This window comes from Vigna unguiculata, chromosome 3 (assembly GCF_004118075.2).
Source record: "Vigna unguiculata cultivar IT97K-499-35 chromosome 3, ASM411807v1, whole genome shotgun sequence".
Classification (NCBI taxonomy): Eukaryota; Viridiplantae; Streptophyta; class Magnoliopsida; order Fabales; family Fabaceae; genus Vigna; species Vigna unguiculata.
The window spans coordinates 57,977,104-58,048,770 of record NC_040281.1 but is presented as its reverse complement, the minus strand read 5'-3'; the positions used below and the strand labels follow the sequence as shown (position 1 = coordinate 58,048,770).

Genomic DNA, 71,667 nt, shown 5'->3' with positions numbered 1-71,667 from the left:
AAATTGTCTTAGCCTCATCCTCAAGTTACAATCTTTCCCTGAAGCTTAGGTAAACGTCATGAAATATGATGAAGAATAACAATATATCAGTCACCATCACTTTTAATTGCTTTCGAACATTCAAGGCTAACCCTACTGCATAGGCACCATACATCATTCCACATTGACATGGACCTTTCATATACTTTAGAAAAACTAGGTCAAACTCAACAACATTTATAACAAACTATAACTTGATTATCCCTTCAGACCATCCTAACTCGCATTAATTAGGGTATCCCATATTTTAACACACGCTATAGGTTTTTAACATGATAACACATCATGACGCTATAGGGAATTTTTATGACCCTTTTTAATATTAAAATTTAATTCAACTATTTAAGTGTATTTTATTATAGTGTATTTAATTATAATAAAGGATGATATTTGATGAAGTCTAATCACAATAATCCCATTTCATTACAAAAGTCATAACTTTTGGTACTTCTCTTCACTCGATGCGGAGTACAAAACAATTTCAACCATTTTTACCAATGGGTATTACTAACCGGTATCCTAAAGACACTGGTTAAGGATAATTAATATATATTAGATCGTACAAAAGTACATAGATAAGTGTAATATTAACTAAAACCTGACCTAATAACTATTAATGCAACTTTATTTTTTTTTAAAAGACAAAAATGTCCATAAATATTGTACATGTGTATTTAATATTTTATTTAATGTTCACAAATAAAATTTAAAAACTAATTAAATAATAAAATAACTATATTTTAATGTTGCTAAAAATTAGATATAAGAAAATTTAAATTAATAAAAAACCAACAAAAAAATAGTGTTAAACATCTAAAACTTAAAAAAAAATAACATAAGAAAGTATAAATTAACATAAAAACCAATAAAAAAATAGTGTTAAATATCTAAAAATGTTACAAAAAATGAATAATTAAAGTGTCAATTTAAGAATTAATTGATCTTTTTTTCTTTTTAGTAGAGACCTTAAAAATTTCAAAATCTTGTTTTGTAACAGTAAGTTATTGTCTACACATTTAAAAAGATATTTTTGTCTTTATAAAATTTATTATGTGCATTTATACTATTTTAATTACTGTTTACTAATTCACTACTTTTTTTCTCTAATTAATTTCCAGTACCATATTAATCATTAAATTTATCGGTCCAAAAAGTTGTTTCTTTTTGTAAGTAATTAGGTTTTTATCTTAAAGAATTTTTATTAGTAAAGTTTTAACAAGACACATTCTCCTATTAATGGACATTCAAGGGGAGGGAGTGTTATCAATTAATGGTAGTCTATTGATTTGAAACAATTACTCATGATTGATACTCATATGATTCATTACTTCATTACTTCTTAGGTAAATATTATTTGTATTAATTATTTATTTGATTTGTATCTTTATGGGTTATGGGTTATCATGTTACATATATAAATAGGACTCTTTCTCTCAATAATAAAGACACACAGAAATTGTCCCCTCTTATCTCATTCTCTATTCTTCTCTCTAGGGATGTCAACGGGACGAGGACAAGTTTTGTTATCTCATACCCATTCCCGTAGAAAATACCAATTTAAACCTAGTTGATAAAATTTAAAAATATTTTTAAAAAATATAAAAGAAAAATAAATATTCAAATTAAAATATATTTTAAATGTTTGTATACTTCAATTTTTTAAATTCTAATGAATCTCTTTTTATACACTAATAAAAGTGTTAATACATCAGTTGATCAAAATGTCGCAAAGAACAAATAATAAACATAATAATAAAATTTTGACATAAATCTTGTATCTTTTAAACTCCATTATATGTTGGATGGTGATAAAAAAATATTCATAGCAATTACATTAAATTTTTATATTGTAGTAAATAAAAGTTATTTATATAATTATAGTGAAAAAATTACAGTATGATTGATAATAAGTTAGAAAATAAAAAATAATTAGATAAAATATATCGAAATAGTATTCTACATGATGAAAATAAACAACAAATAAAAATATTAAAAATTAACAAATGTGTGCCTTTGAAACAATTTGAGAGACTATTGAAAGAAATCGCACAAAGAAAAACAAATGTATAATTAATCAAACTTGTCTAATATCAACATATATACTCAATAGTTGAGAAATAACAAAAATTATTTTAACGAAACAAAAAAGTTATTAAAATGAAACAAAAATTAATAATAATAAGTAAAGAAATTTTTTATATTACCTAATAAGTGAAAATATTTATGCTATTAAATATTTAAATTGAGAGTATTAAACATTCTCATGTGAAAGAAAAATATACAATAAATAAAAATATTAAAAAATAATAGAAATATTCAAATGTGATACATAATTTTTTTTAATTCACATACATCATTTTAATATAATTATATAAAGGTTATGATAAGATAAAAAATATATTGGAGCTGCGAATGAGCTTCATGACAGACCAAATAATTAGAAGAAATAAAAAATAAAAAGTATATTATATATATGATTACTTTATTAATTGTAACAACTTAAATTGGAACGAAGATATGGCGAGGACGGGTATTATGGCGGGATATGTACATCCTCATACTCATCGTCATACCCAATTGAAAAAGTCGAAGAATCTCCATACCCATACCTAGTCAATGGGGGGTTCTCCGTCAAAACGGTAATAAGTTCGGACAGTACCTACGAAGACAGATTTATTTATCATCTCTACTTCTTTCTTCTCTCTATTATGCTTTATTTTATTATATATATATATATATATATATATATAAAAGGTTAAATCTTTATTAAATCCACTTATAGTACAAATAAAAAGAAATGGGAGTAGTTACTAAAAGATATACATAGATGAAGAAACAAATATATACATACTTATCCTTTCTTTCGTATTCGAATTTAAAAAAGTATAATATTACTCATATTCATATCAATTAATTTAAAGTTTTTTAGTCAAAATAAAAACAAATTAAATAATAAATGACATGCTGTTACATGTTATTTTACTTTTATTTATCTCTTGTCAATTGTTACATCCAAGATCTAAATGAATTATGTAATAGTGAATTTGTTTCATAATAAAGAAATTCGTCGTACAAAATTAAAATTATGAATAAAGAATTCCGTCGTACAAAATTAAAACCATACGTTTGTTTTTATTTGATAAATTATGCAAGCCATATTTATATATAAACAAAAACAAATTATGGCACATAAAATAAAACGCTTTTTTTTTTATCATTCAATTCTTTTGATTTATTTAAATTTTCAAGATAAAGCCATCGGGATTTAATTTTTATATCAAGAATACTCAAATATTATCAATTAATATATATGAAGCGGATATAACAAAAATAAAATTGTATATTAACATAATAGTTAACGTCTTTCTCACAAAAAAGATAAAAAAAAGTTTATTAATGATAAAAGTCTAAAGACATCCTAACAAACTATCTCCACTGCAAGTCTCTTGGTAATACTTTCACAAGTGGTTGGACCAAATATTTTCTCTGAAACATCAACGGAACATGTTTTTTTACCAACGCATTCCTACACACCCAAATGTTTTAAGTAAGTTATTAAAATCACCTAAAAATAAATCTAATAACGAAAATAATGCAAACACTTGAAGAGAATTATACCTTTTTCAGAATGGACAATGCATTCTTTTTGCTTTCACAGCTACCCTTGGTGAATGATCCACACACTCCTTTGGGATCACCAAAACTTGTAAATTTAATTGCAGAAATTGGACGATCTTGGCAAGACAACTCCAAGGTCTTGTTCTCATATGCATTTCCACATGCACTTCCAACAACAACAGTTTCGAACTTCACCAATGAAGGGTTACCACCCAACTCTGCAAACAAAACCAAACTATTTTCACCATCATCACGCAGAAAGGAACGAGGAACATGGTACCTGAACGATTCAAAACATAACTAAATTAATATCTTGTAAAATAATAAAGGAGTGGAAGATGGAACATCCTAGTCGTAAAACATAACCAACCATCTCTGTGTCGGGTTCCCACAATTGGTCACACATTTTGTGTCAGTGTACTCTCCACGGTAATCACATGGCTCATCACTGCAACCTTCTTCCTCAGCCAAATAACTGGGCCATATGCGTCCAAGATTTTCACCATTCACCCATGCATACCCTTTGCCCATTCCCTTCAAATCTACCACAACAGGGTCTGACCCCATAGGAGCTTTGAAGGTAGTCTTCATATTATACACACATTAGTTTTCAGTTATAATTAAAACCAAATGCCACTATAATTAAAAAAAATTAAGATGAATTACCTTGTACCAAGTGAGCATTCTGTTTGTGGGTAATTGTTGAGATTCCCAGTTGGTAGGTGAGTCTTCACTGAAGAATTTGTGGTTCCAACCATTCAATCCAACTTTGTATAGCCATTTGTGTGATGATAAATCCTTAGTGATGGTTTCATCACCTTTCTCACGCACCAGCTCAATTGGCCCAACAAGACCGGAATGCCATGTATCAAAATGTGGTCCATAGTTCTATTTTTTTCAAAACATAAATCAGCAAAATAGAAACAAATAAAACATCATTATTATGTAAATTTAAATCGAACCTGAAGTCCAACGGTGACACTAAGCAAGCTTATGGTATTTGTTCCTCGCTTCAACCTAATCTTTGACTCAAATTTATCATTGTGAATTCCATATGTGGCCCAATGAGAGCCTATTAAGTAAAGAGTGCTGAGAACTTGTTATGAATGAAATTCTGACACAAATAATACAACGTTAATGAACACATGAATCTCAAAGTATACCAATATGTTCTCCATTAACGAAGGCGTGAATCACATGGCCGCTGCCGTTAATCCTAAGACTCATATTTTCGCTCCAAAGTGGATCATCGTGCTTGAGATGAAGTCTGTCACAGAAAAAATATGGTATGATGAACAACTATAAAGTGGAACAAAAGAACATAAAAGGTTAAGTTGAGGTGGTTACTTCGTCATGTACCAGAGATAGTCACTGTTATCACTAGCCATAAGTTTTTGATCAATAAGTCCAGGTGCAGAGATGTTGCTTTTAGCATGAAGAGCATTATCAATATTCTCTGACCTCCACATCCATTTCAAAGCTATGGGATCTTTTTCTTCTTGTTTGGTTTCTTTGACCATCACAGAGGTTTGAATATTCACCTGTTTCAGTAAATATAAACTTAGGAATCAATAACATAATAGTTGATTATAACGAAAAAAACATAAATGTTTTGTCTAACCTTGGCAGTGTTATACTCTTCGTGCTGACAATCAGGAAGAAGACTAACAGACCATGCTGGAATGGTGTACTTGTTTCCTCTAAATGTTAGGGTGGCATCAGTGGTGGTGTTGGTGTTGCTCAAGAAGCAGCTTGATGATCCATTTCTGGCATAAACGGTGGCCTTAACAGAGTTTCCAAAATCAGTCTCCAAGACTTTTCCATTTGTAATAGTTTCCTCCATAGACTTCAAAACACTATGAAGTTCTTTGAGGTGACCCCATTTTGGTTGAGCAATGTTGCCTGCAAATATTAATAAAATGGATTAGAGGTGGAAGTGTTAATCCATGAAAAGTATATAATAAATTCAATTACCGTATTCATCAAGAGGAGCATCGTAATCGTATGTAGTGGTGATATATGGACCCCCGGCTGTTCTACCGAAATTAGTCCCTCCATGGTACTGAACATAAACAAAACAATAATTTAGTATAAATGAACTACGATCAAAGACACCATGCATGATTAATGTTTTCAATTATGAATTACCATGTAATAATTTTGGAATGTGCCTCCAGTTTGGAAAAATCTAGCCACAGAATAGGCAACATCTTCGGCAGTTCTGTGTGGATCTCTGCCACCCCAATTCTTGAACCTTAAATTCATCAAAAAATAAAAGCACAAATATAAGATCTATTAATGAAAATGTTAGTTAGAATTTGGAAAACAGTGAAGAATATTAGACTTACCAACCAACCCAATTTTCAGTCCACATTTTAGGACTGTTGGGATTATTGGGTTGAAAGTTGTCGCAGTACCAACCATTGCAAGTATCGATCTACACATGAAATTTAAGAACTATTAATTTCATCACTTCACAGATTGATGAAGTATTTGACTAACGTAAAATGTATAAACAAATACCATAGGCTGAGGAGCATCGGACTCTTGACACATGATCCATGGAACTCCAACGTTCAATGACTCGGCCATATTTGCACACCAATTTATGTAAGCTTTTCCCGCTTCTCCATAATGTGAAATCACGTTACCGTATTCATTTTCGATCTAAAATATCATTCACCATGTTATGGATAAATACTTTAATGGAACCATTCTCAAAAGATCGAAAAGAAAAGAGAAAAGTACCTGAGTGAGAATAATGGGACCACCTTGAGAAGCAAAAAGTTTCTCTTTTTTTACCATATCCACGATCAAAGTAGTGAAATTTTGCATTTCATTCTTAGTTCCAAAATAAAATAAAAGGAAGTCAACACTAATATGTTTTGGATAAAATTATATACATAAAAAAAACTAAATAAAATAAGAAAAATTAAACATTACCATAAACACATTATTGACCGTCCTGATCTCAACACCGGGTAGATTGTAAACCCACACAGGAATCCCTCTGAAACATGAAAAATTTTATAAACTTTGATTTCACGTAAATATGATAATAACAGAGATTGAAAAGAAAGGGTGATGAAATAATGTACCCATAGTTCCATTCGGCACAAACATATGGACCAATGCGAAGAATAGCATAGAGGCCAGAATCTTGAATGGTCTTGAGAAATGTAATGAGATCATTGTTGGCAGAAAAATCATAGACACGACGAGAAGGTTCATGTGCATTCCAGAAAACATATGTTTCTATTGCATCTAAACCTCCTTCTTTTGCTTTCTTGATTAAATCGGGCCACATCTACATATATGATTAAATTACTGAGATTAAATTAATCTAAACACCATATTAAATTAACAAGAAAGCAAAATAAGAACAGTGATTACCTGAGGTGTGCTTCTAGGATAATGGATTGATCCAGATATAAGTATTCTTCGCTTACCATCAATCTTGATGGCTCTTCCATCGTTAGAAACTTCAAATGCATTAGTGGCCAACAACAAAACAAATAAACAGAGTGACAAAGAAAATAACTTTGCAATAGCCATTAGTGACTTGAGTAGATGTAAAACACTGTGAAGGTAATTTGAACGCAACTTCTATTATGTATTTATAGAAGAAATGGTTAGTTTCTTTTTGTTTATCTATATCTATATCTATCTATATCTAGGAATAAGAACTAAGATTTTATTTTTCAACAGAATAATTTTCTGTTTCTTATGTTACTTGTCTGTTTTAATTCAATTTGGAAAACCTTTAATACATAATTTATTTTTAAATATTTATGTGAGTACTGAATTCTTTTATTTTATTTCATTAGTATAATTATTTTAAATTTTAAATTAGAGTAATTGCTTCTTCAAACATAATTGGCTATTTAATATTTAATATTTGATTATTACATTGATATTAAAAAATTATCAACTGGATGAAAAAGAAATTATACCATTTAAATAATAACAAATAGATGGAGAAGGAGATAAATTATGTTAGTTACATTTAAGGTTAAGTGACTTCCACCCAACCTTATTTACATCTCCTTGTTTAAAAATCAATCATTCAATTATGCAATTCTTTTATCTGTTATTTGTTTGGCTTTATTTTTCGTTACCCAACCATTTATTACTTGCCTTAGAAATACACATTTTGTTTTTCGAATTTGTGAAATAATATTTGAATAGATTTTTCTCTAAATAAAAAAATTATCTCTTTGAAATCTGATTTCAATTTTTTTTTCATGTGTCTCTTACTTTCTTTTTACCTCTCTTTTTTAATAACTAGTATGCACGGCTCTTTAATTTTTATAATTTACATTAAAAAAATTAATATTGTATTGGTTATATTTGAAAAAATTATCAATCTGTATCATTATATTTTATTTTTTAATTACATATATAATATTTAAATAATAAAATAAAAATTAAATAATTAAATATTAGTATTTTTTATAATAAATTAACTAAGAGTACGTAGAAATTAATGTTAAAATTTTAAATAAAAGAGCATATAGATATAATGAGTTTAAAAGAAAAATAATATTAAAAGGTATTGACCTTTAGAAAAAATACAAAGTTAAAATTAAATTATTTTAAATAAACATAAGATATTGTTATCAATGTAAACATTAACTATTAGTTGATTATTTGATGTGCACACAATTCTTTTTTAATTATGAAATTGGGGTGTGAATTTATTTGTATTAAATTATAAAATTTTTATAATAATTTATTAGTGATTTGTAGTAAAACAATATTGTTATAGGAAGAAATTACGGTTAAAGTGGTTAGTTATATATTATAATAAAATTCATATGTACATATCGTTGTTAAAATAAAATATAGACATAGTGTTTACTTTGATCCCGTACAAAAGTATTATCCACAAATAAATTATTAAATTAAAGAAAAATGAAAAAAATGTAAACATATTGTTAGATATTGTCCCTATTAAAAAAGTTAGAGTAGGATGAAATTGATGTTAAAATTTTTAAACAAAAATGCATGCAGGTGTTGTTATCAATCTAGACATTAAATTTATAATATCTAAGTATGCACCGATTGTTTTTTTTTTTATAATTTAGATTAAAAAAATTAATATTGTTATTGTAATATTTGAATGAATGAATTATTTATATTATTATATTTTATTATTATAATTACAAATATAATATTTAAATAATAAAATAAAAATTAAATCATTGATTACTAATATTTTTTTATAATGAATTAATTAAGAGTACATAGTTAATGTTAAAATTTTAAATAGAAGATAGTTAGTTTAATAGAAAAATAATATTGAAAAATATTGGCATGTGGAATCAGAAAAGAAAATGAAGTTAAACTTAAATTATTTTAAATAAAAAGAAATATGCAAATATGAATAAAGTGCAAATATATTGTGAAATGTAATCTTATTAAAAATTTAATATGAATTCAAGGTTAAAATTAAAAAAAAAAAACACACACATAAGATATCGTTATGAATGTAGACATTGATTCTGAGTTAATTATTTGATGTGTATACATATGTTTTTTTTTTGAAATAAATAAAATGTAGGTATATTGTGAACTTTGGTTACAAGATTATTGTCCACACATGAACAATGAACTAAAACAAAAATAAAAAAATGCAAACAGTATTTTCTTGATCACAGAGATTGAGATTGACAGAAGGGTTAAAATAGTATTTTTCTGATCACAAAGACTGAGAAACATCTTTAAAATATGTGTAATTGATGAAAAAACCTGTAAAATGGACAAATATCAATGATTGGAGATGAGATATTTAAGTATTTTTCAAAGGTGTTTGTTTTCATATAGTTTAGATAGTTAAGTCTCCAAGAATTCATACTCTACGCATTTTTCCGCTACGAATTGATATCCTCATATACTAACCAACATGTTTAAATTGACTATAGCATAAAATAGTGAAAACATCAACATGTTAAAAACATTAACAATATTTTTAGTATGAATTATTTGGAACCTAAAAACCATATTATTAAACTTAGACACTACTATGGAAAGATTGAAAGAAGTAGATTTAACTTATCTTATCTCTAAACAACACAAAATATAGATGGGGTAGGTTTAGGAAACAAGAATTTAAAATGTTAATATTTATCTTCTATTTATCGAGTTTAAGTAAATCTATAGATAACTCATCGCCATTTTTTTTACAATTTAAATTTATATCTAATTTTCAAATAAATTATATATTAATTTATTAACCACACATTAATTAAAATAATACATAAAAACTCAATTAAATAAAAGTATAGTTAAGTGTGTTGAATACTACACCGATTCGAATGCTGCAATTTTAGACTGTCATTTTTGCTCAGCGAATCAACCTAATGTTCAATGGTGTTTTTTTGGCCTTACGAGGGTGGTGGTCCATAACAGTATATACCTATAGGTGAGTTTTGTCTCCATATTTGTAGTGTTGGACGCGATTTCAGTGCTTCCAACATGAGTGTTTGTCTAAAAATAATTTTTTTTTGTCCAATTATACTACCTTAAGTTCCAACTTGTTTTTCTCCATTAAATTTTCTTTTATAGATTTATTTCATGTGCTCATAATAGAGATTAGAAATAAAAAAACATAAAATAACTAAAATACAAAGCAATGTAAAAATAATATAAGCTTGAAGATTAAACAATATAAAAGCCTATGGAAAAGTTAATTTTATTCACAAAAATTAACACTAACAAATGGTAAAAAACGTTATCAAAGTGAAAAAAGGGAAAAATAGTGGAACGTAAAAATGAAGGAAAAAAGGTAAGAAAAATAAGTGCAAAGATTGTAGTAGATGCATATATATATATATATATATATATATATATATATATATATATATATATATATATATATATATATATATATATATATATATATATTTATTGTATTGATCTAAAAAGCAATTTTTAAATAATTTTTTCAAACTAATTTGATATAATTTGTTTCTTAAAATGTAAAGTAAAGGTAACGTAACTTAATAAATAGAGAAGTTATATTTAAAATAACAATAAAATAAATTGCTTTATAAAGTATCAAATTTTGAATTAATTAATTTTGTTTCAATTATTGTTTTTTATATTTATTTGATTACAATATACAAAATATTAAATTATTTAATTGTACTTTTATTCATTGTTTTAGTGTTTTTAATTATTTGTTTTCTTATATTTTAGAAACATTTGTTTATAATCAATTTATTTATTATTTTAATTAGTTATTTAAATTATTTATTTTATTACAGTATAGAAGCTTATACGAATAAATATTAATAATATGTTTATTAAAATAATAGTAATAGATTACTTAAAATAAAATAATAATAATAATAAAATATTAATACACATAATCATATCTGTATACTTTTTTTGCAAATATCCTCACAGTAGCGAGTAAAAGTTGAAGTTAAGTTTTTTTTTTTTTTTGTTTACATTCATCTAAATATTGTTTACTCGAATCAGATACATTAACTTTCATACTTCGAGTGAAATATAATAAACTTAGGTACACAGCCAAAAAAAAACTAAATGCAAGGTCACATTTGGCTTATTTATCAAAAAAAAAAAATGATTGGTTTTTGCATTAATATAAGTCTAAATCTATATGCCTCCAATATTTGATTAAAAATGTATCACGACTATATGTGTAATGTGTATGCATATGAAATTAAAATATACCAAAAAGTTAATTTGATCATACTTTTGGATAACGTCAAAATATTTTTCTTTCCCCAGTTCATGTTTCAGACATGAGAATTCGCAGTGATACACCCAAAACGTGTGTCTGGATAATGGCCTGACCCATTGAAGGCCCAAAAGTCCCACCTTGGTATTTTTACAATTGCTATTTGCACCCTCGAAAAAGACATTTTCCATATGAATGGTGCAATGGAAACCTACATGTTTTGATAGTATCATGGAGAAACTTTTGAATTTTGTAATTTGATACTCCTTCTAATTTGTTCTCCACGAGGTATGACAACAAATCAGATCAAATATAAATAGGATCCACCGACTGCTCGTCCTACCTAAAATAATACATCCCACTATCTATTTTATTGTATTTTATTGTTCATTGATTGTCAATGAAAAAAAATACTGAGCGAGTTTTATTTCTCTCTAAATCACAAATATCCATAGATCATAGATAATATTTTAAATTTTAAATACAATTATTTTAAACAAAATATTTAAGATATAAATTCAGTTTAAAATTTTAATCATTTGGTACAATTTAAATCAAATCTCTTAAAAATATTAATATAAATAAATTTGGTCTTACCATAAATTAAATTTAAATGAGTTATATGAAAATATAAAGTTCAAAAAATTAATCTTCTATATAACAACTTCAATAATAGAAATATATATATATATAAAGATATTTAGTTTTTTAGTCACAGCCTATATGGAAGAAATATTAATTAAAAAATGGAAATGGAAGATTGAATTTATCGGGAATGGGCCTGGGCCGCAGTGAGAAAAAAAAAAGTAAAGGAGATGAAGAACTTAAGAGAGAAACTTAAGAAGAGAGGATAATACAGAAAATGACGCTTCTATCTTTTCTCTGTTCCTGTCCTCCAGTAATTCCGAGCTCATCATGGTTTCCGTTGACGTCTAATACCACTGCTTTCTCCATCAATCACAGGTTCCAAATTCATTCCTCTGATTCCACCAACATTTTCACCCAAAAACTCGACACCTCTCTCTTATCCATCACCGAATCCTTCTACGAGGACGAGCTATGGGCCGCTGCCTGTCTCCGCGTCCGTTCCTTCAATCAATTCCGCCCTGACGCCTTCGGAATCCGAGTCAGTCTCTCATTTCAATCTTCTCATTCTTTCTTTAAAGCTCAAATTTACATTCTTGATTCAATTGAATTGTGATGAAGTAATGTAACACGATGCATGCCGTATTTCGTGTTTGTTAAGTTGTGTTAGGATCATATGAGGTACTTGGCTCAGCGCGAGTTCGAAGCACTCAAGGAGCGTGTTTCGGGGAAAAGAACGGGCTTCAGAAGAGTCTCTTGCATTAACGCGTCCCTTCCATTCTCCCACATCTCTTCACTCTCTCATGATTTGTGTTCTTTTTGTAAGGTTTGTTTATTTCCTCTTTTCATTCACGTCGCCCCGATTCCCTTCATCAATGGATTGCTCAATGCTAGTCCTTCACGTATGTATGTATGTTTGGAGATGAACATTTAGCAACTGCCAACTGTAGTCATTGGTTAAGGAATTCAAAATAGAAATTTCCATTCAAAAACATTATCAATGTATTCTTTTATTGTCATTTTGAATGCAGTGCTTGCTATGCGAATTCCATTCCAATAACAAATTTCGATATTTAGTATCCAGTGCCTTCAAACTGCAATACTTGTATGACCCAATGTTAATATTTGCTAAAATTAAATGGAGAGATCTGTTTATCATACCTATCTTTTTACTATGCTTAGAGTTCAAACCTCAATTCTATCAGATAAACTGTCACAGGAGGGATAATCTATGTGTTGATATGTTCTGTTTCTTGTTTCTTAACATATCTAATTGTAGTTTTCTGCTAATGGAGAGGACCGGATTGTAGTTGGCACTCTTGATCTTAATCAGTGCTTAAGCCTTCCTGATGAAATTGTGGGGTTGAAGCCTGAGGTATTTTCCTATCTCCTGATGTCCAAACTTGTATGCTTGTTTTGTCTAGTAGAGGTTTTGAGTTTTGACACGAAAACTGGAAAATCGTCTCTCTGCTTTCTAATTTTGTACAGTGCTACCGTGTGTAACTGTTTAAATGTTTCACTGTTATAGGGGATTGGAGCTGAGGTCACCAGGGCATACCTCAGTAATGTATGTGTTGCTGAGGAGTTGCACAGAAATGGGTTGGGTTATGCACTTCTTGAAGTGTCAAAGTTAGTAGCCTCTGATTGGGGTAAGAATCCAAAACACGCTTAACTGCTAAGTGGATGTTGCGATCGTTTCTGCTGTCTTTAAAAAAGGTCAATCGATGTGCAAATACGAAGAATGCTAACAAAATATTCCCAACTACAGTTCTTCGAATACAACCTCTTTTATTGTTTAAAATATTTGAAATTAATAAATCACGAAGGATACTTAAGTAACTTTCATAAGTTTAAACAATAATATAGTGTATTGTAAAGAGTATATTACGAACAGGTAAATCCTAATCTTTGTTTTAATAAGTGCTTCACTCGGCTGTGTAAGAATTCGGCATTTTCAAAATTTTGTTCCGTTTAGTTAGAAAACTCATTCACAAGTGGTTGCAATTCTAGTTTTCGTTATGCATGGCTCAATTCAAAATATTATTATCAGGGCAGCATTGCCAAGCACAACGATAATCACTTCCCCCCTAGTAGTTATCTAATATTGTTGATGATATTTTTGTTTGATTATTTTTCAATGCCAAGAACCAGACATCAAGGGAAACGATTGTGATCTCCCTTATCCTTGGTCTGTGCTTAGTGAACATTCTTGTGGACCATGAAGAGTTCCTGTGTTGTAAAGCACTATTGGTGTTCATATAGTATTCTATTTTTTTTTCCTTAACCATTTTACTCATTTTAGTTTATGAACGAGGACAACCTGATTTTACATGACAACTCAGATTGGACTCTCCTAGTCCAAAAATGACTACATTTATCTATCGTTGTCAGGTATAACAGATTTGTACGTCCATGTTGCTGTCGACAATGAACCAGCCAAGAAATTGTATATGAAAAGTGGGTTCGTCTATGAAAGTGATGAACCCGCGTGGCAGGCCCGGTTTATGGATCGACCCCGAAGACTTCTGCTATGGTCAGGGCTTTGAAGGACCAAATTTAACAGTGTTGTCCTATATCTCTTGTGTATATGGTTTACTGTCTATTCTTGTGAAGTAATTTTCAGAACATAGGTCGTCAATGTAACGTGTTTTGCCCTTTTAGCAAATCTGGTTGACGAGGGTCAGCTTTAAGCCTTGTAAGCACACATTGTAAGGCTTACAGCCTTAGAACATTTGGGGCGCGGAACATTGTAAGAACATATCATAGTATGTACTTAGTTGCAATAACTAGAAAGATCAAATTCATTTACTCCTAGCATAGCATCTATATGCTTCATAGAAGTATATCTTTGTCTACCCAGAAAAGAGATTCCTCAAGTTGTAATTCATCAATGATCATTTCTAAAAATATATTGAAAGAGTATTTACAAGCTTTCTACTTGAAATTTCCTGGTAAGGTAAGCAGTAAATTAACGGACAACATGAATTCATCATTCGAAGGACCAAATTACCGGAGTCAAAATTTGAATTGCAGCACGTGAAATGATAAATTGAACTGTCACAAAGCCAAATTTGCTGGAGATCAGATCAATATTCTATCTCCTTCGAACGTATACAACAACTGAAGCTTGAAGATCACGATCTACCTTGAAGTGAGCGTTAAAAAATCTTCTTTCCTGTTGTAATCCCAAAGTTAATTAAAAAGATAAGGACAAAACATTAAGACGAATAAAAAAACTAAGAAATAAACTTTAGGACAGTCTAATAATTACCTCCCCATAATCAAATGAATTTAAAAGGTTCTTCAATTTTTGTTCTTCTGAATCAAATAAAACTATGTGGCTGGCCATAGACACGTTTTTAGCATATGCAGACACAAAAGAAACAGGGTCCATCAAGAAACGGTCGGACTCATCGAGGACTCCTTTCTCTTCACTGGTGAACAATATACATTAACATGAATTATGAACTTAATTAACTTCCAACAAGATTAGAAGCGATGACAATGCGCAAACTTCCAAACCTTGGGGTGCAGTCCAGAAATTGCATTGGCAGGTCATGATGCAGCATGGAATAGTATGGAGTCGCATGGCAAGGCGTTAGGAATAGGATGCTTCTCACTTTCCCATGAAGAGCTTCTCTAGCAAGATGGTTCATGACATCCTCAGGTCCTCTCTGTCAGAAAACAGAGATTGAATATTCTAAGTTCTTACAGAAGATTGCTTCGCTCAACTCTAGATATAATAAACAAGCACATCAAATTGAAAGAAGATTCTAAATAGATTAGAGCACGTTTGGACAAACTTCTCCGTAAGAATTAAACTATATGACAAAAATTTGATAAATCAACTTATGCTTCATAAACTAATTTTAACTCAGGGAGAAACTTGTTTCATTTTTTTTTCTATAATTTCTTTTGGAGAAATTTGTCCAAACACGCCCTTAATACATAAGCAGCATCAAGTCCAAGTAAAGATAGGAAGGGAAGAAGAGAGAGACCTGATGGACCAAACTCATATACAAAGCCATTGGAATATTGGTAGCAAGCAAAAATAAGATAGCAATTCTCATCTTGGTAGGGCACCTGGTATGCGTTTTGGAAGATTCTTTCCCTTTATACCTTGCAGAACCAGGATCTTCTATTGCAGCTAAAGAGTAACCAGAGAACATCAGAGCTATGGGAAGAACTGGCAAAACAAACCTGTACCTCATAGTGATCATTGTCACGGATCAAGCTAAACCCAATAGAATAGACCGGATACATGTTAACATGCTTATGTAAATTTTAAGATTGGAATACCTGAATTCTTTGTGACCTAATAAACTGTAGAAACCTAAAACCCATGCAAGAAGGCCAGAAAGCTTCCATTGTTTGGAATAAATTATACCAGCTATACAAAATGGTAAGTAAGAGAAGATCATAACTGTAAATCCCTGAGTGAAGTACCAGTGCCACTTGTGAGTTCCATAATAGTCTCCACCAGAGGAGAGAAAATTGAATTTTAGAAAATTAAGTGGTACTAGAACCCATGTGCCGTACATGAAACGATCTAATAAGCAGGTAAGTCCAAGCACCAGGATCCTGATAGAGTGCACCCAAGTGTTAATAAAATAAGGTCTTCAGGGTCAAGGGAAACAGAGAAAATTCACATGTGATAATAATGCACGCGACTCTTAAGGCACAATTCCTTGACAAGATTGTATTTTCATAACAATAAATCGTAAAATGTGTGAACTTTCAGGAAAGGAGTCGTCTGACGTTCATGGGGAAGGAAAAGTCACAGAATTTATAAAGTGAATCTCCTGGGCACATAGAAAGGAGCAAAGGAGAGTGATGACTTGAATTTGACAACAAAAACATTATTCAATACAAATATATTTCTTGTTCCTTTTAATTAGAAGCAGTGATTATGAGACTTCATAAAGATTTGAATAAATTAATTTACCTTAACTTTTGAGTTACTAATGTTATTTTCTGATATGAAATATAATTAAATTTTCAAATAGCACTGACATGTCAAATTAATGATTGTAGTATGTACAATAAAATAAATAAATTACATGGAATTTTTATACGCTACAATAAAAAATCTCATTGCCTGAATAAATCCTGGTTACTGGGAAACACAAGGAAAATAACACCAAATTCAGGTATCCTTACATCTCCATCCACAGATGTCATGAAGCTTTCTAAGAAATAAACTGGTAAAATCAGAGTATTTAGACAGTCCCAAAACATACCCAATAGGAGCCACCTCCAAAAAAATGAATTTGAATCTATCACGTGCCTTTAAAAGCTCAAGCAGACCGACATACAACCATGTAATTGCACTTGTTGGTCGGATAGCACAAGCCACTGCTGCCACAGCTAAACCCCACTTCCTTGAAACAAAGGAATAGTTGCTGGAAGATCTCATGCAGGGCCAAAAGTAAAGAGACACAAGTGTAAGAACAGTCTCCAAGCTATTCGATAGCGTTCGAGAAAAACTATAAAACATAAACCAATTGGACAACTGCGAAAAGAGCTGAGACAGAGTTAAGTTTTCATAACATTACACAAAAATTAAGAACAGTACACAAAATGCAAAACAGCAAGAATTTATCACATTAAACACACCCAATTTAAGAAAAAAAAAGAAGAGAGAGTAGGCAAAATCGTAGGATACTGTCCATTTTGCAACACAATCACCGAAAAGAACCTCAGAAAGCTTGTACAAGTATAAATCACCAACTGCAGAGAACACAGATTGAAGAAGCCGTGGAGTCCTCATCTAACAAACATAGTACAAAAATTCTATACGTTAATTTTCAGTCAATTAAAGATTTTAACCTATTAAATCAATTTAAAATCACTCAGAAATGAATTTAAAAATAATTATAATAAAATTTAACAATCTTTATCTTACACTACAACAATCACAAGACAGTATAAAATACATATATTTGTAGGACATTGTTATTAAATTCAAATTAGATTTAATTACAGGATACAATTTCATTCAAGTAGAGGAAGACTATTATTGGTGATAAAATTTTCTTTTATAATTTATTGCAACTGCAGTGCAAACCTCAAAACTCAATACTGATGTTTAAATTAGAATAGTTCCATATTAGTGGTGATAAAATTATAATTAATGGAACCACACCTATGAAATACATTAAAAAAAAGAAAAGAATACATGAATTGTTTGTTTAAGCTGGTACATTTAGATTTAGAGTGTTTACCATAAGCCAAGGAGTATCAAGATGCAATAAGGCGAGGAGCCTATAAAGCGGAACGAAGAACATGGGATGCAAGTAGCTTCGGATACCCTGTTTCCATTCCCACGTTAAGTGACCGTACCTGCCAGATCATCGCTTACGTGCCATCGGCGAAGAAACAAACGGAGGTTTAACGGAAAAATGAAAGGGAAATTACTGGAACCGTACCCAAAGGCGACACGGTGCGCGACCTCGGGGCCCTGCCAGTGTTCGTCGGGGTTGAAATAAGTCTGCACCAAAACAGAATTCACCATTCGGAACGCCAAGCAGAGAAGGAAGATTCGTTTGTGAGAACAGCAGAATGACGAGTGCTCTGAATCTGATTTCGATGACGTTGGAGCTTCGGATTTCTGTTTGTCGGCATCTTTGTTGCTATTGTGCCTTTGTCTCATTATTTGAGACTGGGATATCTGTTTCCCTCTGTCGTTAGAAAAGAGTACGGACTACAGTCATTTACTTTTGTTCTTCTTCACCACTACGAACGAAAAAGGAAGAAGTTCCAGGATCAATAGCGTGGACTCTGGTGCTAACCGCATTTTTCCGTATATGACCCGACTCAAATTGGGTTTACAAATATTTTCAGTTATGGACCCAAACGCAAGAAACAAGCTTTCACTTCTTGCACCCCAGAACTTCTTTCTTTGTGCTACCCCTCAAATTTATGAAATGACCATTTTATCTCCATAAGAGTGACTTTTCGGTTATATGTTTCCGGAAAATTTTCAAACAAACTTGTCAAGATTTTAGAAATAATATTTTTTAATGAGATTTTTGGAATAAAGTTTTTGGAACAAAATTTCTGAAATTCATAATACTTTTTGGAACGAGTTTTTTAGAATATTCTATATGAAATATGTTTTTGAAAAAGTTTTCTGAAACAAAATTTCCACATTTATCTCTTCTTCCTCTGCAGTGTTCTTCCCTTCTTCTTCTTCTTCTTCTTCTACAGCGTTTCTCTCCTCTTCTTTTTCTCTGCAACAGTGATGGTGGTAGCAGTAAGAGTAGCGGTAGTGATAGTGTAGTGCAATGGTGAAAGATGTTTAAATCTTTTCATGTAAATGTGGAATTGCAGTTAGTAATTATGGGTGCAAGGAGTAATAGTCCAAGAAATTCTATCTTGCAAAAAGAGCTTCTGCAAAAGAATACTAATGTCCACACTAAAAATCCTTTGGTAAAAGAAAAAAACCAAGGCAGAAAATCGCGAATAGAGAATTATCATTCCTAGTTATTACTCAATCCTATTTAGTTAGTAAAAAATATTCCTAAAAATATTTATATAAGTCTTTTTAAAAGGAGACGGTAATGTATTATTGTATGGTTTATTAAAAAAATTATTTTAACTTGAAAAAGTAATATATTCATTTTTTCATTTTTTTTTCAGAAAATCAATAAAAAACTATTCTATGAAAACATTGTTTCCTGAATATGTTATTTTTCTTTAAAATGTAAACATACATGAAAAATTGTTTGAAATCCAAAACTTTTATACTGTAAAACATTACCTATCAAAATATATATATATATATATATATATATATATATATATATATATATATATATATATATATATATATATATATGTGTGTGTGTGTGTGTGTGTATGAATAAAATACGAGTTTATGAAAAAAATGCACTGCATTTTGGAATAATATTATTTTAAACAGCTACATAAAATTTAAAGAATCTAAAATTTCTAAGGAAATATTATAAGACTAAATTATTTTAAAAAAATTATATATACATTATTAGTAATTTATCTCTTAAGAAAGCATGGTTTTTAAATAGAAGTTCAGAAAAGAAAAGGGTAATAAATGTTTAAATGGTACTATAAAAATAGACAATCTTTGACAAAATTTTATATTTATTCACTTAAAAATGATTATATTTATTTATGTTTTCTAAAATTTAAGATAAATTTAATTAATATTCAAACCCATAATTATTTTTATTGAAAAAGGTAAATCAGGACAATGCATTTTTTTAAATGTAATATAAATCATTAATTCAATGGTGAGGTCAACTGAACACGAATTGCAACTGAGATACGGTGAGGAATAATTCATTATTATATTTTAATTATAGCATTGAGATTTTATCATCTAACATCTCATGAAAAGCTTCCATAATATGCAATGGTAAAAGCTGATACGTTTATGCAAGTGATGCAAGCGAATAAAACAAAATGGGAACAGGGAAACTTCGTTAAAACTTGTCATCCTTAAAGATTAAAAAGAGCATAAAATGTATTCGTTAAAGCTATTTGTATTTATGTAATTCATGTAAGCTAATAAAACAAAATGGGAATAGGTTAATTTTGTTAGAGTACAAGAGTTACCCAACAAAAATTGCGCTCACCCTGTCTCTAATTTACTCGTAACACGGGGACCATGTAGTTGGTGTGGCCTACCCTTTTGTCTAACAAAAAAAAGTAAAAAAGGAGGAAGCTTATCCTGTTCGATTCATGTCCCAAATACAGCTTCAGAGAACAACGTGGATCGAGGTAAAAGAAATATTGAAGCCTAAAAAGAAGATACCAGTTAGCCGGTTGGTCCTGTCTCAAGAAAAGGTGCCACCCACAACATTATTCTTTACACATATCACTCAAAGCGTGTCTTAAAGCTATAATCAAACGAGATTTTGTGCATACACTTTGTACTCATAATATATTGTTCATTAAGCATGTTCTTTCACATTCAACTATATAGTATAATGACAGTACCCTACCCTTGTTTAACATGGCGCGTTTATGTACAGATTTATTTTAGACAGATATCACAGATAGTTTGAATTTAACAGTAGGGATGATACGTTGTAATAGTTACAAATATATGTAGGGTACAGGAAGCAAAACGAACACATAAGGTAAGTGGTGACAGCAGTTATTTCAGTAAAACTGAAGCTCATATTTTGCAAAAGAAGCTGAAATCTTCAGCATATGGTTGATGGTTGTGGACCATGTTTTGTAACGACGATAATCATCTGCCATGTCTAGCTTGAAAACGCCTCCTCTTGTTGTCAACACAATCAGATAACATGTATCAGCATCCTCTGCCTCTGAACCTTTGTACAGCTGTGCATGCAGAGTCATTACAATTCCTGTGGCAAGTGTTGCGAGTCATTGTGCCTTCTGATCTAAGTTTAAATAAAGTAAAAGAAATGAATTTGATTGGAAAACCAAAAGAATGCGCATACCCTCCTTCTTGCTTTTGAATAGATTATGCTTCCTCATCATTAGTACAACCTGTAGTTTTAGAGTGAGATCATAATGTCTAAGTTAATCATGAACTCAATTTCTTGACATAAAATTCAGCGGCAAGACTCGCACTCCGTAAGTTTTAATGATTAAACGCACCTTAAGTTTACTTGAACAAGTTATTAGATTTTTCGGTGTCTTTAATTCTTTGCTTGGCTAGCAAGTGTATTATACTATTATCATTATTATCAGCAGAAAAGGGTCACTCCATGTGAAGTAGTTTTTGCGATTTTTCTGTATATGTTTTCAGTTGAAAATCTTATTGAGCCGAATAAGAGTGGATAGATAAACATAAAAATTATCTATGGTCCTAACCTTGGCTTCGCTGCTTAGGATTATAGATACTGATCTAGGCATGTACTTCCCTGTTCAAAGACATAATTGAAGTAAGAATAAATTAGGAAATCACATGATGCTTAATAGTTCATAGTTCTTCTTTAGGCTATGTAGTAATAAGTGGATGATACTGCAGAGCAGTTCTTTTTTTTTTTGTCATAACTTTACCTTCTGGTGTTTCTACATATAACTCAGCACCCTGTGCCAGAATTGATCTGCCTTTTTCAAAGTCAAAATCAAGATCATTGCTGTCTTCAAGGGGCATGACAGGAACTCCACCATTCAGTCTGTTCTTGCAACCAGATCTTACTTTAAGTGTGGCTGCTCCTTTTAATGCTGCAGTTTGCCAACAGGTTTTTGGTCACCAAACAATGGTACATAAAGTATGGTGCATGAACTCCAAAAACGAAATCAGAATTATGAGGAAGACATGTTTCCTTCAGTTCCCTCAATTGCATGTTTCTTTTGTTAGGTGAAGCGGAACTTTATCTTACAAATTTATTCATATAAATATTTTAAGAATGTGAGGAAATGAACCTATAAAAGTAAAAAGTGCCTTTTCTTATGGGGGAGGGACACGTCAAGAACCATCTAATTTAAATTGGGCCAGGAATTTCCACACTTTTGCCACCACCAATACAATAATTTTAGTTCCAAAATCTGTAGCCAAATCTTTCATATGCACCCTCTCCCCTCTCTAAATAGCATAAAAGCATTTAAAAAAAAAAATGAATGAAATAAGATTATGAATAATGAAATTACATGTTGCAGCTGCGGCAGTGAGAGTTAGGATATCACTTGCACTTGTGCCACTCATGGCTGATCCAATTACACTGCTAAGCTGTTCTTTCTTTGCCCCCATTGCTTCAGCTACTTTTGCACACTGTGCAGCTACCAAGGCAGCTGCAGAGGCCACTGCTGCATCTCTGTCTTGATTTGATTCCTTTTTCGAATTTTCAGCTGCAATAGCAGCTAAAGCTGCTGCAACCCCTGCAATTGATATTGCTGCATGCACCTCTGCTCTTTGCAATCTCTGGTCTTCTTTTTTCTTCATCTTTATTTCTTTAAACCATTTCTTTATTGAAACACTTTTCAGTGGTATGATCTGCTTCCATGGCACCTGCATGGTAAGTGGTAACCACATCAAACTAACTAATGAAAACTGAATATTAATACACACATATATATATACAAACACATATGTAACTCTAACAATGAGATTGAGACAGATCATAAGATTACATACCCATTTCTTTCTGAAACAGCTGTTGTAATTCAATTCAGGATGCATCGCTTGCTGCATCCATATCCATGACTGAAAAAACAGAAGATGAAAAGAAATATTAGAAAAACTAGTCATGAAAGATCGATTCTCAATAAAGAATCAGTAGCTTCTGTCTTGTAATTTCTCACCTTTACATTATTAGACTTCCATCCTGGCAAAGGCCCGAAATCGGTACCATCCATTCTAGCACTCTTTTCCATCTTATGTAAAATTTCAAAAATAAAAATCAGCACCAGGGAGTAGATTGATAACATTACAACAAATAAGGTTATTGTATGAAGATGCAAAAACATTAAAAAGTGCAAGAATTAATAGAAAGATAGTGTAAGAGAATTTAGAATAGAATATTGTATTGTAATAGTTGAAATAGTTTGACTAACCGAAGGATTAGCATTTGGACTACCAGGCTCTAATGGCTTCATGGAGTTATTATCAAGCAGAACAACAGATCCATGTTGAGGCTCAGGCTGAATAGCTTGCACAGCGAAGTTACACCATGCAAGAGAAAGGAAATCCATAGTCTCTGGATGTGCATCTGAAGGGGATAGATTAAAGTCGGAAGCCATCCTAGTATGATAAATTTTTCACAACCAAAACTATATATATCTGGGAAATGAGTTGAACAAGATGAGAGTATCCAGCTACCTTGTTTTGAAATATGAATAAATGTAGGCAAGCATGCATGCATATTTATACATGCTAAATCACCATGATAACAATATAATGATTTTGCAAACCCCACTAGTCTCACCAAAAAAGTAAAAGGGAGTGTCTTTTAAACATGCAGTATAGTATACTCAATAACCCCATTAAACGGAACATGCCACCGCGACACTGCCACGTTAAGATTGATACCATCCTTTTTGTTAGAAATTTTTACCGGCATTGATCGAGCAGATTGACCATTGATGTACAAGTAATTCATATCAGAGTCAATACGAGACTTTTAGTTTAGCTCATACTTGGATATGACTTTTAACTCATTGTTTTACCATTTATGTCATGGGACATATTTGTCTCGGCCGACATCAAGACAAATTATTGAGTCTATATCATTGTAGAGATTTTTTCACTCCAAATAGACTAAAAAGATTTACCATCACTAAGGTATGAGTAACCATATAAGAGACCACACACTACCTTCAAGTTAAAACCTCTAAGTCCAGTGTTTTATGTCACTCAACTTTTTAATTCCTACTTAAGGTGTAACTTTCAACTCATACTTCAGACATGGATGAGAAATTTTGTGATAGAAGAAATTATTAAAAGAGGAAATTACTCATTTTACTTTGTATGTAGATTGTGATCCAACAGTTTTTGACATTGCAATCAAAGAAGACAAATGGACGAAAGCAATGGATGATGAAATCAATTCCATCGAAAAGAATGACACTTGGAAGCTATGTGACCTATTAAAACTACATTTTCGAAACAAAGTTAGACAGATATGTTGGTGTGGACAAGTGTAAAGCATGCTTGATACAAAAGGGTAATTTTAGCAATACGAAATTGACTATGCAAAAGTTTTTTCCTTTTGTTGCAAGACATGACTCAATCGTTGCATTATCAACCAAAAAGTTCTACTCAATCTAACATTCTTATATGAGTATTTAGAGCAACATGTATTTAGAGATCAAACCCCTGTAAATGTTAAGCTTGGACACAAAAATAAGATTTATAGAATAAAGTAAACTCTTTATAGACTAACGCAAGTCTTAATGGATCGGTTTTAATCGCATTGAGACTTATGTTCTAAATATTGAATTTGTGAAATATCTTAAGCGCCACACATTGTATGTTAAAGTGGGAAAAAAGGAAGAATGTTTATAGTGTGTTTATACGATGATTTTGTATTCACCGATAATTGTGTTGTCATGTTTAGAAACTAAAAAAGTCATAATATTACGTATTACGTACCGAATTAAGAGTGTGTTTGATTATATGTCTACATAATTGATTTTAAATGACTTGAACAAAATGATTATGTGTCTTTTTTAAAATTAAGTTTAGAAAATAATCAAACATGATTTAAGTAATTTTATATGTTTTAAAATCGATTTTGAATGGTTGGAACGTGAAACCAAACACACACTGAATAAGTCGATAAAGAATTAATTATAATATCTTTAAAATAATTGTCATAATTTCAATATAATATACCTGAGTCAGTTTACTTGAAAAGTTATTTTATAAACTAGCCGAGTGATTGTTAGAGTGAAAATAATTTGGCAGTTTTTTACCTAAAATGGTGACCCCTTGACTTATTCCGAATTCGGAATTCCGTAACTGACTTTACTCTTCAAAATTTTGTTCCAATGAACATAATGAAATTATGGGAAATAGGACATTGGAAAAGTGGACAGAAGGAAAGCGCTATGGTATGGTTCCTTTTGATGGGTCATATTGATGCATTGTATGGAATTTGAAAGGAAAGTGATTGTGTACAGATATTTTAGGCAGGAGTTACTACAGTCCAATGACTAATACCTCGCTATACTGAAAGGTTTCTGGGGAGCAGGAATATCGAGACGATGGAATAATAGTATATTACAGATGGAAAGTGCCGCTACTCTTCATATAATTGTACACAACTTTTGCTGAAGTTATCGATGATGCAGAAACTGAAGGACCTACCTGATATCGAAAGGGTTATTTGGCTTATAGATTTTGATTGCAGAAAACAAGTGAGCAAGATTCGAATGAGAGATAACACATGGTAGCCATAATAGAAGATTGTGGGATTAGTATAAAGAATGAAGAAGAGGCCCCTTTCTTTTAGGGTTCTTTAATTGAAAGCCATAAACTTAAGGGTAAGCATGATGCATGATCTTGAGATTATTAAAAAAATGGCAGAGAGAAGCAGAGCTTTCGTCAGGGCCACCCTACAAAAGTGGGAGGCATCATAGCCTAGCATGCTCATGGGCCATTCTTGATGGATACAAACTAGACATCCATGATTGCCATGAATCAAAGCAAGTAACTTCCATCATTATGGTTAAACTTTTTTCATTAGAATAATTAAACACTTGATTACATATTACTTGTTAAATAATAACGATAAAGATTGACTTTTCATCCTCTTCAAAAGACCGTGTAAAGCTAATCGAGTAGGCTATGGCTTCATTCACACTTAGCTTACCTATTCTAATCTATCATATTTGATTTAAGTAAAACACTGGTAGGGTGCTCATCACGTTCATGTCACCAAGCAAACACATTTTACTTTAGATGCTGGGGTTGTTTCTCATTCCTGCTTCCTAACTTCTACCAAACATGTCTAGGATCACTGGATTCCTACTTATTTTATTATTAAAAAAGGACAAAATGTAGTTAAATTATTTGGAGTCCAGATAAATGTTCATATTTTGGAAGCGAGAGATATAAAAAAAAAATTGAAAAAATTTATGAAGATGATAAGTGATTTAGATGGAAAAAAAATGAGACTCCATTAAAAGGAAATTGAAAAAAAATATTAAAATTGTATTTTAAATTTAATTCAATTTTACAAAATTAGTTAATAAAAAAATTTGTATCTATTATCTTATTATATTTAATAAGATATGGATCTTAACACATTCTCACTGTTAAAATACGTACATGCTCCTAAAATATAAGATTAGACATTAATGATGATTAAATAATAATGGTATCATAAACTCAATAAATAACAATTTTTTCTATAATTTATAACATAATTAGTTTAATAAATAACAAATATTACTCGGCATTAAATGAAATATCATTTTAAAAAATTTGATTTTAAATCTGAACAAACTTATAAAATCTGATTTTTAAATACAAATACAATATCATACTTTCTGGTCAGTGATAGAGTATTCTTTTTGACTTATTTTTTTAACTGTGGTAATACTTTTATTAAATCTCGTATGTAATTAATAAAAATTTTAATAATGCGATTTGGACACATAAGGAAATTCATAACTTGCTTAATTGATTTAGCTAAAATTTGAGTTAAGAATTTATCTCAATAATTTACTCAACTAAGACTGATAATAAAAATCGATACGAACAATTTAAATTAAAACTAGAATACCATTTAAATTAAAATATAATAATAATTAAAGACTCAATGACATAAAAGTTAATTTTAAAATCAAATTATCAGAATTATTAATATATTATTATCTTTTAAATACAATTTTTTTAATATTTTGATATTTATTTGTTTATTATTATTAACATAAAAAATGTAGCTCCAAAATGCGTAACAAAATACGGTGAAATTTTGGAGTGCAATGGATTATGTTACATCATAAATCAATTTCTCACATTATTTGTTTATTTCAAACAGAAGGCAAAAAAGGTCAGTTCCAGTTTTTTTTTTTTTAATTACTCCCCTCTCTTTTGTTTCCGGTCAAACTACCATCTTTCGTCTCTTTTATTTGTCAATCTCTTTCTATTATACCAAACTAACTACATTACAAAGTCTGTGAGTCCGATCCATTTTAACCTGTCCCACGTTTTGATATGTAAAGTGTAGATCAGGTTGGTCTCTCTGTATTTTAATATTGAGTTTACTAATTTACTTAATCAAAGACAAAAAAATAATAACAAAATTTATAATTAAAGTACAATAGCACATGTCACCTTACAATACATGTATCCAAAAATACATATAAATATATTCAAGAACTAAAATCATTATGTTATATACAATGATTATAAATAAACACAAAAATAAAAGGAATTTATAAAAACATCATGAATGATGTGAAAACTAAAAAATAAGCATATTTAATTTTATAAGCGGGTTAGCGGGCCAGTCTGTCCTACCCCGTCTTTAACCCGCACAGAATAAGGACCTATGCGGGCGGGCTTTTGCAAGCCAATGGGTTCAACATTTTAACCCGTTCCACGTTTTTTTATACGGATTGCGGACCAGTCCACCTGGTCTGACCCAAATTGTCAATCCTAAAACTAACATGGTCTAATTTTATTTGATTAAAAATTGACTTTAATTTTAAATATTACGGATGCAAAATATCTGCTTAACTTAACTTTGAAATATGTTTGGTTCAATTTTAATATTTTTGAAAATAATTTTATATTTAAAATTACTAGAAACAAAATAATAAAAGAATGGGAAAAATATAGTTGAGCTTAAAAATTAATTTCCCTCGTTCTCATGTGAATAAAACTTACACATCTCCCTAAGATAAGAATAAGAACTGCAAAAATAAAACTATGAAAATTTTCTAATAATAAAATATACCTAAAAACAAACATGCTAATAAATAAATAAATAAATAAATAAATAAATAAAACACGTTCTTAGGCAGTTAAGAAGATTCCGTGAAACAAACGTAGCCTAATATATTTGTTATGGATCACCACCCAAATCCAAGCCCATAACACACTATTTGGACTACCAACACACCGGCGCAAAGATGTCAAATATAATGGATTAAACTTCTGTGAAATAAATACGTAATAGTATTCTATAAAATTGTCTATATTGTGAGTAAATAAAAGAAAAGACATATGTGGCTTACAAAATCAAAACTAAAAAAGTTAAAAGTGCAGTCAAAACTTCAATTCAAAAACCACTTAATTAACTTCATTTTAATGGAAATTATGAATTGAATGTTGAGTTGAGTCAACCTATACCAAAAATTAAGTTGAATTATCTTGGATTAAAAGTCAAATTGAGTCAAAGGTCAACCGAGTCAGTTTATACTGATGGTCAACTGAGTCGATTTCAACCAAAGGTCAAGTCAAGTCAGTTTTAGTAGAAGGTCGAGTTGGATCGATGTGTGCATGTGTCGAAAGTTGACTAAGTTGACCTGATCGAAGAAGATCAAGCTAAGATTGAAGGTTTAGTTGAGTCGCCATCAATTTAGTTGAATATTGAATTAAGTTGACTCAGTTGAAGGTTGGTCAAGTTGGTATCGACTGAAGGTCGTGTCGAATCGATCCATACCTAAAGTCGAGTCGAGTTAGTTTGACTTATCTCTAATGGACCTAATAATGAGGTATATTAAGTCGATCTCTTTGAATTTAATCTAATCGAAAAAGTAGATTCAATCTATATATAATTCAATTTAAGTTAGATGATAAAAAAATTCAAATCTAATTAATATAGTTAAAATTATTCTAAATTATAGATTGATTTATTTTATTGAATCTAATCTGAATTCTGAAAACTCCAACCCTTAACATCAATAATCTTTTATCACACAGGAACCTAACTTTTATTTTGATAAGTTAGGCAGTTAGTTTAAATAAATCTGGTTATTTGTTTTATGAATAAAGGTATTGTTAGAGCAATTTATTCGTCCCTTGGTCCGCAATGAACCAACTTGGTCATGTTTGTTGTGCAAGAATTGTAGACAGAGATTGTTTTGGCCTTGGTTTGGAAGCCTCAAATAGACCCTTCATTTGAGTTATGAAAAAAGGAAGATTACAGGCACCGGGAAGAGGGTTTGAGGAAATGACCAACACTCATGATTCGTGGTTGGTGGGTCAAGTCGGATCAATGTTTTTTGATTAAACGCTGAATGAATCAAATCATAGTTACACATTTTCATGATAAGTTTAATAAATCACGTCCAAACAATCGAGTTAACCTTTTTCTTATCGTATCATGTCAGATGTTGTTGGGTATATATATTATTATATGCAGTCAACTTACAAACACTGAATAAACACTTGATGACACCGGAACATTCAGTCATAACTTTTTATCGTTATTGTTTGTCATGTTTTAAGTTCATTATAGTTAAACGCTATTCTGATAGCAAAAAGTTTAAGTCGCTGCAAAACTTGTTTTATGTGTTCTGTTTGTCGTTGGAATAAATTAGGGCATGCATTTAGGTTATCGCAGGAATAGAAAAAAAACATTTTTTTCTCTCTCTTATTCTCAAAATAAGTAATAAAATTTACCCCTTAGTAAGTTATGATATGCTATTTCATACATTTTTTATGCAATAAATTAATATAAAAATTTATATAATCATGAAGCAGTAAATAAATATGAAATAAAATAAATAAAGTGATAAAAGTATTTTGAAGAATATTGTATTGATATTAAAAGATGCACGATATGGGGAAAAAAGTACGTGTCTTGGGCTACAAGTTGGGCCATAGAATTCACTGTGTTACGCTTTAAAGAGTCAGTTTCCGCACTTTAGGCCGAAGTTGACAGGCCATGGGCTACGCAATCAGCCTTCTATTCTCTCCTTCATAGCCCTAATTATTATTATTTTAAACTAGTGTAAACACAGGCGCTATCGCGCCTGCGTGTACGCATTTTTCGAATTATATTTATAATTGATGATATTGTAATGTTATTAAGTTAATGAACAAAATAAAAGTATATTTATAAAAATTAAAGTAAAATATATGGAGAAAATATGAAAAAAATAATTGTTGATGAATAGTATGAGAAAAAAGAAAAAGGAGATAAATAAATAGTTTTATAAAAACTTGTAAAATTAACCATTAATTTTTAAAAATTTAATAAATAATTAAATTGTAAAGGGTAAAATTGGAATTATGAAATGTGGACACAAAAGAGGGAATCCCCTTTATATATAGTTATAGATATTATATTTAGTATATTTATAAGTAAATTTAATTCGCTACTAGTTTGAAAATATTATCATTTTTAAATTTAAACATAATTTCGATAAATATAATTTGAAGGTAACATAGAAAAATGTATATATATCATATGAAAACAAGAATAAATATGTAAATTATTTAAAAATTATTGTAAGAACTAAAAGCATAAAAAAGGAGCTAAAATCATAATAATAAAATATAATAATTGTGTTACTAAAATTATAAAAAAAACATTTAAAAAAAGACCTTTTTTATTACAGAACTGACACATGTAAAAAACAAAAGAGAAAAATTCATTTTCAATCAGCGCACAAATAGTTAATTTTTCTTATAATTAAGTTAGTAAAACTATTAATATTAGACACTCCTTTGGTTTCTTCTTAAAACAACTTACATTTTTTATTTTTTATTTTAAATAATAAGAAAAACAAGCAAAATAGAAACTATGAGAAGAATTTTACTCTAATAATTTTTCTATTATACCTGTGGATTTTAAGAACAACCTTAAAAAAAATAGAATTTATGATTTTTTTTCTCATATCCGGTAATCATTAAATGAATTACTCCTTTTTTTCTTATCTTTGATTGTTCCCACATGATAGAGGTTGAAAGATGAGATATGTGATAGTTGGTGTTGATTTGATTGGTGCGTATAAAAAGGGGTAAGTAAATGTAGACTAATTAACTAAAATAACTAAGCCATCATTATTGTTCATTACTAATAGCTGTCAACCAACAAAAGTTTTAGTTTGACAGAAAGGTGGCAAGTCCAGAGATTTTGCTAATCCATCCTATCACGTCACTGCACCACAAAACCCACTCTTTTTTTATGCTTAATTTCTTTTACCATTATTTTTAACTTTTTCATTTTCCTTTTATTACCAACTTTACATTTTAATACTCATCTTAATTCATTATTAAAAATATTTCAACCTGCAGTATTACAGATCAATTTATATAATTCATTATACAAGAAACCCTTTCGTTGTTACTGATATAAATGTCCAACTAAATGTGTATGTATAATTCCATATGCGCGTGCAGGATTATTTGTAAACAGTGTTTCTTTTTTAGTTATTGGTGTTATGAAAAAGATTGATTTAATACATCACCTAACTTTTGATTAATTCAAATTCACAGTTTTCAATGATCAATCTCGTTAGTGTGGTATGCTTTAAAACATTAATGAAAGGAAGAATACTTGTTTGTCAATATTTATTTTTAATTTGCTAAAAGAGGATAATTTTACTTGGAATTAATTATAATCATATGGTGAAAAAATCACATAACTATACCAAATAGTTTATCTTATCCATAGGAGATTTAAATTAATTTTATAACAATATCATTAATTTATTATTGCATCTAACCGTTATTTACATGCATAATTTGAAAGTATCTTTTGCTTTCTTTGTTGTCATTTTTAAATGATTTGTATTTAGGTTATTTTAAAACTTTAGGATAACATTAGTTATTATGTTCTTATGTTAAAAGAGAAACATCACAGTATATTAAATATTAAAAGTCTTAATATAAATTAAAAAAAATCAATGATTATAAAAAAATCAATGATGGAATAATTAGTAAAGTTTAAAATTATGACGGGACTCTATGCTTTTCACACATCCACTTCAAAAAGCTCATTATGGTAACAACACGTTTCCGTGATACCAATTAATTAGCGTGGAAGCGTTTTCATCCCTAATTAATGGCGTTAGTTTTATAACAGCTAATGTGAGGGAGAAGCTTCTTATTGCACTTCAAAAAAGCAGTGGAGAGGGTTTCTTTCCTAGTGCTTACTAATTTATATTAAACCTAAATTTTATTAATTATATAGGCTTTTATTATTGCACTTCAAAAAGGAATGGTGAGGGTTTCTCCTACTTTATTATATATTTTTTATAAATGATTTCTTTTCAATCATAGAATAAATCATATTCAAACTCACTGTTCATATATTCTTAATCTATTAACTCATCCATTAATTGTTCCTATGCAAGTGGACACTGTGAATTGATCGCCAAAAACTTGTTTTAGTTCTACAATTTGCAAAGGAAAAACTTTACAAAATTCTGTCCTTGTTAATTAATTATTCCATTGTAAAGTAATCAAGAAATATTATATAATAATAGTCTTGAAGAGGACAAATATTACTAAAAACATAAGTGAGATAAATGATAGAAACGAGGAACATTGGCAATAAATAGGAAGCGCTAGCATTGTGGTTGGGTAGAGTATTGGGTAACCACACACTATTTATTCTTACACAGTATATTGATATGTTCACTATAGTGAAGTTATATAGGTTGTTCTATTTTATTGTAAAAATTATAATTTTTGTAACACGAGTCATGCTTAGAGTTCTATTTTATTTGGTTAAAGTTGATAGTATATTTTTTTTTTTTGGTTGTTTAAGTACTTTATCATAGTTAATATTATACATGAATTTTGTAGCACACTTTATCTTGTTACTATTATACATGAATATGACCAAGTCTTATAATAATATGCATGTCATTTTTAAAGAATGTTTTGAGGAATTTATAGGAAATAATGGTAATTCTAAAAAAATTGATTGGAATGAAGTAAAAGAAATAATTTTCAGAAATGATGGAAATGTGGAAGTTATATTTTATTATTCATTGCATAATTAGATCATATAATTTAATTACATGTTCAATTTAATATAATCTGGAATCGCTCAGTGAGTGCTATTGATATGAGGCATAATCTTGGGGTTTAAGAATAATTGGGCACGTGTCATATCCTTATCAACCATAATAAATTTAAACAATTATAATTTATTATATTACACTTGTAAATGTTTGTTACATATCACATGCATTAAGGGATCTTCACACTGGAACCGGCAATAATTCATCAAATTTGCAGAGTTAGCGAAATTTCTTCTATATATTAAGAGTTACGAATAGGACTTAGTTAAGATTTTTATTTCGTAAATTATGTAATTTAGTTTTAATCCAACTGGTTTTGATTTGAATAGAAAAAAAGACAGATGTATGAATATTATATAAACAGTTGGGATTTGTTAAAAAAAAATATACATTATTTAAAACTAAAACTAAAGTGACATTAAAAGTACATATTCAAGACATATTCTATTAATATGCGTGTTCAATATTTTTTAATTAATTTATTTTATAAATAATATTTTTATTAAAAATATTTATTTTAGTTTAAAAATGATTAATTTAAAAGAAAAATTAAATGAAACAAATAGTTAAATATAATAAACGGTCGGTAAAAGTGGTAACATGATGATATTGTGACATCCTTATCATTTTATATTCCTATTATCATTTCATATTCCTATTACAAAACTATATGTATTATTGTTTTATTCTAAGGTTGTATTTATATTATTATTATTATTATTATTTAAATATGATATTTTATTAGTAATTAGATAGTTGTTTGAAAAAAAAATAGTTGTCAACAAATCATTTTCTTACACAAATAGTTTAATTTATTAATATTTTTTTTAACGAAATGGTCATTCAACTTTTTTATCATGTATTATATAAGCAATATAAATTACACCAATAATATATCTTACATTGAATAAAATATGGAAACTCAAAGTCCTTGACCATGTACATATATCCACATAGGTAGTTAAAAATATAGCAATTAATCACTTTCGTGAAGGATAAAGTCCAGTGATAATATATTTTGTTAATATACACTCTCACACACACAAACACGATGTTTAATACCATCTATATATTTACACAAACTGAACTTAGATTTATATATCTATATATAGAAGCTCTATTGTGTCAATGTGATTTGATGTCTTATGTAGTCAACACATTTGTGCCTGCATATCTATAGTGAACTAAATCAGAAAAGAAAAAAAGATTTTTCTTGTCTTATTAACCGTATTTCAAAAATAATTTAATTTCTACATTATGTTATTGTAAATGATTTACATTATTGATAGATAAAAATCCATTGTCCACATGATTTATAGAGTAATTATTGTAAAATTAATAATTTGTAATCAGATAATTAGTCACAGTGTAACAACCGTAAAATAATTGTTAATTTGTAATCAGATAATAGTGTAGCAATATTAGTCCTTAGCTATAGTGCAATCTTGTATTTATAAATAGAATTTTAATATGTATAAAAGTTTTTTGGCAGTGAGTAAAAAACATTTTCGATATAGTTTTTTGAAATTATTGGGATAATGATTTTTAATAGATGATAATATATAATTATTTATTCTTAAAAGCATTTCCACCTAAAGCAATTTTTAGTTATAAACCTGAACAGGTAAAAATACATATATACATGCAGCAGTGTTCACTGAAATGAGGTATAGAAAAACATCATAGGCTGTGATCAGTATGAAATGGATTTACCTCTGCAAAGAGTTTCATATCTTTTTCCTCTGATCATTGCGCATAAAATGAGTTAATTTGTTAGTGTTATGATTATAATATATGGAGACGTAGACACACATATACTAACAACCAAGATATCATATATATAGAATAATTTCCTCACATCGGTTTAATGATACATACAGATTGGCATATCATGATAAAAGCAAAAACAAAAGTGGACGAATCAAAGATAAACACGCAAATAAGCCAACTGAGGATGAAAATAAAACCTTAATTTGATTTATATATGTTTACCTCTGTACAATGCCTTAGCGTATACATGGGAACGCCTCTTTTTTAATTTTCTTCTCCACCCCTTCTATCTCACAAAGAGAAAATGTGAAGAGGCAAATTTTATAAAACCAGAAAACAAATATTAAAAAACATAATATTATAAAAATATAATATAATGAAGCATATGGATTGATTATAATTGTATATTCTAAAGAGATATTTACGATGGATTTAGGATCATGAGCTCTGAGGCAGTGACGAGGCATCTCATTACTTCAACTTGAGCTCGCAGTGATTCTACATAATCTAGGGTTTCCTCCACCAGAGACACATCGTCCATGAATTCTCCTCCTGGTAAGAGACTCTTCAGCCTCCGCGTTCGCTTCTGGACCAGCTTTTTCGCAATGAAACTCGCCACCACCCTATCCTTTGGTCTGTGGACTGCGCGCTTTCTTCTTCTGCAGCTTCTCATCCTTGTGCTGTGCGAATAATTCGCTGAGCTTTTCCTTACCCTCTGTGGTGGTGGTGATGAGCCCAGCACGTGTTCCGTGAGGACTTTGTTGCTGCTACTTTTGGAAGCATTGGCTATGAGGGCCTTGCTCCAGCGAGTGGTTTTGTTTCTGGTGGAAGCCATGGCCAAATCTGCTGACAGCTTTATGGCCTTCTTTCTCTCCAACAGACTCATGTTCTTCTTTTGAGAGCTATATTTTCTGAGACCCCATATCCATTTTTTGAGGAATTCTTGCTTCACGGTGTTGATATTTCGCATTCTGTTTGGAATTCACAAGAAGGGGTGTAAGAGTGATGTGATGCGATGCATATGCTAGTTAGCTAGGGCTAGAGAAAATTCAATTTAATGTGATTTATTCATACAGGCTATTAGCTAGAAAGAAAAGAAAAAAATGAAGCAGTTAAGGCATACCTTGATGAAATTGTTGAAAGAAATAGTAGAAGATGGAGAAAGAAGAAATAAGAGTAAGATTTGATGAGTGACGTTGCAGTGTTAGAGATGGAAGCAAAGTGGTATATGATGAGGATCTGAGAAAGAGAGAGAAAGAGAGAGAAGGGTTGGGAAGAGGAAGAGTGAGAAGAGAAGGAATTTATGTGCTCGAAAGATGAGAATGGTGGGGCTTTGAGAGAAAGACACAGCACATGCTGGCACATGGAGTCCCTGGCCCACTACCCAAAACCATAGAGAATAATGTTACATTATAAAGAAAACAATGTATTTAGATTAGTGGTAAAGAAGAATAAAGGTGACCTTAATGTAATGCAAACCTAACATCGGTATCTTTGTTTTGAATACAAACAAAACTCACTAAATACGACTCACTTCGAAACAATGTGCCTATGGCCCGCGAGTGGAACTCCGTGAGAGAAAGATTGTACCTTATCATCGCTATTAATTATTATTAATTAATGATTATAGCTTGTATTTTATCTTCTTATATGTGCCCTCAGTTTTAGGGTAATTAAATTATGGAATAGGATGTATTTGTATTTTCTACACTTAATTCATTTCCACAATAAATTCTTATATTCAGTTTTCAACTAAACAAGATTCCCCCCAAAAAAGAGATTTACATCGTTTCGTTTTTGCAATATATGTTTTCATATATTAAAAGTATATCACCATTATTTTTCATCCTATTAAAAAAAAGTTCAGAGAAAATTCGATTTGCTCACTTGGATTGGATAGAAAAAGTTGCTTTATGCAATAATTAATGAAATAAATATAGCATGCTTTAATCATGACGTGTTATTGATAAGGCAAGATATTCACACCATAATATTTTAATATTGTTTTACAAATGTTCAAAATATATCAACATTTTGTCAGGTCTTTCTTGATGTTCTTGTAAAACTTGGATTGGAGTTTTCCAAAAAAAAGGATGCAATATATATACAGCAATTCATCTTTTTATGATAAACACAGCAAAATATTATTTTATGATTTGCTGTATAAATAACATTTTTTTTAATCTAAAAATAATACGTAATCCTCGTCATGTTAAAGTTTGCAGAACTTTTAGTCCTTGAACGGCATCAAGTCTATTTCCCATTGTGAAAACTCGATTTAGATTGATCATGCTTAGATAGTGGAAAACTTTGTTAATGCGTTGATCATTGTGGTTAAAATATATATCAAACATATTTAATCATGACTATGTAACAATAATAATAGTACCTTTTTGTTCAATGCAAACTTAGTTAAATCCCTGAGTTTAATTAACTGATTTTATGTTGTCCATAATATAGATCAAATGGAATATAATTGAATATATATGTATACGTTATCCAACATGAATATTTATTTATATTAAATAACACAGAATAAAACAGTGCAGTCAAGTAACAATTAGTTCTTAATTTACGAGCAAAAAACTGCTTTTTAAAAATTTATAATTCATTATGCAATAGATTATATTCTACAAAAAGTTTTTAAATAGTACTATAAGTAAAAAAAAAGTTTGGCACATGATTCCAAACCTTTAGCAAAAAAATAATTATTGATTAAAATGTATTGAAAGCTACTTCTAGATCGAAATACTAAACAATAATCACCTTTTATTATTAAAAAAACTCATATTTCCTGTCAATTTTGTTTTGAAATTTTTTTTTGTAGGAAATACTTATAAATTTTGTTATGAAAAAAAATTTGCTGCCAATTTTTTTAAAATATTTTATATAAAATATTTTTCACAACAAATTTTATAAAAAATACTTACGAATTTTATAATTTTGTAGGAAATAATTACCCACTAAAAAATTATTTGTCAATTTAGATCTTAAAAAAATAGTAAGAAAAAAAATTTTCTTGCAAATCTTTTTAACAAATTTACAAGACATGTAATATGAGAATTTTATTAGTGTTTAATGAACTTAGTTATAAGAAAATTTCCGCTAACCCAATCTTAATGTAGTTATTATTTTTAAAATGCATTTATGTTTAAACTTGAATCAATAAATATAATTGGAGGCAACTTAGAAAATATAGTACTTTTCTTTTATTATATGAAGTCAACATCACTAAATAAATCTAACTACTAACATTCTAAATCAAAAGTATAATTAAGTAATTTACATTAAGTAAAGAAATGAGTTCATCAAAATTATAATTTTAAACAAATTTCAGAAACAATAAAGTGTATTGAGAAATGGTTCTATTATTATTTTTCTTTATTTCCTAAAATTTTAAATAAGGTCACGTCATATTATTAAACTTTAACATCTTAGTCATGAATTATGTTGACATCTCAAGGTCTCAAGGTCTATCGATCATTTACCACCATTGCATAAAAGCTGAAATTCATGTTCATGTTATTTTTCAATTTACATTATTATTTAATTAGAGGTTGATCATTACGGTCATTAATTTAATAAATATATTATAATTGAAAAAAAGAAAAACAACCCAGGCTTGTCACAAATACAGTATCGAAGTTTTATGCATCCCTGTATAGATATATTATTTTTTGTATGCAAGTGTATTGTGTCTTTAAAAGCAGTGTTCTTAAAATTTTGGTGGACTACATTTATTGTAGTTAATTATATGTGATAAAGTAATAATAGAGAAAGCGAAGCATTTGGTCTGTTTCCCTGGCAGGGATAGATTTAATATAGCACCGTCGTGATGTATAGGTTCTTTCACAGACACCATGAACAGTGATTTTTAGAAAGTTAGTGTATTGTTTGTAATAACGTTAACAGTTGCAATATAGAGAATGGAGTGTCATTGGCAAACAGGAAAAAGAAAAGAAAAATGAATGGATGATTTGATTTGATAGATAGCAATAAAAGAACAACTGCAGAGCCTTAGGAGTTGGCATGAAATGCGCACTCTTCATTTCGGATTGGTTGACATGCAAACTAATGTTTGGCTACCATACAATTCTCATGCATGTGCCATGTTCTGAGATCATAATTAAAAACGATCTCATGTGCCGTTATTTTTATTAATTATTATAGAAAAGGTAAAATAATAATAAGATTTCCCCACAGTAACATGATTTGCCATGTTTCTGGAATGTTGGACTTAGAATGTTGTGGTAAATCTCACCCAACAAAAGTATTTAGAATTGATTCAAGGATTATAGTATTTGAGTGGAGTTAAAGAGTGATGCGTAGGTAGGGTTTGGGGTTGGTTGGGCGTGTGAGAGAGATATGGAAGAAGAGAAGATGAAAGGAAGAAAAGGAAAATTGGCAGGATCCGGAAAACATGGTGATAGGAGTGCGTTAGGTCCCACGGGAATTCAAATTCCCGGTCACTTGGGATTTGGCATTGCCTTAAGAAAAAGAGCAGAATGCAATCCCCACATGCTCACCACATGGCCCTTTCAAAAGTGTTTTCTTTCTTTATTTGTTTCTCATCTCTAATTTTATCTTTCGTTACCACTCTTACCCTAGCTATACCTATCTTTTTCTGCGCTTTTTTTCCCACAATAATATTCACTTACAAAGAAACAACATACGCAAATTTGTGATTGCCGCTTTCCCATTTTCTCCAACTCTCTCTCTCTATCTCTTTTGGATGACGCAAATGTCTGTCCATATCATATCATATCACCCTTTAACAAATTCACGTTTACCTATTTCAATTAATTTGGATGTGATAAATATTTAAAAATAAAGTTGACGTAGTCCAAGATATAAAGAAATAGATTGGTGAGAATTTTATGTGTGTTTAGGAAGATGAAGGGAAGCAACGGGGTGCATGCGTCCCTATATTTGTCGCCATCTTCTCTCCCTTCTTTTTAGACATTTTACGCTTTCTCCAAACCCTTTTTGAATATATGTGGAATTCCCTGCTCTATCCATGACCATCTTTTCGCCCTCCTTCCTATAACATTCGTGGGACCTCTTTTCCTGTTCAAGCTTGCTTCATCACCCCAACCTTTCAAGCTACATCGATGGCTGCCTCAGACTATGAAGGAGTTTATGTCTTCAGAAATTCTCCAAGTCTTCATCAAAGTTTTAAAATTATGCTTCTCGATTTCAAGGCTTTACAATAACTTGTAGAATTTTTACAATGTTTTTTGCTCAGACTAAATAGTGTTGTGCCATTTAAATGAGTACTGTGTAGATGTGCTTCAAAATATGTCCAAGAATCTTTTTGAGCAGATGATTTGATGCAACTTGAAGACAAGGGTAGGAAATCTCTAGTCTTTCCAACCGGGCTAGTGTTGTATGGATCTATACATCAGTGGATAAAAATTCATTAAGAAAAACAATTTCTATATTCAATTGTCTAAAAATTCAAGACAAATCATAGCTGCCACACGCTTAGTTATATTGACCTTTAAGCTAACATTTATAAAAGTTATTTTAATTGTAAATTAATTATTTATTATAATTCAAAATTTAGGACATATAAAAAAAAATACATCATGTTTTTTTCCTGGTCACTACTGCATACAAAAAGTAGTAATTAAAATTGTTTCCAAATTTAATAAATGCTTTAGTTATCGCGAAATTTTATTTGATATTCTAATTTGAAATATATACAATTAAAATATAGATTATTATAATTTTTTTCTCAATATTTGATATTGAAGAAACAAACCTCCTTTTACTATTCAATATGTTCTTTACCGCAATTTTATATTATGCTATAAAAAATAATTAATTAGTTAATATTAAAACAATTAGAAAGTGAGTATAAGTATAGTAAATACCTGTTATTCGGTGGGATGAAGATGAGACAAAAATTTGATACATGTTGGATTTGAGTATTATGATGAATTTTTTTCTTTGGGGATGGGATAGTGAAACTTGTTCCCGTCCCGCCCTGTTGTCATCCTTACATAAGTACATTTTTTATATATTGTACCAATGGATATTATATTATTTTTACTACGATTAATAGTCTCACATCACTTAGAAATCAAGGTCTAAGATAGTTTAAATACTCCAGTCGATGTCTTAAGGGAATGACAAATCATCCCCAATTTTCGATCTCATGTTTGATGATACAATCGTTTTCAATCACCATGCATTTGAGTTATTGTCCGCTTTGGAATATGCATTTTGTCATAATTTTGTCCTTAAATGGGGTATTGGAAAGTGGAAGGAAAGCATAGTATTTAAAAATCATCTTAAACCTAACTTCTAAGCAAGATAAGCGGTGTGGAACAATATCGTTAGGGTCAATCACCATGTATCCAAGGTATTGTTCACTTTGGAACTTGCGATGTGAAACATTTTTATGTAAGGCTGTATATACACTTGAAAATAATCTATTAATATTTTTGAGTGGATTAATTTATGATTTTCTAATTTTATAATTTCTTTTAAGATATATAATTCTAAAAGATAATTTTACTTCATTAATATCAAAGAACTTATCATATTTTAACACGTGAATACACATAATATTGTAACACACGAAAAAAAAATGTAACTTTAGTTAGGAATGCTTATTGAATTAGGTTATCTGATTATCCAATCTGATTAAATTCGGCCCAATTAGGTTGAGTTTTATTTATGAATAGGTCAAACTTGACCTAACTTAAACTAACTGGCTCTTATACATGTTGGATCATAAGTTTAGTAAGAATCACTCAAGATTCAATCTCTAAATCACTTTTGACTACTAAAAAAGCTTATATTTCCTACCAATTTTGTTTTGAAATTTTTTTGGTAGGAAATACTTATAAATTGTTATGAAAAAAAAATTGCAGGAAATTGCTGCCAATTTTTTTGCAAAATATTTTATATAAAACACTTTTCGCAACAAATTTTGTAGGAAATACTTGCGAATTTTATAATTTTGTAGGAAATAATTACCCATGAAAAAATTACCCGCCAATTAAAATTCTTAGAAAAAATAACAGGAAAAAGTCTTTTCTTGCAAATTTTTTTAACAAATTTGTAAGAAAAATTTAATGTAATATGAGAATTTTTAGTAGTTTTTTATACTTGTGTTATGAACAAATTATATGATCTTTTGTTTTAATGTTTTAAAAATTTGTTATAACTTGATTTATTGTCTTACTTGAATTCTTGAATTAATTTGTTAAAATATTGTGTTGTTCAACAAAAAAAAAAATCAACAAACAATTGGCCCTACTCAATCTAATCCATCCGAGAGTAAGTTAGATTTAACATATGCATAATCTCATCCCAATCCAACACGATGACATTTACTAACCACTTTATCAACTCATTTTATTTTGCTTTGTTTAAATTCAAAATAATGTCATTTAGACTTTTAAAAAAATATCATTTAGACTTTTAAAAAAATATCATTACCTTGCGACGAAAATTTTCATTTTTTTTACAAAAGGTTGAGTTACCTTAAATAAGAGTTTTAATGAGTGCAATAATTCTTAACATCACATTATTTTCCAATGTCTGCTGTCTTTGTTTATTTATTCTTGAACATGAATGTTTATTGTTTCTTTTTATGACGATCTCATTTCCAAATTAATTCATACATATTTATGTCAATAATATGCTCATTAATCATTTCAGTCTCTTTAAGCTAGCGCTACAAATTTCTACTACTTTGTTTGCTAGTTTACTCATACAAGAAAAAAAAAATTAAATCATTTTCAACAAAAACAAAAAGTCACTTGCAAAATCTTTTTTTCTGTTTCTCTCCATTAGGTAATTTTTTTAATGTAATTTGATGAAGAAACGTTTGTGAATCATTTTTTTCCTTTGAATAATTCATACTAGTAACTTTAATAGGACATTTTTATGTTAAATAAGTATCTCAAATGTGTATCAATTTTTTTTATTGACTTATATCATATATATATATATATATAATACTGAATAAAAGTATATAGTAAGACTATGTTAAAACAATAAAACCTAATTATGTTTATTGACTGTCAATACAATTTTCTTCGGCACATTTGAAATTAAATCAATCTCATACTTTACTAGCTAATTTTAATTTTAGGCATGTAACTTTCTCATTCGATTTTCCGTATTCAAAAAAAAAAAATAATGTGAGTATTTGTGGACACATGTGCGTTGCTCATCATGTGCACTATCTATTAAACTTTTTTTTGTTTAAATGATAGAACATCAGTTCATTAAGTAGGTACCTAAGTAATTAAAAACATTTTATAATGTTTAACTTTTACAGATAAAAATTAATTACTTTTTTTAATTTATGAAAGGTTTTATCTATCAAGATGAGTAACTTTTTTCCAGTCACTGCTAACAAGTATTATCATTTAATTTTTGTTTTACCAAATTGTCGCAATTTTAAAACGGGCTAGTGATTAGGTAATATCATTCTCAAATTCCTCTTTAGTTCTGTTGAAATATATGTAATGTATTAAATTTAAATTGTCTTACTGAAAAAAGTAGTGAAATGTGCGTGCGTGCGTGGTTTTTGGTTAAGAATGTATGAAAAATATGATGAGAGTAAAGAGAGCGAGGTATAATTGTAAGTGGTCCAGGGAGGGTCCGTGATTTTCGGTTATCCATTTTCCAACAGCAAGTTGTGAGTGAGTGTTGCACCACCTACTCATTCGCATTGCACAAATCAAATTAAACACTCAATTAATTTCTACCATTCAGATTTTCTTATCTTTTCTATATGCAAAAATTAATCTCCCAATATGAAAAAAAAATTATTGCATATCTATTTAATAATCTGATATAGTATATCAAAATTCAAACTAGAATGGAATCAATTTAAGTAATAATATTTAAGAAAAATAAAGATAACAATTATATGATAGCTATAGATTATGAAAAGATAATAAACAATCGGTTAAATTATGTTTTGTTTCATATTTGATCCATTTTTTTTCCTGGTCTCTATTTTAAGAGATTTGATATGATTAGATTCTTCTTTTAATACTTTATTCGCTTAATACTTTATTCGTCACGTTTAATAAATATCATATGTCAGTTCGTTATTTTTTTAATATTTTTATATTTTTATTTATTTTAAAAAAAATTACCACATATTAAACTGATCTCGTGCCACGTATAGTGATAGTGTGATGTGATAGTAATAGTGTCACGTGTCATACCCACCGCAATGTCTCAACATTTTTGTCTCAATTTGATCATTGTATTTTTATTTTATTTTAATTTAGTTTCATTTTTTTTAAATTAAGCAATTTTGTCCATTTCTAAATTGAAAGAAAAATATAGTTTTTATACAAATGTTATACACATATTTTTATTAAAATTGATATTTTTACATTTTTAACAAAATTAAGTTTATTTAAACTTATATTTCACATTCAAATGTATTTAAAGTTATTTTTAAAATTTAGATTACTCGTTTTAAATTTATATAAAATTGTTTAAAATTTTTTAAAGATTTTACATTTGAATTTATAAAATTGTTATCTTTAAATCAAATTAAATATTTATTTTAAAATTATTAAATTTTACACATTTAAAAATATATAATTATTTGAAATATAAATTTAATTAAAAAATATTAAAGTCTGATATAATAAAATATCAATACAAATAAAGTTTAATGTAAAATATATATTTTGAAAAAGTTTAGAAAGTTGATAAATTTTTTTATTCGATGAAATGCAATTGATAAATAAATTTAACATACTTGTTAGTTGAAATTAATTTCAAATTATTTTTTATTGACATTACTTACTATTAAACACTTTAAAAAAATTTTAAATAAAATTTAATGTAAGATATAAATGTAAATTAACTTGATTTTGTTAAAAATATTTAATAAAAATATTTGTATATCATTTATATAAAAATTAAATTAGATTTTATTTTGTTGTGGGACAAAATTGTTCAATTTCTACAAAAATTGAGATTAAATTGAGACAAAATAAGAATACAGTAACCAAATTAAGACCGAAGCAATGACACTTGACGTACCACTACCACATCACACTATCACTGCCATGTGGCACAACATGAGTTTGACACGTGACAATTTTTTAATTTATTTAATTAAAAAAATAAATAAATAACACGAACTTATATGTTACATCTCTTTAACGTTGTAAATATAGTATTAAAGGAAATGACTTGATTACATTAAAATTTTCAAAATAATAACTAAATTGAGACAAATAAAAAAAAAGATCAAATTAATATTTCCCAAGAAGAATGAGGACAAAAACATAATTTAACCTAAACAATTCATTTTAAGAAATACAAACTAAACCATTTTTTGGTAAAAAGACGGAAAAAAATAATGTAAACTGTGACATCCATTTAATAGATAAATTTTTATAGTAAATAAAATTATCACATATTATAATAAAAGAGAGTAGACGACGTAAAGTATCAGAGATTTTCCATTGCAATTATTCCAAATTATACCAAAAAAGGAATACTAAGGCACAAAACAATGTCATAAAGAGAACTTAAACATGAAACAATTTGGCAAAAGGATTGCTCAACAGACCAAGAAATTTAAAGTAAAATTGTTCTTCAAAAGAGACTCACAAGGAGCAAGATCCAACGTGCCTAACTAAACAGCAGCGTCTCCATCTTCATGGTGATCAGCAAGAGTTCCCTCGTCTACTCACACCAACATTGGTGATCATTGCAAAAGTAAAAACCAAACAAGAGAACAGACACAGAGGAAAAATAGGTAAGATAGTGAAAAGTAATTTTTTAACATATACATGAACAAGCAATTTATTAAATAGATTAATACTCTCGAACTCAATATTTTGGATACATGTAATGATCAGATTCATTGGGGTTGGTTGCACTTGTCGTAACCTCTATTGCTCTGCAGAGTCATTGTCAATGGGTTTCACCATACCACGCACAAGGTTAGTCCATGATCATCTAAGGTTATTATCCTGCCAAAGACTAGGACCTCCTGCTACTCTCACCACATGACCTAGTCTACTCTATGTGAGTCTGACTGATTCATTAGTGTCGGGATACAACCTTACTTGAATCCTTATTCCATTACATACACTACAAAACACCACCATAAAGTCTCCCAAAGTGACTCATGGAATTATGTCAAGCTTATACCATATACATACTCTCACACATTCATTTCATACAAAGAACAATAATTTCAGTCTGATTACAGGACATAAAACATACATGGCATCATACTTTATGCTTTAAGAAACAAACCAATCAATCATGGAAGCAATCAAGAAATTGGGACAATTTTGTTGTCATTCTCGCTAAGCTAAAGAGCTCTCGCTCAAGCGATAAAAGTCTCTCGCTCAAACTAAAAATCCTCGCCTAGGCAAGATTGTAAACAGAGAGCATTGGAACATCCACGAGTCCTCGTTTAAACTAAACCATTTTGCTTGGACGAGATTACTCTCGCTCAGAGCATGAACGAGTTCCTGCTATTCTTGCTTAGGCAAGAGCTTCTTGCTTAGGCGAAAGCTTATAGTTTGGGCGAAAAACCACTCGCTTAGGCGATAACAACATATCCCCACCTACACTTATACATGCAAAGCCAAAAACTAATGCAGAAACAATATACAATTCAATGCAAACATCAATTCAGCAACAGAAAACACATACGAGGGAGAGAGCCCGGACAGGAAGAGCACCGTAACTCTAGAAACAAACTAGAGGGCTGAACACAGGGACGAGAATGGGATTCTAAGGAAGAATCCATGACAAAACCAACGCAATAGAGCTTTAAAAGAAGAAAAATGGAAGTTTGAGCTCAACCTACATAGAGAAAAAAACGTTCCGCTAGCTGGGATGAGGGCTTTGCAATTGTCCTAGCTCAGCTTCTGCTTAAAGAAGAGAAAGAAATATGAGTTACTTTTGAGTGAAAACAGGATTGAGTGAAAAATTGAAGGGATGACTCCAAATGAGACAACAAGTGGTTGGCCTAGAGCCTTTTTCTATAAAATTAGGCCCATCAACTTTTAAAAACAGAAATGGGCTTTACATAAACATAAATGAATCGTAATATTAACATCTATTTAAAGATAAAATATGATGAAATGAAAATCAATACTTATTCAACATTTTCTAATAAGTTTTTTTCTTTTTTTCTTATTTTTTTATATCTTATTTGTAAGTATTTGAATTAGAATATTATATGAGATAGTTGACTCTTTTTTTTTTTTAATTTTTAGATTACTTAAGTTGTTAAATATTATTGTTAACAACGTTGACAAAAAAAATTCAAAATTGTAAACTTTTGATGTCCAATAAATTAATAAATAATATGAAAAATATTCTAATATGATATTGATTAATATTTGGTACTTACCTTAACACACCAAGTACACAAAACAAAATTGATATTTATTTTATTTTTATTCTATCTGAATCCTATCATATCAAGTATCATCCATGGAGGATATGAAGAATATTTATTTGGGGTAATACTTTATTAGTGGTCATCAAATCTACGTAAATGATGTCATACTGAGCAATGAGTCACAAGATAACAAATCCAATGGCTGAAATCATCTCTTATAATAACTCCATAACCAAGTTCGGTGTTGTTGGTCCGTTACTACAGTACCGTTAATATTTTAGAGCCACATAATCACAGCATGGTGGCTTTGAAGAGACCATAGGTCGTTCCATCGGCGGATGAAGGAGCATGGGTCCTCCTAAGTTTTTGAAATTTTTTTAAACTAATTGTAATATATAATAGGAATTAAATGTAATATATAAATTAGATAATTTTTTTTTTGTATTCATTTTTTTCACCTTTTTTTGTTTTTAAAATAAAAAATTAGATACAAACTTATTATTTCTGCTCATTTTTTATTATTTTTGGTTCATTCTTGAAGAAAAAAAATGTATCTTTTTTGTCTTATTTGATAGTAAAATATTAGTTTAGTAATTAATATTTTGTTATTTTATGTATATTTATTTTTTTATTAATATAAAAGGAAAAATTATGTATCATGTGTTTTTCATAATTGACTTTTAATTGTGCTTTATTATCATAAATTTTTTTGTAGTGATGATATTTCTCAATTTTTTTATTAGATTATGATAAATTATTTTATAGTCTTAAACTTTTCTTTTTTAAAAAAAGGTATATTGATGAAAAATAAAATAATAGATTAATTTTTTAGAAGTAATGAAAGGAGAGTTATGGGTGAAGGTGAGAAGACAAGTTCAACTTCTTAGCATATTCTCAAACATAATACTAATGATTCAATTGTGTAATTAGAGGAACATTTTTTAATGTTAAAATAATTACAGATGAGATCATATTAATTCATTAAAACATGATCCAAGAAAATGTTTTCAAATATGAAAATATTTAATGAGTAAAAGAAATGAAATTATAAGAACTTATTTAAAATTGGGGTTTATATGAAATACAACTTTGAAATTGTTGTTCATGCTCCTAGCCATCCCTATTTGAAGAATTTATTAACATGTTCGAATTATGTCAATATTTGATAAGGTGAATTATTTGTCATTATTTACATTGAAAAATTAAAAAATTTAGTTCTAATTCAATTATTTATGAGTTAAAGAATATAAAATAGCGAAAGCGAAGGACAATTCTTTTAATATATGTGATTTCTTTTATAGTTATAGTTATACTAAATTTTGTATTAATTTTTATTATATTTGTGAGAGTAACAAAATATGTAAATTTTGAACGTATTATTTGGCTCCCCCAATATTGTTCACCAAGATTCGTCAATGTGTTGTTCACAAAAGTGTGATGGAATAATTTTAATATTCATTTAGTCATGTATATTTATTAATATGTTATGATTAATTATATTTTAAATTTGTTAAAATATGCTAAATAAACTTCGGAGGTTGTTTCAAAAATATATATATATATATATATATATATATTAAAAAGTAGAAAATTTGTCCACAAATATAAAAAAGTAACAATATTTTTGTCACAAATAATAAAATAAAAGTTTAATTAAGTTTTAGATCCCTCATAAATGTGAGAATTTGTAGTTGAGTGCTGTTAAATTGTTGAGGTATATTGAATTCTAAAATTTTTAAAACTTTTCAATTGAGTTCTCCAATCATATTTTTCCGACACCTATAGGACTAATCAGTTACTTTGTAGTTTCATCATGCTTAAATATGATAATTGTTGTAAACTATAAACTATCTCTATTAAGGATTTGTCGTTGTATTTAACTAGAACTATCCTTAAAGCAAATAACAATTATAAATTTTAAAAAATAGAAAATAAAAATATAAAAAATAAATAATATTACAAAATAAAAAATATAAACTATAAATTTATAAAATTATCAAATATAAAATAAAAATATATAATTTTATGTTTTAAAAAGTTTATAATTTTATAAATTTATAATTTTATAAATTTATAATTTAATGATTTTATAATTTTATAGTTTTTAGTTTTATAATTTCGTAATTTTATGATTTATAATTATATCATTTTATCATTTTATATTTATATAATTTTATAATTGTATATAATTTTTGTAAAGTTATATATTTTTATAAAATTGTAAAATTATATTTTTTATAAAATTATATTTTTATAATTATAATATAATTATAAAATATAAAAATAATTTATAGTTAAATTTTTTTTATTTTATGAAAAAAATAATTTTATGAAGTTATAATCTTTATAAAATGTTTAAAAATTTCACAATTTTATTATTTTACAAAATATCAAATTATATAAATGAAAAATTATAAAATAATAAAATTAGAAAAATGTAACATTCTATTTTAGTAGTATAAAACTAATAAAATAAAATATTTTATAATAATATTCAAAGACATATTAATGGAATAAAAAGTATATTAATACAGTTCTTTAAGATATACCATTTATATAATAACACCAACCCTATAAAGATATACTTATATCAATGTACTAATCCCTCATACTTTAGCTGCAATCTCACAATTCCAACTATGGACTCCTCATTCTTCAAAGGTGCCTTTAAACTTGCATCTTTATCTGCTCCCACCAAAAGAGTGATCATCGCAAAAGAAGAAAACAACACAACCATAAAGTGCAAAGGTAAACTAGTATACAAAAAGCTGCTCCTACCAAAATGGTGATCATCACAAAAGAAGAAAATAACATAACCATAAAGTGCAAGGGTAAGCTAGTATACAAAAGAGTTGCACAAGACCATTAAAATATATCAATTATAAGCCATACATAGACAAAACTTCCATAATTCACATAATTGCACACAAACACTGACACTAAACTCAATTATCTGGATACATAAATTTTGAATCGTATCACTACAGACTTACGCTTGTGGTGGCTGACCTCTCTACTATTTTGCAGAGTCATAACCAATGGGTTTGACCGTACCATACACAAGGTTAATCCAAGATCATCTAAGACCATTATCTTGTCCTAGACTAAGACCTTATGTTACTCTCACCACATGAACCATTGAGTGTGAATTATCATTAGAGTTTCAGGATGTCACCTTACTTAATCCATAGTCCAATGCATACACTAAGATAACACTACCATAAAATCTTCCAATGAGACCCATGGAATTACAACAAACCCAAAACACATACAATGCTTTTATATATATATATATATATATATATATATATATATATATATATATATATATATATATATATTCGCAAACCCATTATCATCAGAGTTTTACAAGATCAGTTTCACATTCAGATACATCATCAATCATATTTTCATATTCAAATATAATTACCTCTGAATGGGGCTGAATAACGAGGAGTTTAGCAGCTTCTCCCTTCTGATTGAGTAGCAGCTCTTGGGTAAGGATGAGAGAAAATTTTGAGATACTAAAGAGGAAGGAAAAGGGAAAAGGAGGAAGGTTAGAACGTGGATAGAAGTTTTGGTGATACTGACTATGTGAAGAAGGAGATGGATTTTACAAAAAAAGGTAAAATTATAAATCGCAAAATTACAAAATTATAAAATTGAAAACTATAAAATTATAAAATCATTAAATTATAAATTTTTAAAATCATTAAATTATATATTTTTATTTTATATTTCATAATTTTATAAATTTATAAGTTTTTTTTTTATTTTGTAATATTATATATTTTTTCAATTGTATATTTTATAAATTTATTATTTTTATTAGCTTTAAGAATAATTTTAGGTATATCAGCAAGTCCCTGAGAAATATTTTGGTCATTATTGCAGTTCGAGACGATATATTAATGTAATGTTATTTAAGTAGAATAATAATGTAAGATAACTGTTAGGTCATACACATATAAGAAAAATTGATAGAAGATTTATCTGAAAAATATTAAAATTTAGAAAACTCAATAAATCATACAAATTTAAAAAAGACTCAATTGAAAATTTCAAAATTTATCGGTCATTGAAAATATAATTAAGTCTAAAATAAAATAAAATTCTTTGTAGGATTTAAAATAAGAGGCTCGATCATTTCCTAACATGTACTTTAAATACATAAACTCTTAATCAAGTTGGTTTACAATATTTTTTCTTTTTTACGATTCACACCATTATAACATGAACTATCAAAATAAATCTCATCAAATGTAAAAAAAATATTTTTATTTTTTACATTACGCTTTGACAGTTAAAAAAAAAAACTATTTACATCCTTTAATAACTTTAAGGGGCATAGAAAGCAATTTTTTACATCTAAACCCGTGTAAGCACAAGAGAAGTTACACCATCAACAATTATTGCAAGAATAACTGGTGTAAACCAATACCAAGTAAATAAAAGAGGAGCTCCATAATATGTGATAAAAAAATAAGAAAATTCACATTAGAAGTGGATTTAAAACCTAACTCAGCCCCACAAATCAGCTTGTAAAATGAGGATTACATCCATTTATATATTATGAATTGACCTTGTTTCTAGTTGATGTGAAACTTCCAACAATTAAACTTAAAATTCACATTTTAATATTTTAAGATGATATTAAAATTATCGAAAATTCTTTCTGACGAAATTTTTTTGTTGAAATATCTAACAACGTAACCATGAAACATGTAAAAGAATAATAATAGTTTATTAGATTATAATAGCTAGGGAGCATGCATAATAAGACGAGAATGTTAGAATTTTATGAAAACAAAAACCTTTGAGAAATTTTGGAAGAAATTCCATTCAGTCATGGTGAGAAGCTGAAACACATGTTACCAAAAACAACTATTGTGGACATTGTTGTGGTCTATTTCCTTTCCTCAAAGTGCATTTATCAGCTTCAATTGCATCTTCCTCAGTTGTTAAGGTTTTCAGTAAGGCCGCCTTCAACCACTTGCCTTATTCACCACATATATGCTTCTTCTCATATGCATTATGACATTTGGGTTTTACCATATTTCACTTTTACAGAGAGGTAAATAAGAAAACATTGCATATTTAGATCCTCACACCAAATGCGTTCCTCCCATAAGGTATCGTGTCATTCGATGTAATAAATTAATAGATTAAATATATTTTTAGTTCTTTTAATTTGTAGTAAAAATTAGAATAAATCTTTCTTATAAGTCTTAAATCAATTTAATTTTTTATTTTTGAGATATATAAATTTAGTTCTTTAAATTTTATTTTTTTAAATTTATTTAACATTAATATAATTCAGTTAAAATGACTAAATATATTTAATTCTAAAATTGATAGATCAAAATTTTAATGGAAGACTAATTTTTTATTTTTACTAAAAATTAAAAATTAAGTAACAAAACAATATATTTAATCCTTATATTTAATGTATATTTAATGGGAGAAATTTAGCCCTTATATCAATACTTCTAGATTTATTAATAATTTTATAATAGCATGTTTCACTTTATCTTCTTCAATATTTAATATATATTTTATTATTCAATAAATTTGCTCAAAAAGACCCGGTAATGACCACACACATTCTTCTTCACTGTAGCCAAATCCTTATATGCATTAATCCGTTAGCGCATAATAGACTACAAAATGATCTTTTTTAGATATATAATTTCATTAGCCAAGTTGTTTATCAATCGGATAATTGATATTTTGATATATTATTTTTTATTTATTTTTAGTTCATCATTTTAATCACCTTTAAATTATTATATTTTATCATTAAAAAAATTAACATAGATCATTGGAAGATGATTAAAATGGTGGATAAATAAAGTAAGTCAAAATATTATTATCTTCTCCCCGATCATTTTATTAGAAAAAAAAATCAAAAGAAAATAATTTTTTTAGTATTTTAAGATTTTTATTTTATTTTATTTAAAATTTTAAAATAGTAAATTAAACCCGTTTGAATTTCCTACCTGACATCGATAAACTCTACTAATCAGAAAGTTATTGTTTTTGCTATTGAATGGGAGATTAAGTGGAATATAATATATAAAAAACGTTTTTAAATATGGGTTTGCTGTTTAAATTTTTAATAATGTTCAATATATTGTTTTTAATTGTCGTACGTTTATGTATTTTTAATAAAATTTCATGTTTTCAATTTCAAATTATTTTCCATATGAAACAACAAAACAAGAAAGCAGTCTAAAATTTAGACACAACTTTGTGTCCAATGGTACAACTCATTTTTAAAACCAAGTTATTTTTTCTAAACAAGTAATTTTATAATACACAGTAAGAATATGAAAATGCCCAAATAATGAACTTTTCCTTTGGTAAAATCGAAGTGAAAAAGTGTTGTTATAACATGTATGTGGTAGCAACATGGTGAAAGAGGTGAGTTTTTAATGTGGCAACTATACAGACAGAAACTCGACTAAAAGTGTGTTTCATTAGATGGACAGCATCGTATTCACGTCTTTAATTAATTGTTGAGTCCATGATTATGGCCTTGAATCAAGGGTTTGGTCCCTTCTCAGACACTTTTTCTAAATGCACCCTCCAAAGATCCCATTTAGTATAATTGTTTATTAATTAACTGTATTTGTAATAAAAAAAAAAGCATCTATCTCTTGAATTCTATATATCAACACATGGCAGCACAAAGCCAGGGCATGTCTTTCTCTACATGCAATGAATGTCAGGATCAACATTTATTCCTTTTTTTAGAGTAAAAACTTTAGGATAAGATAACGATATCTTCCAATTAAAGATACAAAAAGTTTGGTCTGAAAAGATGTATCTATACAGTACTTTGTATTTGTATTCAAATTTTGGTCCTCATTTGCTGAATAGGTGTAACTCTTTCATATATTATTATTTTTCTAAAATTTCTTTCAATCACTTAACTTGGATTAATTTGAATTTTAAATATCAATACATAATATCAGATTTAAGATATCATTCTTGACTATTTAGTTATATTAATCTAGTCATTCTTGATTTATATTTAATTTTAAATGTTACCAAATTATATTTGAATTTAAATCTTATAATTATTTTTTTTTCAAACTTTAAATGTTATATTTCTAATTTATTTTATGTGAGAAATCAAATATTTATTATTGACTGTTTTATTTTATTTAGAAAATTGATTTAAATTTAGTAATATATAGGGAGAATTTGTACTATAATTAGCTATGTACTATAGTAGTAGGTGAGGTAGTGGCCCATTAAAGTGACACGCTCTTCAATTTGTGACCTTAAGTGCGTGAATCCCTGTATTATTGCCATCTTCAGATTTCATGCTATCATATTATGCTATATATTAAAACCCCTATTTCTTTTAGCATTTAACAAAATTAAAAACTTTCGCCTCTGCTAATTCCACGTTATAAATTAGAGAATGAAAACTTTGTTTACGTTATATATCATGAGTTAAAAAGTAAAATATATTGTAATCTATAATTTTGATATTAAAATGCTTAAATTTAATTTAATTTCACAAAATTAATTTATAAAATAAAGTTTGTTTCTGCTTAAAATGTAATTATATAATTTAGATGTTGTAATGTATGAACGTAGCCGTAGGAATGATTGTATGAATGAGTTGGCACCTGGTGAGTTGGTTAGGACTTGGGATGTATTTTTTGAAGAATACAAAAATTGAAAATGATATGTGGATGGATCTGGCTTTGATGGTTATGGTCCAAGGTCACGCCAAGGATTTTCATTTAAGTCTCATACAGTGTTTCTTTTGTTTTATAGTTCCACTTCAAATCACTCTAAATAATAATTCCTAAGCTCCTCATATTTCAAATATCACTAATATTTCTTCAAACTCTCTCACAAACTAAATACTTACAAATATTCACAAGCATATGCAGGTTTTTTTTCTCAAAAACATTTTTTTTTTCATGTGATTCTTTTTTTGCATTAAAAATATAACATTCAGCCCAATTCAAAAACGAAGAAAAGTACACTTGAACAAACATTCCTAAACATAGTTGTAGAATTTAAGTACACTGTACCTTTTATTATAAATGTTAAAATACATTTTTTTTTTACCGATCATAACTATTAGATCTCTGGCCTTCTCCAATCCGAAAAGGTTTCTAGAAGCATATATATAAACAAAGACAATTAAAAATTAGCAGTATAATATAAGTAAACGTAAAACTAATAAACTTAGCATACATTATATTAAATAACATAAATGATAGTATAAAATTATTTTACATTTTGTCTTAAATAAAATGGCAGAAGAAGCAATAAAAGGGTAGTCCTATTTTATTATAAAATTGAAATAAAATACAACCTTATTCCTCCCTCCACACCCAAAGGAAAGAAGACCGGTACCTTGAACCTTTGTTCAGAGCCTCCAGAAGAAGTTTTTTTTCTTTTTTTTAATAGGTTGAGTTCTTAGGAGTCTACGAAATGGGTGTTGTTGGTTTGTCCTTGTTTATACTCCATAGAAATTGGACAAGCACCTTAGGACTGTGACTTTAGCTTCAAGTTGAAGTATGTAGTGTTGAATGTTTTGGAAGAAGTTTTGCATGTCGATTTCCTCACTCCCTGGAACTGCTCCCTGAAGCTCCCTAAGCTTCTTCTGCAAGCAAGGTTTAACTTTGACACCATTATTAGGCAAACACAGTTTGGCCCTTCTCTTCCTTCCTCTCACATGTCTTGACCATTTTCTTGGGCTCATTTTTTCCTAGAAAGCAACACAGAAGGAGAGAGAAATTAGAAATGACAGTAATAAGTGGGAGGAGTGAGAAAAAATGTTATGGTATAGGCGAAGGCGAAGATGGGGTTATGTTTGAAGGGGATTGGGTTTATATAGGGAAAGAAATTGAGGGTGAAGAATGGTGTGTCGCACAAATAATTGGTAGAAAATGTTAGAGGTGTGTCGATTTCGAACAGTAGTTTGTGGTGGATACTCACACCACTGGCATCTCTCAATGACTAGAGCTTGTAGCCAAATCCAATACGTGATCGTGTCTTTTCAAGATATGACGAGAATTTAATTTTCAGCTTCCGTGATTCTGTCTTTCATCATATGTGCAATTTGTGACTACACTGCATACTCTATCACTTCAAACCTCCAACATTTCTATATATATTAAGTGGTAAAGTTTCATTAATTATTTCAGAGTCTTTTGGGCCGATATAATGGACCATGAATGCTTTACACCTTAATCATTTTGTTTGGAAGAGTTTATTTACCTTGTTTACTTCATTTCGTCGGATAAATCCATTTTTGTAGGTTTTTAAAATGACTTAAAAAATGTTTTCAAGGAATTTTCTTCTTGTTACAATGAACTTTTGATGACTACTTACTCAAACAATTTACAACTTAGTTTCGTATAAAAGTACTTAAGTAGAATTTATTTACACTTTGTTTGGTGGGAACATAAAAAAATGATAATTAATTTAGAATTAGTAGAAGAAAAAATGAATGGAAAATGAATCAATCTGGTTTAGTGAGAAATAATGAATTCAAGTACAAAATTTAAAGTTTATATATATATATATATATATATATATATATATATATATATATATATATATATATATAATTGATTTGAATAAATTACTAAAAGCTCGTAGTATAATGTTCAAACTGTCTGTAAATGTATTTTATAAAATATAAAAAAAATTAAACATATTGACAAAATGAAAATAAAAGATACTTTAAAATATTTTTTAATTTTATAATAACAATTATAAAATAATTAGAAGAAATCTCAGTAAAATTATTATTTTAAAATAAGACTGGATAAAAAATATAATATTTTTCATAAAATAAATTGATAATTTATAAAATTCTTACAAATTGTTACTTTCTCCTTCTCTCACCGTTTTCTTATTTAAAATTTGACAAAACATCGCATTTTTAAATACACATCTTCATACAAAATTAATTCAAATAAATTTTCTTATTCAAAAGTTAATTTTAAACTATTTAAATCAAAATAGTGTTTCAACCATTTTGACTCTCGGAATCAAGAGTAATTCCATAAACCTCTTTCACTATAGAACCAAGTACAAGAGATCATCATAGTGATGTATTTTTAATTGTGAACCGAGATGAAGAACATCTAAGATATCCAATTACAACCAAAGACAAAAGAAGATAATCACAAGAGTAAAATTAGTACAAATCAATTAACATTAAACCATGATTAAGACATGTTTTGGCTGAGATTAACACGTGAAGAAGAGTATTAAGTCCAACATCTAACTCTATAAATACAAATAATAGCCATGACATAAGATGAGTTCTTTAGTACCTTAAAGTTATTTATTCGAAACACTGCAAACACTAACTTAAATGTTCGAGTATTACTTATTAGTATTCTCTGATACTAAAATACAAAAACAAAGACAAACAAAATACTTGAATGATCGGCTAAAAATGATCGCCTTAGTATACCTCAATACAATTTCCTTGTAATATTATAGTTGGAAGTGTTCTCCCCATACTTTTTGTTAGAGTAACTCCTTTAATGTTTTCATTTAAGTTTGTATAAAAATCTTTGGCCTGCCAAATGTTTCATCCGTTAAACCAACAAATCCTTAGACTTATTTTATGACTTTTATGTACATTTTTTTTTTATCCTAAGACTTTTATGTACATATTTGAAAAAACTTGTATCTCTAAATTATATTCAACAAGCTTTGCTTTTGAAAAGACATATACCTTATTAAAATGATTTAATTCCACCACTCATAATATTCAAGAAGATTTGAAGGGAGAAAAAGCTCGTACAAAATGGGCAATTAAATTATTTTTAATTCATTGAATTTATTTATTTAATTTAAAGATCTCATAGAAACTTATTTTATTTTTCTTTCCTTCCTGAGTTGACGTGAAATATTAAATATATATCTTCACATTTGTATTAAAATAATGTCTTCAAATTCATATTCGTAGAAGTAACAACTTTATATTCATCGTTGCCTGAATATTATATGTGAACAGTTCCTTTTGTCATATATAAGTGTTTTTTCTGCATCTTCCAACAAGTTAGGGTGTTTTAGGAGTTGGGTTATTTAATGTCCTAATTTCATTCATTAACTAATCCAATTACATTGTGTTAAGTTTTGTGTATGATTAGGTAAAATTCTCCCCTTCAAACTAACACATCCTTATTTTGGTTAGATAATTTGATACCCACTTTTACATTTGTATTATAAACAAATTGTGATTTTTTTTTTTCTTGAATTGGTTTGGACAAACTTTGTCAGATTTTGTGTAAAGCTTAAATTAAATTTTTTAAAATTTATATTATTTTTTATATTTTACTAATATTTGGAAACTACAATTTTTAACAATATTTTTTAACAACTAGATCCAATTAACTCAAATAAATCCAACTCAATAAAAATAAGTTAGAATTGAGTTTATTATAAAAAAAACTATACAAATTCAACCTGATCCAACCCAATATTATTTTAGTAAGTTAAATGATGAATTTATCCCAATCTTACCCAAACTAACTCAACAAACCCTTACACATAGTTTATAAAGATGAAGAGATTCTCATATCGGAAAAGAAGTCATTAAAATATCATTTGTAGGTTTTTTTATCACATGTTTTTTTGTAAGTTGTAACTATAAAAGGAATAACATTAATTTTTATTTAAAACCAATGTACTAAATACATGTAGACATCTAAGTCAAAAAAGTACGCATATATAAATGCTGTAATGTAAACGGCAGTATCAATACACATTTTCATATATTTTCTGTGAGGAAATATATATTCCCATATAATTAGTGAATAATTTAACTGTCATCAGGAATTCTTTTCCCCTAATTAAATTTGGGTCCATTTTCCATTTTTATTCTTTTTATTTCTGTAAATCAAACAGGTTATAGTTAAGGAATCCAGTTTTTAACATTTGGAGTGGGTAAAGCAGGGTATGAAATCCATAATTTTTACACATTTTATTTGAAAAATATCGTTATTAGGAAATACATTATCCTTTTAATATAAAGTCCTTCAAATTAAAATTCCAATTACTTTTTTATTCAATTATTTGAAAATTTAAATAAAATGATTCTATGTATGTGTTTGTTCGGGAAGAGGACAATAATAATGAAGCCATAATATGCAGTCGTTTTCACAGCTGGGTTCGTGCGTCGCCTCGTGCACATTGTGAGGAATTCGCGTAAATCACCGAAATAGGTACACAAAACTGTGCTCTTTGGTTTTTTCTGCAAACTCATTCATAGAAAAAATACTCATCAACCTACATAACACATTTACTTGAAGACAATGTTAAAATGAATACATTTACCTTTTTGCGTGATATTTTTAGTCAACATCAAATAAATTACAGAAGAAAACAGTAGCATCACTCACGAAGAAGCCAAAATGTTAAGTTCTTACTTAGTAGCTACAAGTTGATTGGAAGCGTTATGTTTTTACTGAAGGAAAAAGTTGAGGTGAGTGCATTATTCAAGAAACGGGGTGTCAATTCATTGATTAAATCCCAGAGCATGGAATCGGATGGTGACCAATCTTATCAAAAGAAAAATTCTTACACGTCTTTTTCTAACCTTGGGAGCATCTGAAACTAGCGAAGACACCAGCCTAGCCCAGATAAAGATTGGCACTGCACTATTATTGTTCATAATATTAATAATGTTAAATTGTACATACATAGTTTCATGGACCTCTCGTACACGTCTGTCATTTGATTCAAATGCCATTAAGTTTTCATACAAATTAATTCTCAATCATTGTGACCATGTTCAAAGTATTTTTGGAACAAAATTCATCAAACTCGGATGCATCTGTTGTATTGTATATCTATCTAAATGTATCTATAAATACCAAGGATGCAACAATTGTGAGTAAGTAATATTTTGGGGCGTTTTGCGACAGATGGCAATGGCACTGCGATTTTAAGGTGGGGATATGCGTATTTAAAGGCATACACGTGCATAGCTTTGAAGGGGGCCTTTATAGGTGTCAGGAGGCTTTTTCTACCACAACTTCTCTTTCGTGATAAGGCTACAGCATATAATCATGAGCAGCTCAATAGACTAGTCTTTTCATTCTATGCATGTGCCCTCCGGATTTTCTGCCTTCAACTTTCACCAATCATCTCTACCTTCCATCCATTTCATAATTACCGTACGTAAATTTCAACTTCTTTGCCTTGCAGTGTCAGAAACCTGGCTTCTAAATTGTTTCTGTGATGCCAGAACGTGATGATAACAAAATTTACTGTTGCAGGGTACGAAAAAACAAAGCTACTAGGGTAGCTTGAAATTAAAATACACACATAAATGCATCGCACTGCACCAGCGAGAAGCTAGGAGATGTAAAAACCATGCATTATTACAATCAAAACGGGTGCTGCTGCTGTCAAAGAGAGCATGATATGTAGCTATAAGGACAATAACCTTATCATTTTGACAGTGGCAGACCAGATATGGTAGAGTTACCACTACGAGATCCTCGGGGGTTGTACTTATAAAGTCACTAAATGGCACAAAACGAAAGTGACATTTCGTTCAGGTCCAATCCCCAGTAAAATTCTCACGCATGCTAATGTTAATTAATTCCATCGTCTCATAACTTGCACATAACATCCAGTTGTATATATATATGTATCTTTACTTTGGGATTTGCAGGCTAGTGATCATGTTGATAACATGCATATATATGCCTTAAAAAATAAGAGCCATTACACATTGTAATGTGATGTGTACTTGGGTCATCCACAGATGTAATCCACCAATGGTGTTCACTATGCTGCGTCCTTCACGAAGTCAAATCATGAAGCATAGGATGAAGTGTAATATTCTACAGAGACCCCTAGCTACATATATGGGATTGTTATTGGGACCAAAGAAAAGGAGTCTAGTGCATGCGTAAAATTTTAGCTACAAGTAATGTGCATGCACGTCTCTTCTCCAAAACCTGGCTAGGGTAATAGCCCTGGCACCCTAATGTGTAGCATTTACCACATGGGGTGAGTAAAATACGTCATGCTTCAATCGTGTACGAGCCAAGTCAAAACTGGGACTTAGATGTTACGTTTTAACAACTAAAGTTGAAGGGAGAGGACATAAAACAGATGATTATTAAGTTGAGTAGGCCATGAAGAGCTTGTGCACGGTTAGTCCCAAGTACAACATAACTTTTAAAAACCCAGATTTGACGAGAAAACCTTCCAAGTGCTTACTTCAATTAGGCATTAGCCTTTTAACGACAATGAATTATGCAAATGGCTTGTCATAACTAGCAACTGTTAATGAAAGTGACAGTGGAGATGACTTGCACGTTAAGAAGAAATATCTCAACAGCGAATCGCCAATGAACGAAAAACAGTAACATTACGGACAACTTCCCTGTCTGCCTCCTAAAAGTGCTACACAGATAAAGAAACAATGAACGACGAAGTCAAGAAAGTATATGTACGTGCATATGCATGTATCAACTACTAAACTTCTAAAACCAAAAAAAAAAAACCAACAACAACGTGCTTATCTTCATTTTGTAATTGGCAGTAAGCGTTATCCATGTTAATACAGTGAGCAATAGCAGCTCCAAACACATCACGGTTGTGGGACATTCGCTATTTCAATCAATGCCATCTTTATCAGAAACACTAATCGTTACTTAATGAGCTTTTGTGACTGATCAAGACACTAGATATATATAACCAACAAAAACAAGACTAATAATTAGATACTGCCAACGTTCTCCACTAGTACAGTTTTTTTACTTGGCTATTGTACAATACTTTTAGGTTTTCTTCTATTTTCTGTTTTTGTTACTACATTCTTATTAAGGATTATAAAAATGACTTCTTTTCTTTCACAAAATTTCAAAACTAGAATACAAAAATGAAAACAAACTTCTCACTTTTGCATTAAAACAAGCAAATCGAAAAAGTTATAAAAGTGTGTTCCATGCTCCGTTCAATGTATTTAGCCGGCTGATCATTCAATGTAAATTTTAATAATGCAGAAAGAAACGTGACTGGTCTTTGAGTCACTGGCCAGGAGGTAAAACGATCATTTAAAATTTCGTGTTTCCCAAAGAAAAGTTTAAACAAAATACAGTCCTTAATGACAATGCTGATGATGGACAAACCCACCACCAATATGATAAGGAAGTTCAAACTACCATTTGCATATTCTATCGAAAAACGAAGACGATAATAACTGATAAAATTCTACACAACACATATAATGTGTACACCTAAAAGAGCAACCTGTATATGTTATAATCTATGTTTACTGGTGTATCCAAAGTTCCAATCAGCTATGAGCTCTCAGCTGGGAGTTGAGGGTAACAATCCCTGCACCATAAATATAAGCAGGGAGTTTATAACTGCTAAAAACCATTCTTAATAAAAGATGCACTAGAATTCCTTATGATAAGTCAGCTTGTCACACCATAATAACCAACAAAATCTAGGTTGTCAAACTCAAGATTATAAGTAAAATCATGAAGGTTTCATTTACATGTAACTTCATAAGAGTTTATTATATATAAACAATATTTAAAAAACAGAGTTAGTATTCAAACATAAGGTAAACAGGTAATTATCTACGACAAAATCATAATTAAGACGCAGAAAGGAACAAGAAGTTGTCGGCACTAGGTTTGGTTTGTTGATGGAAACAAAACTTATACTACAACTGATCACCGATTGGTCTGCAGAAAATGAATAATGGAAAGGATTTGCTGGCCAATTGATTAGAGCCATGGTAAATATGTTTACTGTTGCCTTTGGAAAGGGTGCAGGGCAGAATAAAACAGAGAATGGATTCTCTCATTTCTCTGCAATGATTTCATGTTACATGAGATTCTAACCCTTCAATACCTTTGTATCGATACAATATTCTTCTATTTTAAAAGATCAACGGTGAGATTTTAACATTTGACTATGTCAAGTTATTTTTTTTGAGAAGATATTCTCCCATAAAACACTGTCATTTTGGATCAATTGGGACAGAAAAAACTTGCAAACATCTTGACTTGAGAATTTGATGCGAATTTCCTTGAATTAGTCTGAATGAGTTTACTTATAAATGAATTTTGAAGCAAGTTAACTTGATTTCTCTACTTAAAATTGTAAAGTGGTCGACTCGTTAACCTGAGAGTTGGACAATAGTGGTGATCAAAACGGGAAATTTCCTCATCCTCCATCAAAAGGCCAATAAATTTACTATAAGTCCTATAATGCCCTGCAGTAAATTGAGTCTCATTTCTGGCAAGGCAACGATTGACAACATAAATTAACACAATTAATGAATTCATGCCAGCTAAGTTAGTAAAGTAAAGCATTTTACGAAGCAAAAACTTTTACTTGGAGCAGCAGTTGAGCGACAAAATTGGTACACAGTATGCTTCATAGTTTCTGTGTGTTTATGCTGATCAGAGATGTCTGTTTGAGGAACAGGACTTTCGGAACTTTGGTTTCCATTTCTTATATGATCAGTTAGTTGATTAACTTTCGTTGTCAACCTTCTAGTTGAATCATGCAAAGGTTCTGCAATTTGGTAGATCAACACAAAACCCACGCATGTTATAATCTGTAGTCTGTTAGTAAAAAATCAGAGTGCAACCAATCAGGGAAGGGGTTAAAACTTACATTTAACAAAAAAAAAGGACAAGAACGGAAGAAACAATCAAATTGAGACAATTCATTCGAAAAGATGTAATTTTTTAACCAGTAAAATCACGTTTGGCTGCATGTCACTGCTCATATATGAATTGTCTCAAGTAAAGATGACATCTAAAGTATTACTGTCTTACGCCTCTATGGCATATATAGTAGGACATCTTGCTACGAAGTGAGACAAGGCATCAGATTTTGTGATAAGCAAACAAATAAGCTGTAGACTGCAATGTAGGACTGAATAAATATGATACTGAAAAAACTAGCAAATCACTACTTTCACCGTTTTACACAAGAGACATATTGAGGATTGTTTGGATAAAAGTCACAAAACAGTTTCTTTAAGGTCTTAACGAATAAGTAGTTATTCCGTAAACAGTATAACTTATTTTTCATTATCCATCTCTCCTTAAAATAAAGACTTTCCACTTTATTACTTAAACATTGTCCTTAGGTTAGCAATCCGCTCCTCAATTCATATATCATCAATTGTGACTGCTTATCATAAAATTTGACGCAAAAACTTTACTATTTTAGATGCTACAATCACACAGAACCGCACGCACATTCTCTACAATAGGTAACAATTAAAGTTGAAAATGGCAAGGAAGTATTTATACAACAAGCGTACCTTTAGATGAATGGGGAAGATGAAGCAGCAGATCATACATATAATCATCAGATTTGAGATACTCTCCAACTTGTTTCCCAAAACACCGCTTCTCTTTTTCAGCTTTTGGAAATTCCAACTCTGAAACGTTCAGATATCGTAAACAACCACCCCATGAAACAAAACAATGGAACCAAGAAATCACGAAAAATGAAGGGTAAATGTGAAACCTTTAGCAGGGGAAGAAGGGAAGGCGTTGAAAGCATGACAGGGTAGAGATGAGAGGAGAGGGGCATACATGAAAGTATCAGACTTAAGATAATTCAAAACCATTTTAAGAAACACTTTCCTTCCTCTGCGTTTAATGGGTTTCTTCTTTTGGACTCTCAGGCGCGATCTCTTTTCCATTTTCTTTTCTTCTTCTTCTTCTTCGTTCTCTGTGAAAATGCAACTTTGGCGTTGAAGGAACAGTAAAACTTAGTTCTCTGGCGGTTTGAAAACTTTGACAAGGAGACACGTGTCCAATTCCGAGGAACCGCTATGTCACGTGTCATGTTTGTTAGTTGCTTTTGTCCATGCCGACCGACCTCTGAGATTATTGGGCCAACAGCTTCCCTTTGGGCCTATGGAATATTTATAGGGCAGCTTTTTCCTATATTTCCATAATTTCTTCACACACTCTCATATACTAGAAAATTTCAAATTTACTTTTTTTTCTTTCATTTTGAGTTTCCAAATATATAATTTACAGACTTCCAAAATATACGATTAGAATATAAATTTATATTCTGAATTATACATTTTAAAATATAAAATAAAAATAAATTTTGAATCAATATAAGTGGAAGAAGGTAGAGGTGGAGGAGAATTAAGGACACCGATGTAATAATTAATGACTAAATACTTTTTTCATAGACTTCTTTAAATGATAAAATGGATGAACCTAAATTAGAAACTTAAAAAGAGTGATAAAGAAAAAAAAAAAAGTGAATGCTCACAGGCAATTAGCTTTACAATAGGGAATTTATGTAAGTTGTCACGGACAACTCTTTTTATTTTATGAAGAAAGATTTTAAGATTGTAGAAATTATTTATTATTATTACTACTGTTATTATTATTATTAAATTATTTTTTAAAGTATAAAATATTTTATTTTTGGTAGAAATAATAGAAAAATGTTGGTTTCCAAAAGTAGTTTTCGTTTCGTTTGAATGTTGCAATATAAAAAAGCATTTTATACTTTAAAAATTACAGGAATTAAAGACGAAAGTAAACTAAGCCAATCAACTAATTCTGCACACCCGTTGTATCATGTGAATAAAGATAGAGAAAAGAGAAAGTATTTTGTGTTAATGAAGTACTATTATTTAATAATAAGTTATTATATAATAAAGGTTTAATTAGCTTTTTAACTACTATTTATTTAATTTTGTCTTATTGTTGATAAATGAGTTAATTTGATCTTTTAATTTTTAAATCTACATGATTTAGTTTTTTAATTTCTTTAAATCAATGTAATTGACTTCTCCTCTTTAAATTAGTAGTCATGACAATAGTTTAAACCATCACTTAAAAAGTTGCAACAAATTAAGAACGATTATCAACTGTCAGTTATTAGTTAGAAATTAATTAGTTGCAGTGGAAAATTGTCATTATATTTTGCAACGTTTAAAAGTTTTAAAAGCATAAAATCAATTTGAATGAAATAACTGAATTAAATGAATTTAAAAAGCAAAGAATCAATTGACTTGTTTATTAACATAAATACAAACTTGGATGAAATAATGAACAAGTAAAGGGATAAAAAATAATTAAGACTATAATAATTCTTGTAAAAAAATTATGTTAAGATGTTACTCCTAATAACTTATAAATGACAGGAAATCTAAAAGCATTAAAGTCTTAGAAATAATCCCACATACCACCTAATCTGCTTTTGTTGAAGTTGAACTGTCCACTGGCCAACCAATAGCTATCCATCTACCTTAACTTTTTCATGAATAATTGAATCCGTAATTATTATTGATACTATTATTATCATAATTTAAAATAAATGCTAACTATATTTAGCCAAAATGACAGCAATTTGTTTCCCACCGTCACTTCCCATTGAGTTCAGCACTTTCTATTTACAAAGAATGAAAGTTACAATTTCTCTTATTTTTCTATTTACAAAGAATGAAAGTTACAATTTCTCTTATTTATTTATCAACACTACATTTTTTTATCAAGAAAAAATAAAATATTAAATTAAATAGAGTACTTGATACTTTAACCCTTTTATAAAAAGAGTTACAAGATACCTTCACATAAGGTTTACACGTTTTAAAAATATCTGTTAATAAATTATTGAGGAATAGACTAATATGTTAGTTTAGTATTACAACAATCTATAATTACAAAGATGTTATCGAATGACATGCATATCTAATAACAAAATAATTTTTTAGACCTTTCCATTTCATACTAATCCAAAGGTTATAGAGTCACATGGAATTATGCTCTCAATATGATGTTATGGTGACATAATGGGCATAATGACATTCTCCTAGTGACTCTTTACCCATGTTTCACCAATTGCAACATTGTCCACCATCCCTCCATATGCTTTTTGTCACCCAGTTCCATTCTTGCAGTATAAGAGTTGTATTGTCATGTTGTCTATTTCAAATAGATAGAACAGTTGTGTTCCACTGCATTCTCATCCCCACAAAAACATAACATATCTTCCTCAACTCTTCCCTTAACACTCATTTCCTACAAAATAAGTCTTCATTTTCCTACTTTTAAACCAAGTGTGTGTTTGTCCTTGAGTAGTAATTTCTCGATAGAATCACAATGATTTTAAGTTTTGAATTGGACATTGGTATCGGTCACTATATAAAAATGTTACATTTGGTAATTTATGTTTCATCCAAGTTCATGCACTCACTTATGCCATACAAAAGATTTCTTCTGGGTCTACTTTCCTTTCCTTAAAATAACCTCGTTTTTATTTCAGATTTCCCAAATAATGGTCAACCGCATTCCTTTCCAACTTTTACTTTGTTTTCCATTTACACTAACCCACCGATCACACATATCTCACACTGTTTTGGTTCTTTTACGATCAAAGAAGAGATGTTTGACACTCTCTTCAATTTCTGCACACAACTCCTGTTAGAGAATAAGTCAAAAGTCTTTTACACTGTTTTAGTTCTGTTAGTTTGTTGTAACTGACAGAACCTTTTTTCTTTGTCAGTTCTGTTACACCAGTTGCTGTATAAAAGCTGTTTTGGTCAGCCTTTTGTTGATGATGTGAATATACACTGCCATTCAGTTTTCTTCTCTCTGTTACCTAAATTCTATAACTCCATAGGTTATTACTTAAATGTATGTCTTTGCTTACTAACTTTATCTTAATTGGCACCTTATTCATCATTATCTTCCATTCTAATATTTGTGTTTTGGAAGCAAGTTTAAGTATCAAAGAGATTTAAAAACACTATTGTCTTCATGTGATAATAAATGATTGATAAACTTTAAGATATAATATAGTTGATTCATAGCCATATGACTTTATTTGGAATAACAAGTGTGACCCAACTTATATGTTATAACTTCTGATCTCATATATTTTTAAAAAATGAGATTAAATTGTATTTTAAATTATCCTAACCAATATAATTCCTAATATTTTCTTGACTATATTTCTCTTACAAATTTGTTTTAATAAAGCAATTATTTCATGGATAATATTTTGTATAACATAATATTATAGTATAACAAAATTTATTTTAAAAGGTATATTACAAAACATATTAATTTATGTAATGATCCAAATTAGCATATATTATACTACCAATTTCTTTACTACATGATTAATAATAATATATATATATATTTACCGTCCTCCAATGTCTGGTTCAATATCATTCTACTTTTTTCTTGTATCAAAGTAAGTCTATTTCAATTCAAAATTCACTTGGGTAGTACTAATTGACAAATTTGATGCATCATATTCATATGACCACATCTATACAATCCCATGTCTGTCTACAAGTTAAATCAAACATACATAACTACTTTTTTCATGTATAAAAATAGATAGATTTGGTTTAATGTAAAACCTGCTAAGATAATTTGACAATGTTAATATCTCATAGATCAATTTACTCAAATTATGCAATTCAACTTGCTAAAATCAACACAAACAGTCACCTACACAAGCTCAGTTCAATATCACAACATATTCATCATCGCAATAGAATTTTAATAGTAGTATTTTAAATTCTTACTAATTTCCACAATTTAATAGATTGAGTTATTCCTAATTAGATACTTAGTGCAAAGTATTCAAATAAGACAATAATTTAAGTATGTGGTGGAATAAGATGAGAAACGTTTTCACTAATATTGATGACTAAAATAACATAAAAACTAAAGAATAGTGATTTTATAAAGTAAATAGAAATTTACTTTGTTTTGAAATCTTATAAATTTAAAATACTCTTTAGCTTTTCGATATTCACATGAAGCAATTAAATTTTGAAAAGGATAAAAAACAAGGAAGAAATCGAAAAAGAAAAGAGAAAGAATAAAAAAACGAGGAAGAAATTAAAAGAACAAAAGAGAAAGAATGGGTTGAGAGAGAGTGAGAGAGGGAAGAGAAAATAAAAATGATGAGAGTGATTTTTTATAATCTTCGTTTATTCTTATTATTAATTTATTTATACACGTCACAATTTCACTTTTATATTTTCTATTATAAAATTTAATCATATATAATAATATTAATATATTAAAAAAATGTGATTGAGGCAATTTTGTGTCATATATTTTAGGTTTTAATCAAATTAAGTTTGAATTTGCATGAAATTCAAGATCAAAACGCGGTCACACAACGACAAACTTAACTTGTATCAATTTTTCCCTTACATGGATCAACGTTCCCATGTTTTGAAAACAATGGAACAAATATTTTCCTTCAATAAAATTTTACTTTTCTTGTTCTTTGGCCACTCGTTAATTTTCTTTTCGGTGATAACAAATGCACTAACTAGTACAAAAGGAAATCTTTAAAATAACAAAGCAATGAATTTGTAAAAAGAAAAAAAAAAATGAGAACGGCAACTTGCGAGCTTGCTTTTCGGCTATGAATTAATCACTGAATGTGATGGGATGATTTTAACATCGAAGAAACATCAGAAGTGTTATACAGCGAGTTCAAAGAATATAAGCACAGTTATGACGAGTGTAATGTGCAAATAATACAACAAAACAAGAAGAAAACAAGTTGAGAAAAACACTTTTTGACTGAAGAGTTTTAATTTTGTTTTACTGTGTGAATGTTGACACTGGTCTTAGGCCATGTTTGAGTGCTGCTTCCCACACAAGATCAATTCTGTTAACATCTATGGCCCCAACTTCATGATGAGACCAACCTTCAAGGCTATGTACCACTCCCCCCGCATGGCAAGCATGAACCACTCCTCTATCCATTGTGTACTGCATGCATATTCATCTATATGAGTTGAAAGAAAATGAAGGAAATGAGAGAGATAGTGGTAGAGTTGGTAACACTGACCTCACAGCAACCAAGTCCTTCCACGTCTTCTGGCAATCTCATGGCAGCTAGATCACCATAAGTGCAATCTCTTCTGAATGATAAAATTGGTGGGACAACAAATTGATGAAAATGGGTTCCACGTGGGGCCCAGTATTGCTCTCTTGGCGTTATCCACTTACCAACGATCCAGGTCTGCATAAAGACAAGTAAGCACCATGTCAATTTCCTATGTCACACCAAAATCAAACCACGTTGATTTGTCAGCACCAAAATATTTTCATGGTTGTACCTTGCAGTTTTGCGCAGCTTGGTATTTTGTCACTTGGACCAGATAGCTCTGATATTCAAGAGGTGCTTCCTTTTGGATCCTCTGAAATCTATCTGTTGAAAGAGTTAACATCTGCAAATCAAGAATCATCAGAATTAACCACTGTTATCACCATTACTTGAATTACCATCTGTGTAAAAATAAATAAATAATAACAGAGTTCGTGATGTCTCATTAATTTATGTGCATAATTGATTGAAAGGGTCCCCGTGCCTACCCTCACCCTCTAATCAAACTGCGAAAAGGTTTCCATTTCTCGGAACACCAATTTCATTTTCACAGCATCTATATGCATAATTGATAGGAAGCTATGAGCTATAAATCCACCATTAAATAAGAATTCTGAACTTTCATTCGAAAGGAAAAAGTAAGAGGGAGATATACTTAAAGAACCTAATAGATGCTAATATATGACAAGAATTTAATAATGACCCTACAAGTCCTTATCTTACTTTACAAAACTTAAAATAGAACTAATTTAACATTATAAATACTATACTAATAATTTCATATTCTATTCATATTCAAGATTGTCCTTCCATCATTCAATTTTCTTCCTATTGGGCCATTTTCGGCTTAACCTATTAGTCCCCTTGCGTACCCTACCCTGGAATCAATCAAACAATGAAAGGATCTATTTTCACTGCACCACAATTCCGCTTCATCTTTTTCCATCCGTTACTGTTGAATCACATACTTTTGAATGCTTTCTCTAAGCAAAAAATGGGGACTCAGAGGAAATTTACCAGAACTTTGACTTTCTTTTGGCAAAGGTAGAGAGCAATTGCTCTTCCAAGCTTGGAAGTAGCTCCTGTTAGGAACACCTCTTTCACATCTTGAGGGATTTCATTGAGTATGACAGCAGCGGTTAACGTGTTCCCATGAACAACTCGAACCCTGAGGTTGGGGTGCTTGTCCACAAAAAGCTTTCCACCCCCGTTCAGCGATTCATTCTACATTCAATGAGTAATGATATAAGTTAGAAACCAAATAACAAAGTTCTGACCATTAATTAATACT

At 29.2% G+C, this 71,667-nt stretch overlaps 8 protein-coding genes across 12 annotated transcripts in view; 1 reads left to right on the top strand and 7 right to left on the bottom strand.

Annotated features, from left to right (window-relative positions):
- Positions 1–3,457: 3,457 nt before the first annotated feature.
- LOC114175542 (beta-galactosidase 15-like) lies at positions 3,458–7,212 on the bottom strand. Its single transcript, XM_028060296.1, has 16 exons — positions 7,051–7,212; positions 6,756–6,964; positions 6,601–6,667; positions 6,406–6,498; positions 6,181–6,324; positions 6,006–6,094; positions 5,806–5,911; positions 5,632–5,719; positions 5,279–5,559; positions 5,005–5,198; positions 4,821–4,924; positions 4,620–4,729; positions 4,324–4,545; positions 4,028–4,242; positions 3,658–3,937; positions 3,458–3,565 (listed from the first exon to the last, which is right to left on the bottom strand). Exons 1-16 carry the CDS (start codon positions 7,210–7,212, stop codon positions 3,458–3,460), a joined length of 2,472 nt encoding a protein of 823 aa, XP_027916097.1.
- Positions 7,213–12,121: 4,909 nt separating this feature from the next.
- LOC114177771 lies at positions 12,122–14,887 on the top strand. The gene is made up of 5 exons (XM_028063287.1): positions 12,122–12,491; positions 12,621–12,776; positions 13,230–13,325; positions 13,479–13,599; positions 14,342–14,887. Exons 1-5 carry the CDS (start codon positions 12,228–12,230, stop codon positions 14,494–14,496), a joined length of 792 nt encoding a protein of 263 aa, XP_027919088.1. The 5' UTR covers positions 12,122–12,227; the 3' UTR covers positions 14,497–14,887.
- Positions 14,819–18,747, bottom strand: LOC114177770 (GPI mannosyltransferase 3). 2 transcript variants are annotated; one of them, XM_028063284.1, is made up of 9 exons: positions 18,379–18,747; positions 18,175–18,292; positions 17,616–17,720; positions 17,191–17,474; positions 16,250–16,531; positions 15,949–16,150; positions 15,473–15,624; positions 15,222–15,384; positions 14,819–15,125 (listed from the first exon to the last, which is right to left on the bottom strand). In XM_028063284.1, the coding sequence occupies exons 1-9, from the start codon at positions 18,600–18,602 to the stop codon at positions 15,045–15,047; spliced, it is 1,611 nt and encodes a 536-aa protein (XP_027919085.1). In that variant the 5' UTR covers positions 18,603–18,747; the 3' UTR covers positions 14,819–15,044. The 2 variants fall into 2 exon arrangements, with proteins under 2 accessions (XP_027919085.1, XP_027919086.1); XM_028063285.1 differs by having other exon boundaries at positions 18,175–18,261; positions 18,379–18,628.
- Positions 18,748–20,845: 2,098 nt separating this feature from the next.
- Positions 20,846–23,757, bottom strand: LOC114176808 (VAN3-binding protein). 2 transcript variants are annotated; one of them, XM_028061971.1, is made up of 8 exons: positions 23,465–23,757; positions 23,213–23,284; positions 23,046–23,114; positions 22,562–22,919; positions 21,968–22,135; positions 21,779–21,828; positions 21,403–21,451; positions 20,846–21,306 (listed from the first exon to the last, which is right to left on the bottom strand). In XM_028061971.1, exons 1-8 carry the CDS (start codon positions 23,648–23,650, stop codon positions 21,095–21,097), a joined length of 1,164 nt encoding a protein of 387 aa, XP_027917772.1. In that variant the 5' UTR covers positions 23,651–23,757; the 3' UTR covers positions 20,846–21,094. The 2 variants fall into 2 exon arrangements, with proteins under 2 accessions (XP_027917772.1, XP_027917773.1); XM_028061972.1 differs by having other exon boundaries at positions 23,213–23,275.
- An 11,401-nt stretch (positions 23,758–35,158) lies between these two features.
- Positions 35,159–36,458, bottom strand: LOC114176228 (transcription factor IBH1-like 1). Its single transcript, XM_028061189.1, has 2 exons — positions 36,237–36,458; positions 35,159–36,084 (listed from the first exon to the last, which is right to left on the bottom strand). The coding sequence occupies exon 2, from the start codon at positions 36,081–36,083 to the stop codon at positions 35,535–35,537; it is 549 nt and encodes a 182-aa protein (XP_027916990.1). The 5' UTR covers position 36,084; positions 36,237–36,458; the 3' UTR covers positions 35,159–35,534.
- A 19,212-nt stretch (positions 36,459–55,670) lies between these two features.
- On the bottom strand, positions 55,671–56,337 carry LOC114179432. The gene has a single exon (XM_028065775.1). It carries the CDS (start codon positions 56,212–56,214, stop codon positions 55,969–55,971), a length of 246 nt encoding a protein of 81 aa, XP_027921576.1. The 5' UTR covers positions 56,215–56,337; the 3' UTR covers positions 55,671–55,968.
- A 6,200-nt stretch (positions 56,338–62,537) lies between these two features.
- Positions 62,538–65,248, bottom strand: LOC114177108. Of its 3 annotated transcripts, none has more exons than XR_003603100.1 (5): positions 65,001–65,246; positions 64,792–64,911; positions 63,849–64,031; positions 63,636–63,749; positions 62,538–62,834 (listed from the first exon to the last, which is right to left on the bottom strand). XR_003603100.1 is itself a non-coding variant. In XM_028062357.1 (5 exons), the coding sequence occupies exons 1-5, from the start codon at positions 65,176–65,178 to the stop codon at positions 62,798–62,800; spliced, it is 609 nt and encodes a 202-aa protein (XP_027918158.1). In that variant the 5' UTR covers positions 65,179–65,248; the 3' UTR covers positions 62,730–62,797. The 3 variants fall into 3 exon arrangements, 2 of the variants coding, with proteins under 2 accessions (XP_027918159.1, XP_027918158.1); XM_028062357.1 differs by having other exon boundaries at positions 62,730–62,834; positions 63,636–63,726; positions 65,001–65,248; XM_028062358.1 differs by lacking the exon at positions 63,636–63,749 and having other exon boundaries at positions 65,001–65,239.
- A 4,636-nt stretch (positions 65,249–69,884) lies between these two features.
- The window catches only part of LOC114175901 (very-long-chain aldehyde decarbonylase CER3), a 5,174-nt gene continuing 3,391 nt past the window's right edge, over positions 69,885–71,667 (bottom strand). The window contains exons 8-11 of the mRNA XM_028060747.1: positions 71,394–71,600; positions 70,609–70,719; positions 70,338–70,511; positions 69,885–70,258 (exon numbers count right to left, since the gene is read on the bottom strand). Coding sequence (XP_027916548.1) covers positions 70,088–70,258; positions 70,338–70,511; positions 70,609–70,719; positions 71,394–71,600 — 663 coding nt within the window. The 3' untranslated portion in view covers positions 69,885–70,087. The remainder of the gene's footprint in view (positions 70,259–70,337; positions 70,512–70,608; positions 70,720–71,393; positions 71,601–71,667) is intronic.

What these genes read in the sequence shown, in the direction of transcription:
- LOC114175542 (XM_028060296.1), bottom strand. Translation starts at nt 7,212, where the DNA reads ATGGCTATTGCAAAGTTATTTTCTTTGTCACTCTGTTTATTTGTTTTG. An exon ending in ACTGAAAATTGGGTTGGTTG is followed by an intron (nt 5,912 to 6,005) that starts GTAAGTCTAATA and finishes GATGAATTTAAG; the next exon opens with GTTCAAGAATTGGGGTGGCA. An exon ending in CATTCCAAAATTATTACATG is followed by an intron (nt 5,720 to 5,805) that starts GTAATTCATAAT and finishes GTTTATGTTCAG; the next exon opens with TACCATGGAGGGACTAATTT.
- LOC114177771 (XM_028063287.1), top strand. Translation starts at nt 12,228, where the DNA reads ATGACGCTTCTATCTTTTCTCTGTTCCTGTCCTCCAGTAATTCCGAGC. An exon ending in CTGACGCCTTCGGAATCCGA is followed by an intron (nt 12,492 to 12,620) that starts GTCAGTCTCTCA and finishes AAGTTGTGTTAG; the next exon opens with GATCATATGAGGTACTTGGC. An exon ending in TTGTGGGGTTGAAGCCTGAG is followed by an intron (nt 13,326 to 13,478) that starts GTATTTTCCTAT and finishes TCACTGTTATAG; the next exon opens with GGGATTGGAGCTGAGGTCAC.
- LOC114177770 (XM_028063284.1), bottom strand. Translation starts at nt 18,602, where the DNA reads ATGAGACAAAGGCACAATAGCAACAAAGATGCCGACAAACAGAAATCC. An exon ending in ATTGTGTTGCAAAATGGACA is followed by an intron (nt 17,475 to 17,615) that starts GTATCCTACGAT and finishes ACTCTGTCTCAG; the next exon opens with CTCTTTTCGCAGTTGTCCAA. An exon ending in TTTCTGGACTGCACCCCAAG is followed by an intron (nt 15,385 to 15,472) that starts GTTTGGAAGTTT and finishes ATTGTTCACCAG; the next exon opens with TGAAGAGAAAGGAGTCCTCG.
- LOC114176808 (XM_028061971.1), bottom strand. Translation starts at nt 23,650, where the DNA reads ATGGCTTCCGACTTTAATCTATCCCCTTCAGATGCACATCCAGAGACT. An exon ending in CACTGCCGCAGCTGCAACAT is followed by an intron (nt 22,136 to 22,561) that starts GTAATTTCATTA and finishes GGCAAACTGCAG; the next exon opens with CATTAAAAGGAGCAGCCACA. An exon ending in ATATGTAGAAACACCAGAAG is followed by an intron (nt 21,829 to 21,967) that starts GTAAAGTTATGA and finishes GTCTTTGAACAG; the next exon opens with GGAAGTACATGCCTAGATCA.
- LOC114176228 (XM_028061189.1), bottom strand. Translation starts at nt 36,083, where the DNA reads ATGCGAAATATCAACACCGTGAAGCAAGAATTCCTCAAAAAATGGATA.
- LOC114179432 (XM_028065775.1), bottom strand. Translation starts at nt 56,214, where the DNA reads ATGAGCCCAAGAAAATGGTCAAGACATGTGAGAGGAAGGAAGAGAAGG.
- LOC114177108 (XM_028062357.1), bottom strand. Translation starts at nt 65,178, where the DNA reads ATGGAAAAGAGATCGCGCCTGAGAGTCCAAAAGAAGAAACCCATTAAA. An exon ending in TCTTCCCCATTCATCTAAAG is followed by an intron (nt 64,032 to 64,791) that starts GTACGCTTGTTG and finishes ACCAAATTGCAG; the next exon opens with AACCTTTGCATGATTCAACT. An exon ending in CACTATTGTCCAACTCTCAG is followed by an intron (nt 62,835 to 63,635) that starts GTTAACGAGTCG and finishes TTTATGGTGCAG; the next exon opens with GGATTGTTACCCTCAACTCC.